Source organism: Solanum stenotomum, chromosome 1 (assembly GCF_019186545.1).
Source record: "Solanum stenotomum isolate F172 chromosome 1, ASM1918654v1, whole genome shotgun sequence".
Taxonomy (NCBI): domain Eukaryota; kingdom Viridiplantae; phylum Streptophyta; class Magnoliopsida; order Solanales; family Solanaceae; genus Solanum; species Solanum stenotomum.
In genome coordinates, this window is record NC_064282.1 from 16,854,548 (window position 1) to 16,926,636 (window position 72,089).

Genomic DNA, 72,089 nt, shown 5'->3' on the forward strand with positions numbered 1-72,089 from the left:
ATTGGTCATTCAATTGGCAAGTGGGGATATTTTTGTCATTCCAACTTCTCAAAGTGATAAGTATTGCGTGGAAAAAATTGTACTATGAGCCTTACTATTTGGACCTTCTTAACATATTTAGAAAAAACCCTACACTTTTCTACTAAATTACATATTATGCCTTCTATCATTGAGTATAGTGGGGTCCATTTAATTTTACAATTGACACCTATACAATTATAACTTTATTGAGTTTCTATATATTTTCATTTTTATTCTCTACATATTAAATTGTTTAAATTTAATATAGTTAAATAATTTAATAAAATTTTATTATTTAGCTTTTATATTCAAAACAAATTATTTTTTAATATTATATATATCATTAAATAACTATATAAGATTATTAATAGTCATATTTATATTTTTAAAGTATAATTAATAAAATTATTTTTTTAAAAATAAACTCCTAATAAATAATTTATTAAGAAAAACGTCAAATTAATTTAAATTATTTTTTTTTATTATACTTTACTTTACTTTACTTTACTTTTACTTACTTATATAGAAGAGACAACAAGATGACTGATTTTTGCCATCTTTATAAAAGAATAAGGGTCTTTTGGTCATTTATACTACCAAACTCATCAATAAAGGTTGCATACGTGTCTTAATACTGCTTTGGAAGAGAGACGTAGCAATGCTGCCAAACTGATTTGCATTTAGGACATTCTATGAGAGTTGATGCTCTGTCTCTCTTTTTCTTTATTTTGCAAAGCAAAAAAATTAAGTTTTTCTGTCTGGTTTTCCTGCATGTGTGTTGTTGTAGGTAAATGATTATATTGTGTTATTAAGAAATGTGCAATTTTTTGTTATCTTTTTCTGCTTTTTGGTTATATTTTTGGGTTGTGGTTTTGAAATTTCTCTCCATCTTTCATAAATTTTAATGAAAATCAAGACCTAATTCGATTCTTCTGTTTTAGATCTATAGGGTTACCGGTTGGACTATAAGAATTGCGTCTTTGTTGAATTCAGAAATTTGAGATGCTCTTTGCTTCTCTGTTTCGCTTCAAATTTGTCTTTGATGTTGCCGTTGATTTTTAATAAAAACAAGTCAACACCGTAAGTGATTGCATATACACTATTAGTTAGTCTAATCAATACAATAGACCTATCATTGGTGTACTTGCGTATAAGTAGCAATATCATTCCTTTAAACGTATTGATTCTAAGCTCTTGGGATATCCCACACAATTTTTTTCCGTTGTTCGAGTTAGATTTGAGAAGAGGTAAAACATGCTAAAGTGTTTAACACTTTCAAGACATAGTTCAATAGCGGTTCAATGTAAGTTTTTTTTTTTTGAACTCTTGAATGTATCATTTGAAGTGATTCTCGGTATGTGCAGGGTGTCTTTACTTTGGGCATTATAATCTATTCCTCAAAAGGTCTTCGGTTAAAAGAGCACAAAACTATGATAAAACACTATAAATCTTAAGCCACAATTGAAGTCACAAAACTAGACTATTCCATTATAATACAAAAAAATCTTCCATTTTATAGATTTTGTTGGGACCATATTTATATATATATATCTTGGCCTTTGTGTAGTTGTGGTTGATAGTTTGTTGCATTTACTAATATTACTAGCAGTGAAAGTAGTTTGATTATTGTGATCAATATACTGCCTTAGAGCTCATATAGTTTTTCAGAGTATTATGATATATGAGCTACTTGAATTGTGTAAAACAACTACGTTTGTCCTTTTTCATTTATTAATCGATACATTGGAGATAGTTCTCACTTCTTAGTTTACCAATAAAGAGCTAAATGATGAAGGAACTTCAAGTCAAAGTAGTGCCCGTCTGCGGTCATTTTCCTAGATGAACCACAAGAAGATTTGTGCTTGTGTTTTCTTTGTGAACTTAAAGAATAAACTCGATCGACAACTTTACTTGTATTTGTGTTTATGAATTTGTCTCTGCTTTGGCTGACCTCAGAAGCAATAGCTATGTACCTAGCCTTATCAGCCTTGCACTTGGTTCTTAAGTCATTATATTGAAGTAATTGTACACTTGCTTTCATGTTTGTACATACCTCTTATTTCAAGCAACTGTGATTTGATTCTTTTTCCAATCTTGTAATTTATGAATAATATTTTTTCTTCTTCTCTCATATGTATCAGGTCTTAATCTTTTAATCAAAGATCAAAACAACTCAATCTGCATCTCAACTAACTTTCTATACAATGTATCACATTTTGTTATTATGTAAAATAAGTGTACATAACTATCTTGTAAAACTTAGTTCCTTAAAATATCAACAAACGATTAATATGCAAGGTTATCTTATGCTACATACTTGTAATCTAACTTTTAATTGATATCAAGTTATGATATTTATTATAGAAATCATTTCCTCATTTCAAAAGAAAAAAAAAAAACTTATTTTCTAGAGGAAATATATTGCAAAAATTTTAGCTCATCAAATATAGGAAATTAACATGTTACAGAACACACCGATAGATTCATCAAATTTTTTTCTCCAATTTCACGTAAAAACAAATTTAATAAAAAAAAAGGAATATTACATAATAATATTGGACCCGTGCTGACACGGGCCATTACTTTCTAGTATTAACTACAAATGAGAGTAATTTTATTTTGAAGGAATATATTCTTTATGGGTAGAATTTTGAACTTTTCAATTAATTCGGAATTGTCTAAGTCAATCTTCTTAGAAAGAACGTGAGAGATATCCACATCTAACTTAACTGTTTTTTCATTATTTTATATATTTTATTTTTTAACTGTAATTTATAATATTTTCATTATAATACTACTCCTTATTGGCTTCATTCTGACTGATTTTTGGTTCTTCAGTGATTATTACCCATCCCTCCTCAAACAAACTCGTGCACTTCCACTTTCTGTTCATATATAATTTTTTTTATACTTTTTAATCCCAGCACGCATTGTATCACTTTATTTAAAAACTTATCAATATTTATTAATCATGCATAAAAAGTAAGTATTGGACTATTACCTTTAATCTATTTTTTAAAAATAAGTAATTTATGACTGTATGGATCTTTTTTGAAGTGATAAAGGTTACAACTAAAACATTCTTTGTAATTTCTTAAAATGATAAATATTTTTCAAATAATTTTTCTAAAAAATTTAAAGTAACAGATAAAAAAAACTGATGAAGTAGTTTTAGATAGGACAAAACATGGGTAAATCCAACGCTAATTACTTCTTCCGACTCAATTTATGTAACACTTTTCAGATTTCAAAATTCAAACAAGTCTATCTTTGATCATAAATTTTTTATATAACTTTGAAATATTTTGAATTATTAATTTTTGTGACTTATAATACTTTTATGTAATTTACAAATTATTCCAAAAAAATCAATGACTAAATGAGCAAATTTTCGATCAAACTTAAACTGTTTGACTTTCGAAAAACGAAAAATGTCACATAAATTGAGATAGAGAGAGTACTATTTAATACTCCCTCCGTCCACTTTTATTTGTCATGATTTCTTATTTTAGAGTCAAACTATACGAACTTTGACTAACATTTTCAAACGTATTTTTTCATCATATTGATATGAAAAAATGTAATTTATCAAGACCCAACACCCGACCTCGACTAGAGACTTGAGACAAGACCTGTGTTATTGATGGTGTACAAGTACACAACACAATAATTATATCCCGTATAGTTAACGTAACGGTGTAATAATTAGTGCACCTATCAGATCAAACTGCTTAATCGGGCAAATGAACTATGCTTATTAAAAACTGAAATTTTCACTGTTGGAGAGAAACTTGTCAAAATTTATTTAACTTTTTCAGTCATTTTTGTGCTAAATATTCCCTTTTTTTATAAAAAAAAAGAAAAGAAGAAGACATTTTCCCCTTTATGAGTTATTTGAAAATTCTCAGTGTATCTCATTTTGCTTATTAATGTTTTACTCAAGGAAATTCTCATCTCATTCAAAAGGTTAGTTTCTCATTTTCTTTTCAAAGTTTAAAGAAGTTAGTTTAATTTACTATAGTATATTATTAATAAAAGGGTCAAATATGCCCCTAAACTATTCGAAAAGGTCTAGATATACCCCTCATTTAAAGTTTGGCTCACTCGTGCCCTCGCCGTCCAACTTTTCGTCTAGATATGCCCTTATGGGTGTTAAACGCCAAATGGAATTGCCACATCATTTTTACATTACCACGTGACATTGGAAAAGAGTCAAATATACCCCTAAACTATTAGAAAAGGTCTAGATATACCCCCCTTTTAAATAAACTACCCGACCCGTTTTCAACAATTTTTTTAAATTTTTTTATTTTTTTCGGTAAATCTCGAAATTGAGTAATTGACTAATAAAAAATAGGAAAAATATGAAGAAAAAAAATATAAAATTAATGCCAAAAATTCACAAATAAATATAGTAACCTTAAATTCAACAATTTCAACAATTTTTTTAATTTTTTCGATAAATCCCAAAAATGGATAATTTATTAATAAGAAATATGAAAAATATAACCTAAAAATTCAGCATAAAGCCATTTTCATATTTTTTTTATTAATCAATTACTCATTTTCGTGATTTATCAAAAAAAAAATTAAAAAATTGTTGAAATTATTGAATTTAAGGTTACTATATTTATTTGCGAATTTTTGGCATTAATTTTTTATTTTTTTTTCTTAATATTTTCCCTATTTTTTTATTAGTCAATTACTCATTTTCGGGATTTACCGAAAAAAATAAAAATTTAAATTTTTTTGTTGAAAACGGATCGGGTAGTTTATTTAAAAGGGGGTATATCTAGACCTTTTCGAATAGTTTAGGGGTATACTTGACCCTTTTTCAATGTCACGTGGTAATGTAAAAATGACGTGGCAATTCCATTTGGCGTTTAACACCCATAAGGGCATATCTAGACGAAAAGTTGAACGGCGAGGATACAAGTGAGCCAAACTTTAAATGGGGGGATATATTTAAACCTTTCCAAATAGTTTAGGGGCATATTTGACCCTTTTTCCTTAATAAAATGATGTCAAATTCTTATACATGAAGACGCATGGTCCTTGCTGCTGCTATTGTAATAACGATTATATTAATAAAAATGACAATAATACTGTTGTTTATTAAGTACTATAAAATAACTATAATAATTAATTTGATAAGAATATAATGGTTGGCATTTGGATAATGAAGAATCTAAATAATAGTGTGGGGTCTTCCCCAGGTTAACCGGCCAGCCTTCTTCTCTAATTTCTTAAGTCTCATTTATTTTTATTAAAATTAAGATGTTTAAATTCAAATATATAATTGAATACTAAAATATATATTAAAAGTTAAATATATGAATCTGAATATATACTTAAATGTTAAGATATTATATATTGAGATCGAAACACAATAAGTATTTTTTTTATCAACATATCTAATAAGACTTGTCTTTATATATATATTTAAAAGTTAATAACTATAAAATACAAAATTAATCTAATACTACTTATGTTAATAAATATTTTTAAAATATTATTTGACAATTGAAGAATTAAAAAAAGATTCTGGTATGGAATCATAGTGATGGATAGCAATACTAGTTGTGAGTGATGAATGGAGACTATGTTATCCGACGGTCGTGATTGTAACTAGTTAATGGTGGTGATTAACAATGATTGTTGATTGTTGATTGTTGTAGTTGGTAGTGACAATTAATAATTGTGGTGGATAATAGTGATAACTAATGATGGTGGTGAATAATGTCGGTAGTTGGTGATATATAGTAACGTCAAACTATGTTGATAGTTGATACTTGATAGTGATAAATGCATGATTGTAATAATGGTTGTTGATCACGATGATTATAAATGGTGATTGTAATAGTGATTACGTTGATGGTGATGATTATAAATAGTGATTAACGTTGATGACAATTGATTTTAGTGGTTAAAGACTATGATGATGATAGTGATAAACAATATCAACAACTAATGGTGAAAATAATTATAGGATAGTCACTACTAAAAAAGGGGGAAATCAACCACGATCGATTATTGAGGAATATCCATATAATTCAATTGAAAATCCTTCTTCAATTTAGGGTTGGTCAGTATAAAAAATTGACCAACATCAATCGATTATTTTAATTTAATTTTTTGGAGAATACTAATTGAATTCAACCAATTTTTAACTTACATAATTATAAAATACATCATTGGACTGATCCCCGTCTTCACGCTATACCAGTGGTACTTGTTGTTTCAAGATTTATATTTATTTTTTTATTTTATACTCTTCACTTTTCAAGCTCATTTTTATAAATAAAAAAAGAAGAAGTAGTTTTATGAATTTTTAAAATAAAATTTACCAGAATCGATCAATTTTACAAAATAAATTTTGCAATATTTTTTAATTGTTGAACTCGATTGATTTTACACTTTTTCAATTTTATTGTTGAAAATTCAACAATAGTGAGGTGGTATTATTAAAAATATTGTGGGGAAAAAATTGACCAACATCGATCAAATTTTCAGATGATTTTGATGGTCAATTTCCCCTCTCTTTAGTTTATAGTAGTGAGTAGTGGTAAATAGTTATTTTTGTAGAAATTTTTGAATATACATCTTATTGATGTTAAAATTTTGTTACATAATTTTTTTAATTATTTAGATCTATTCAACCATAAAGGGTTATAAAAATTTATAAAAGATACACTTGGCTTCATAATTAAGATTGATCATATCTAAAAATATATTTACTCACTAACATTTAAATTATTATAATCAAGACTTACGTTAAGTGCAAATAAATTAGTAGAAACTATTTAGAAGGTTTGAAAAATAAATAAAACAAAAAAAAGAGAGTAAAGTTTAAATATTTGAAATTACCCACAGGAAAAATAAAAATAGAAAATGCAAATCAAATAATAGAGCAAAAACATCATTTTCAAGGGCTGTCAACGATTCTCCCACCACCTTTCCAGGAACTGAAATTAATGCTATCCTCTTACTATTTTTTTTATTGTATACTCTTTTCTTTTCTTTCCCTTGTTTAAGTAGAACTACATACCTGGCCAATGGTTTCCCAAATGATTGGTATTTCTGCTATTCTTTTTTCTATATAATAAAAAAAAAATGATTTTTTTAGCTTTGTATAAGAGTCCAATTGGTAATGGTAGAAATTTCCTTATTCTAATCACAGTCTTAATTCTAAAAATATGCATCCCACCATTTCATAAATTTCAAGTACTAAATGTTGATATACATATTTTTTGGTAGGTAACATATACTCTAGCTTTCTTGAATAGAAACCTGACAGTGGCATAGTAAAAAATTTAACAAAGAATATGCAAGAAAAAGCAATTATATTAAAAATAAGTAAAATAAGATATTTATATATTCATATTTGCTATCGTTTAATTCGGTACATCACATAATTTTACAGCGAAGAATATGCACTGGACCTTCATTCGCCAAATGTGGTTCCCACATGATTTTTGGGCTGTGACTTATGACTCATATTACTTTCATATATAGGGGATACTTCGAATTAAAAGAGTCATTTCTTTCATTCATGAAAATACTAAGGATATCCAATTCCATGTAAAATTAGTGTTTTGGGATCGAATTAACCTCTATTTATGTGTGTGAAAATTAATTATAAAATAAAATTAAATATATATGTTTCAAAACCCACTCTCTTAATTCTGGATGAAAAGCGTCATTTAAATCATATTATTCCAATTAGAAATTGAATAGGAAGATGGTTTGAATATTGTTTATTAAACTAAGAACTAAACATCATTCTTCCGAGTAATAAATCTTGACTAAATGCAAATATTGAGGTCCACATCAAGATGACACAATTTTAACTATCCCAAACAACCAAAAACATAATGGGAAAATGTTGCAGAAGATCGTGATTTAATTAGAACACAATTAGTAATCAAAAACAAATAAAGAAAGAAGAAAATAATATAAAAACTTAATAAGGTCAGGCCAAGCTTACTCAAGAGAGAAGTGGAGAAGTTTTTATTTTATTTGTAAAAAAATTATCCTGCTATAGAAGTTAGAACCAAAAATAAAATAAAGCAACCCACCCCAGAAAAATCAACAAAACTAGCCAGAAGAATCGTGATTCTTAAAATAGTTATTTTTAATTATTTGTCAATTTAGAATTAAGTTCAAGAAAAATTTAATATTTTTTTCTTATTTCATCTTTAGTAGTGATAATTGTTTGAATATACTATAATTATTTTTTTGGGTAATGTCACATCCTGCCTATGACAAGGCTTACGAGGGGTTAAGGTGGCTTAAGTTAGTGTCATGATCGAATATGAGGCTTGCTAGATTTACTTTTGGCATGATAACACAATCAGTTTCCAAAGATGTACCAACCATATTGTCTTTGTGTTGGAATCTTGAAAAAGTGGGGTCTTCAAGGTAAACATGGTCTTCTTCTTCTTCTTCCCACTAGATAACTTGGGAAAAAACATATGAAATTGTTGAAAACATTAGACAACCACGATGATGATGACAATGAAGATATTAGTAATAATATTGTCCTTATCTTAATTAATTAATCAACTACTCATTAATTGTCTTAAGTATTAAACAAATGAAAACCCATAACCTTCCAATTAGACAAGCTAATGTTGCGGCAGAAACATGATCATGGACCACTATATCTTTTAGCCTTCATGTGAAGAGCACCTAATTAGGGTTCTGTGTGGCTTTTGGAATCTTTTGACTCAAAACTCACTTTTCCATTAGTGGATTCTTATCCCATGTTTACCGCACTTGATCTACATCTACTTGTTATTATTATTTGTATTTTAGCCTATGTTTCACACATAGCAAGAATTTTAGTGCATCAAGTTGCTCTTTACTTCTTGAGAAAAGTACTCAGTAGCAATTATATATCAAGTTTCTCTAAAGTCGAAAAGCTATGAGAAACAATTTTTCTACACAAAAAAAATGGATAAGATATACATACATTCTATGTTTTTCAAATTTTACTAATTAATAAAATTATACACTATACATTTTAGAAAAAATAAACAAGTTGTTTATTTTGATGAAATTAGTAGGAAATTGGCTTGTTGAAAATGTCATCTCGATCAACAAACTTCTCGTTAGTAATTCCATATTTTCAATGGTGTCTCAGTTTGTTGAAAATTCACGATATAGTGCAAAATAATTGATATTTTTGGGATTAAAAAGATCTAGTAATTACTTATAACATCAAGTGTGTGTATATATATACTTCGCACCGATTTAAATTCTAAATGTGTCGCTTTATCTAAGTAGAAGCAACAGACGCATAATAATATTGTACTACATGATTTAACAGTAATACCTTATTCAATCGAATTTGATTACATTAGAAATGCGTTACCCTAAATCCTAATCAACTCTTTCACTTTTCATTTCAACAAAAAGGAGGGAAATGAAATGAATTTGTCGTATACAAATTTGTCATTAAGCTTTCAAGTTGAGATTAATTAAAAAGCAAGTAGCTAGAGACTTTAATTAATGGAATAATTAAAGTCCTAAACAGCCGACCAAGTTTAGGCTTATCCACGTGAAGGATGAGAGTGATCGGTTTGGATTCGATCCACTCTTCCACCTGCTACCCTTTCTTAATTACTTATCAACTTCTTTAATTAATTAATTAATGTCCATTATTTTGGCTTTATTTATCATTATGTCAACCCTCTCTTTTCACATCAATTTGATTGGCATTAGAGTATATCTTAACTTGTTTTCATGTAGGAACAAACATTCTTGCTATTTAGCCAAGTGTTGTTGCTGGTCTGATTGATGTTAACAAGTCTTAATACTCCTTTCGAAAATAAGTCGCATCTTAATAAAACTTATGTTCATTAAGAAATATCTTGAAAATTGACCATTATTACTCAGAAGATGGAGTATAAGGGTATAGTTGGGAAAACATACTAGTTTTTATATTGAATTTCTACTGTGACACTATTTTTTTATAAGTAATTTTTACGAAGATGACACTGATTTTGGGACGTAAGAAGAATAGCTTAAGTTTTAAGTCTCTCTCACTTGACTGAATGGTAAAATTGAAAGAAAAAAAATCCTTCACCTTTAATTAACTATCCATGTGTAGTAAAATGATTAGAATTTATTTTAGTCTTAATCAGAAATCTTAATTTTGAAATTCAAGAATGTAAAATTTTTTAGTATGGAACATTTTACTCTTCTTAATAAGCATATTTCATTTGAATTTGAATTAACTGAGTTAATGGACTTATAATACCAAATAGTTAAATAAAAAATAAATCGCTTTCACCTTTCATAAAAAAAATAGTGATATTTCGTTTATTCAATCGTCATGAGAAAATTTCATTAAAAAAATTTGTGATGTTTTGTTTATTCAATCGTCATGAGAACTAAATTTCAAACAACATGGAAAGCTAACTAATCATCATACCAATCAGTGAGCTTCTATGAGGAGATGACTATTTTTCTTTATAGCCCACTAATTAGGTATTAGCATCCCATTTGAGACTTTAATTCAATAGAACAATGATCAAGTATGAAATCTAACTGCTTAAAGATAATTCATTCAAGCCTTTTCAATTTTCCACACTTCAAACTAAAAGCCATGTTTTTTAAAAAAAAATATTAATATATATATGTACAAGTCAAATAATAGAAACTTAATTGCTTGGGACTGGACAAAGTGGTTGTTTAAACCTTATATTTCTGGGGAAAATGCAACTTCTAATAGGGTCTGAAATGCAAAAAGCTTATAAGTTATAGCATCTTATAAATTACACTTTTTTTTTTCCTTTTAAAACTGAATAATTTTAGTTCAGAATCTAATTCCAAAATTTAATTAGATCACGTAGACCATATTAGAGAATCAGTATCTTCGTTGAAATTTGCCCCATCGTGTCACAATGAAGGACATATATACTAGTTCTGATACCATTTATGACAGTCCAAATTCAATTGTCTCTTGGTTAAGCCTTTTGAGCCTCATGGATTTGTTCCCTAGGATGTAAACCCACAAGCCGCATGATCAATTGTTGAATCCTGTTGGTTACGTTATTACCCATCGAGTTCATGCTAATGCTAGCTCTAATTAATTATAACGATAGAAGTTTTTATTCAACATTTTTATCTCCTTCCTGCTTCCCTTCTGATATTCCCTATAAATAGTATTAACAAAAAAAAATAGATGAGATTTTATAAGTTACTATATTACTAACATATTCTAGCTAGGTTCATTATTCGCCACGCAAAAGCTCATCTGGGTTAAAGAATTGTATCCTACATTATAATAAAGTTAATTAAATAATGCCGAAAAATAATGAACTATAGTAAAGTCGATTTCCTGATTATTTACTAAGTTGAAGCCAAATAGATACAAGTTATAGTGGGGTACAACTCAGTTCGCGAGCTTAGAGGCGGAGTTAAAATTAGGAGTTTAGGGGTTCTAAATTAATTTGTTTGGGGTTCACAAGTTAATATACATAAAAAATAAATTAATTTCCTAATATAAATATAGAGTCTACGAAAAAGCTAGTGGGTTCATCCGAACCCACGAACCACCACCTAGCTCCGCCTCTGCGGCGAGCTGCCCACACTTTCATTTTAACGGTGGAAGTTTGAAGCTCAGTATATTTTTCTTCTCAAATCTCACTACATAAAATATTTAGCGGTAATTAAGTTAATATCATTACATTTAGAATCATTAAAGTCTTTAACGACATTACATATAATATAGTAGTAGCAATTATATAATTACAGTTAAATCATTTATTTGTTGTAAGGTCCGGATTATTTTTTTTAGTTAAATACAGTTCTATATATGCTCCTGCCAACTTGGATTAGCTAGAGGAGCCTCCTGCAGCATAGTGAAAAATAAAAGTTATTAATTAATATATATAGTATAGCTTTAAACACAATAATTAAAAGGGTAGGAACTCCTTTTACATAAGTACTGCATATAATTATAACTAGTAATACTAATCTATTTTATATTTCAAAACAATAATAACATATGTAGATGCTTGTTTTAAAGTGTAGATATGATCTGTCTGTAATGATAACTTCATTGAAGTGTTATTGAAAAGCTTTCTGAAAAGTAATCAACTTAAATAAATAATTAGAGAGACTTCTTTTAATTTAATAAAGGATATATAAATCGAGTTTACAGGCATTATCAACAATAGGACTTAGAGAGAAATCAGAAAGTGAGTATTAGTTTAACTAGAACAATATGATTCCCATGAACATGACTATATAATAAATCATTAGATAGTATTCAAGTAGTAGCAGAGTCAAAAAATTTACGAAGTATGTCCAAGTTTTTTTTTAACAAATGAGGGTACTAAAGTTTTTAAAATTAAACTACGTAATATTAATAATTAATTTTTTTGGACACGTGTTTTTGCAAAGTTAAAAAGTGAAAAAAGAGATGCTGCTAGTCGGATAGAGCACACGAACACTTTAAGTTTGCATGTGTTGGTTCTTAAGGCACCTGAAATTACTCACCTACATCACATTGTTGTGTGAAGAGTGTCCAAAATATGTTATTTAATCACTTTGTTAATTATCATTTTACTTGTATATACGGTATAATTTTCTAATGAAGGATGTCCAATTAGACACCTTGACAAGAGTGTAGCTACGCCCCTGGTATTCACCATCCATTTTTATTTTTTCAGTATTGATATGTCATATATCTTAAAGAGTAATAAATAATGAATAATTTTATTAAATCACTATGTAAATATAAGGGAAAAAGGTCTGAAATATATCCGAACTTTGACCGAAATTGTTGTAGCATTACCGAACTTTGAAAAGGACCTTTTACCCCCTGCACTATTTAATAGTGTATTTTAAAGATATATATGTGTTCACATGGACATCATAAATATTGCATCATTATAAATAGTAAGGTGTCCACGTGGACACATATATACCTTTAAAATACACTATTAAATAGTGCAGGGGGTTAAAGGTCCTTCATAAAGTTTGGTATCGTAACAATAGTTTCGGCCAAAGTTGGAGTATTTTTCAGACCATTTTCTCTAAATATAATAAATGACAATAGTAAATAACAAGAGCAATTAATTATCTCTTGATTTTCTAGACTGAACAAGTAAAAATGAACATTTATTTTTAGTACAGTGAACAAGTAAAAGTGAATAGAGAAAGTATTTATTGATTCATTTGAAATTGGGATTGGTAGAAAATTTCATGTTGGTACAAGAGCAGCACATAAAATAGATGAAGAGAAATAAAGAAAAGATTAGGACATATGTTGCAACATGCCTAGATAACGACCAACTATAGATCATATATTTAACTGATGAATTTAATTTTTTTTATCCTAACTCTCATGCCACTGTACTTTTATTAATATGTTCAGAATATATTTTTTTATACAACAAGAATATTGTCTTGAGGATGTTGGAAAAGTGCTGATTAAGTTACACTAAATACTATGTATAGCTAGGAAGACAGCACAATATTTAATATGAATTATTTCATTGAATATTAACTTATATTATAGGGTCCTAAATGATCTGATGAACTATATATATATATATATATAATTGGAATTGGAAATCCAACAGACCCCTCTTTAGATTTTTTGTGTTTAGTGGTAATTTAATATAACCATTTAGGCTGCTAAAATATTCTGATAAGGTTTAGACAACAAAATCTTTGTTGTATGAAATGAAGATCCTAATTAACCCAATGCTTTATTAATTTAGCTAGGATCTTGCACGGGATTTTAAAAATATGAACTTTTTGTGGTGCCATTATATTGTCCTATTTAATAAAGAAAATAATAATCAACAAATTTCTGAATCCTTGGTATTTTTTTTAACAAAAATAAAAATAAAAAATAATAATAATTAAAACAAAAAAAAATATATATATATATATATATATCATTCGTCTTTATATCCTTTATATAACAGCATACCCAATAAAACCCCACAAGTTCACCTTTAATTTAGATCCTCTATGCTGAGAACAATTTCAAAAATGATCATTTAATTATTAGAACAACAATTTACTGTCTATACATGCATTATTTTCCACATGAATGATTATAATAAGAAATATAAAGATTGAATTTGGTGCATCCTAGTGTTATATTGTACTATTAATTTAACATATACTGCTGGTAACATAGAACTGATATTTTTACAACTTTAATGTTTTATTTTAATTTTTCCAATTTCATATTCTTGGTTTAATTTGTTTTTAAAATTCATAAATAAAAAAAGTATCCAATTAAGAAGTATCATAAAAATCCTTGGTAAGGTCAATTAACATAGTAATGAATTTTTTGATTTATTTTTTTTAAAAAAAAATCACGTTAGAAACTTTATGTTACACACTCATTTGCATTTCTTTTCTATCAACTAAAAAAAAGTATAAATTATAGGAACCACATAATATAATTACTAAATAACATCCTATCCCTTCTAGTTTTCTATTTATCAAAATCACTTAAAAATGATGTTTGTGGGATACATAGTGTTGTGCACGGGATACATTAGGTTTGATACATTCCACATAGCGGGATACATAGTGTTGTGCATGGGATACATTAGGTTTGATACATTCCACATAGCGGGAAACATAGTGTTGTGCACGGGATACATAGCATTTGATACATTCCACATAGCGGGATACATGCGGGATACATAAGTAAATAAGGGTTTTTTGAAATTTTTGAAATAAGTAGGGATAAATGGATATTAAGGTAAGTAAAGGAGTGTAGTTAAGTAATTTGTCCAAAAAAAATTAGGTTACTTACAAAAACATATATTTTCTAGTATTATATATTGATAATGGAATTCTACGTTGTGTATTAACCAAAGTCCTACATGTTGGGGGTGAAATTGATTTGGGCCGTAATAATACAATGGGCTATATTGGGCCGTAACATAAAAAAAATGGGCTCTGGTAGTGTATGAGAAAGGCCCATTTTTCCTAGCAACATTCCACAGCAAAGCTTGGCTAATCATGCACAGATACACAATTTTAATGGAAATTTTTAATGTACTTGCTAGGATTACGATGAGTATGTTGTTGTTGTCGTCTTTGCTGGAATGGCAGTGATCAAAAGCGACAATTTGAATCTTTGTATGTCAAAACTCCAAGCTAGGATGATACTCATTAATCGTGATATGAAAAATAATTACATTTATAATATCATCGTATCGGACATCAAATGAAAAAAAAAAAAAAAAGCTTGGAAGATATGAATATAGGGAATATGTGTGTAAATTAAACTTATCAAATGTGCTTCTTATTTCATACTTTCTGTTACTATTAGATATATATTCCTCAAAAATGATATGGAACCAATTTTCTTCATCACTTGATAACAAATATTTTGTTGCAGTAATGAGAGAAAGGGAATGTTACAATTTCTAGAATTTTTTTAATTATCCTTTACAAAAATAAATATAAAGATATTTGAGCTTATCATAAACTTAATGAATTTGATTTTGATTATTAGTCACAAGCACTTTGATGACCATTATAAACAATAATTATTGCACAAACGTATAATTTAATTTTAAATGTCTTAATATTTAATTTGCCTTCATTAAAATTGATCTTGAACGACTTTCTTTTATTTATTTTTTCCTCCTTTTAATTTTCTTCTTGTTTTTTCAACTATTAAGAGCTATATATATATTTTTTCCTCCCATGCCATATACTTTATTCAACTAATTAATAAGTGGCATGGGAGGAAAATAATGAAGCTAAATCAAGGTTTAGAAGCATTTAAAATAATGAATTTTGACTAATCTTAATTCAAATGTCTTTGATGAACATTCGTAGATAAAGAGATATAGGGGAGATTTGATTTTGTAAATCACTTACAATTTTTTTTAAAATTTAGTTTCTTATTTTTACACATAAAATATCTTTTATTCTAAAAACTATTCTATTGTATTTTTTACAAATCTCTCTACAAGCAACATTCAAACATTTTCTCATCTTATTAATTTCTCGTAGATGATATATATGGGTATATTTGTCTCTACTTGTGCGATAATAATGGCGATATTTTCTTACTGTTACATCTTTTGTAAGCATATTTTATGTACTCTGTTCACTTTTATTTTTACTTATCATATTTAAATTTAGCATACTATTTTTAAAAAAATGATTGATATAACTATTTTTATTAATTAATATTTAATATTAAGCTTGAAAATTTGTTTTAAAAAAATTCAAGTAATTAATGTTAAAAATTAAAAAATAAAACAATATATATATATATATATAGTGACAGCTGACAAGTAAAAGTGAAATTTTATTTTTGATATAGCGGGCAAGTAAAACAAAGTAGAGGGATAATTACAAGAAATGTTCAACTTCACTAGTGGACATGCAAATGAAGAAACACACACTTGTCCAAATTTGAGGGGCATAACTAGTCAAGATACTTGTAAACTATTATTACAAAAAAAACATGAAAAATACACCCACAAGCATGTACACTTCTTAACACAGAAGCATCAAAAACAGAACTTGAAAAGAGGAGAATTATGCTAAATATGGAGTTACCTACTTGCTTTCATAACATTGACATCCTACCTTAAAACTTAAAACAAATTTTAAACACTACATAATCCAACAACCAAAGGACTTACAAAATCCACAAATTAAGAAATTAAAAACAACTACACCTCAATCAAAGTTCCGGATCGACTACCTGAATCCTCATTGTCTATGTCGCTCCATTTAAGTCCGTCATAGACTCACACTCCAAAATAAAAAAACAGAGTAAAAACCATAATGTTGGGCTAAAGATTGCATCCAGCAGCCATCATTTGTTTAAACTCTTCAAAATTAACAAATCCATCACCATCTTTATCAACTCCTNGAATCGACTACCTGAATCTTCATTGTCTATGTCGCTCCATTTAAGCCCGTCATAGACTCACACTCCAAAAAAAAAAAAAAAAAAAAACAGAGTAAAAACCATAATGTTGGGCTAAAGATTGCATCCAGCAGCCATCATTTGTTTAAACTCTTCAAAATTAACAAATCCATCACCATCTTTATCAACTCCTTTAATCATTCTTCTACACTCTTTAACACTACAATTTCCACAACCAAGACTAATTAAAACTCTCCTCAATTCCTTAGCTGAAATAAGCCCATTATTATCAACATCAAACACAAGAAAAACTTGTCTAATTATCTCATCAATATCCTTAGCTTCATCTTTTTCCACCCCCATAACATTCAAAAACTCATTCACATCCACAAATCCATCACCATCACAATCCATTTCTTTAACCATGATCTCTGCTAATTCTTCAGCAGCTTTCAATTCTTGATGATGTCCAACACTCAACAAAATTTCAGTTAACTCTATAGGGGAAATCTTTCCATCCCCATTTGTATCAATCAATTTAAACACTAATTTCAGTTGATTAGATACCTCCATAGTTGCAAAACCTGATAAATAGCTCAAATCAGAAGCCATTCTCTTTGAGTTTTTTTTCCCTTTTTTAATTTGTCCAACAAATTTCCCAATAGACTTGAACCATACTGTTAAAGAATCCATAGTAATGTTGAAAAACCAGGAGAAAGATAAAAGAGAGATTAATTGGTGAAGAAGTAGAGAATTTGGGGGAAAATATTTGTCAATTTCTAATAATATATACTATAGCCCTGTGACCGCCTACCGGTCCTATATGAATTAGGAACAACCCTTTATTTTTTTCTAAGAAGGTACTCTTTTGTCGCAGAAATATTTGGATTAACTAGCACACAATCGCTAAAGGAGAAAAAATAATATATGAATTTAATGAGATTTGACTGAGTTTAATTTATCCAAGTTTTTCGCTTTGAAAGAGAGGAAGTGTGTAATGCTTATGGATTCACAACTATAAGGCTTATATAGAGCACAAGTAATTTCAAATCAATAAAAGAAAGGTTTTCTAATCCTAGGAGGATTGTATGTTTCCCTTTACTAAACTTATTATTAGAACAAGGTTTTCCTAATTCTATAAGGGTAATTTGTTTTTTTTTTCCAAATTTATTAGGACAATTAATTTTCCAAACATACTGCTTTATCCCAATTATATAAGGATAATTTTCTTTTTATTCAGCCCAAAGAAAATAAGTATCACTTTTTTTTATAATTGAAAATAATTTGACGTTAAAATTCAACTTTTATTATTAATAAAATCATTTATAGTTACACAAATAATAAAGAGGAATTTTGAACTACAAATTTTAAAAAACTTTGTGAGACATAATTAGTATCTTTTCAGTCGAAGCGAAAAATTGGTGTTGGTCCAAGACTAATTCCTAGTGGAATATACAAATATCCTCTTAAAAGTTGCCGGCAATATTTGTCATCATGCTTCCTTATATGCAGACGCAGTTTAAGGGGTTTAAATTCTAAAAAAGGTAATTCTTAAATAAATTATTTATACATTCTAAATAAATTTATCGATGCAAATACAAAATTTAACCTAAAGTCAATAGTTCTACAGAACCCCTAAACGGTTCTATAGCACCGTCCTACTTATATGCTAATCCTTTTTCTTCTTTATACTTTTCTTGGGCCAAATTTATTACTGAATTAACAAAACTAACAATTGACTAATTCATTAGTGAAATATTGGTATTAAGTTTCAAATATCCAGAAGCTTTTAAGTTGCAACTTGTCCTCTTATCAAACTTCAAGTAAAAACACACCAACATGAGTTGTGGTCATAGTGGTGGGACTGCTTCACCCTTAACCAAAGTCTTCGAGTTCGAGCTTTAGATATAGAGAAAATCTTGTTGGGAGAGGCACCCCAAATAAGCCCTATAATGCGCGACCGGAATTTAGTCGGGGGTTCCCTGCATTGAACACCGGGTTGAAAAACCAAAAAAAAAAAAAAAAAACACTCTGAACACATACTAAAAGCATGGTTTGAGACATGAAAAGTGACAACTCATGATATTTTGGTCATAATATCTTTTGAGTCTCCCTTTCACATTGATATGTAGAAGAAGAAACCTTTTTTTCCCTTTAATTATTGGAGCCAGTAGGGTAGATCTTTGAGTCATTATATATAGAATTATAAATGAGATACTGGTCAACTTATTCGAATAGTAGGGAACTAGGAAAGTTGGCGTAATTACTTCCCCCACATTTTACGAAAGTTGATTGAGACTTGTGGGTCAAGCACTGAGAAAATGTGCACAAATGATATTGACCATTAGAATGCACCAAGTCAACAATATCCTTACAAGATAGGAAAATATCTCCACTCAACATGTACAAAGGTAATAGAAAACATACAAAAATATGATTCTCAGAAAGTCAGAATCAACAAGATGAGGTAAAGTAAACCATAACACTTTTTCCTTTTTTTGAGAACCAGAAGTCAAAAATATATGTAAATATCTAAAAGTGGTTGATGATCTCGTAGATTATATCAGTGACAATAATCCACTTTGAGACTAGGCACAGTAAATATACACTATTGCAGGAGCGAAGCACAGCAAACGGCACACATCTCAAACAACGTGAAGCAGATAAATCTGCAGAAATGCTACATAAACAGAACTTGACAATTTTAAGGAGAGCCGATAGTAGCAACTGTGATAGCAAGTAAATAAAGGAATATATAGCCATGCAAAACACTTCGCTCTAAAAGGATATACAAAACAGCAAGGCAGCTAACCACTCAACGATATCTATATTTTTCATCAATATGTCTAAACTTAAGAAGGGAAACAGGTTCAGAAACTAGGTGGGAAATGGAGACCGTCAATCTGCCAGAATCTAGCAGACAGAAACTTGTGTAAAGAGGAGACCGACTAGTTTCAAAGGTTCAGAAACCCTAGTTATTCTTAGTCCTATTACACGGAACTATTTTCAAGTTGGCCCAAACACCATTACCATAAGAAATAAACTTTTTTTTTGAAAGAAAAAAAAAAGTAGCCATCAATCTAGCATACGCATACCTGTGCATCAAACACTAACATCTTTCTCTTCTAACCAATGGAATCGCCACGGATATCTTATACTGCTTCAGAGCTGTAAAATGAAACATTTCATTGCTAAACCCCTGCAACTAATCAGATAAACAAAGCTCACAAAGTAATTTGAGTAGATACACAACAAGCAATCCTTAGGCATGAAATTGCTCGTATAATAAAGAGGAAAATGCTACACATACAACATCAGAACTCCTGCTAACATCTAATGACTCTACAAAGAGCTAAGCCCCTCAATATACTGCAGAAGGTTCTAAATGCCTGGGCATATAAACAATCACTAGTTTTTGAAGCACCGAAACTATCTTTCTGCAATATTAAATGATAGGAAAATTGGCAAAAATACAAGAAATATTACCATATAAAGCAAAAGAAATAATGAGTACCCTAAGCTCAACATGATCGAAGCAAAACAGGACCCACGGATGAACTGAGCATATCGCTCAGGGCTAACTGAATCTCATTTGAACCATGCTCACAACTTATCAAGCTTGAAAGTAATGGGAAGAAGCCTGACAAGTTTTTCTCAAAGGATGCATCTCCTAAACTACATATTGCCTGGAGAGTTGCAATGATAAGAGGTGCACGTGCAGCCAACTCTCTCCTTCTACCAGAACCCAGGGGAATTAACCAACGAAGCTGTGCACCAAGAGATGACTCAGACATTTGTCCTGAATGTGCGATTTCAATATAGAAGTGTAAGACCTCGCTGCAAAGGTTGATGAGGTAAGTTTCCACATCAGAATCTTCAAAACCAGTAGGTTTATCTAGCACAAGATTTTGTAAAAATGAGAGACAAATTTGATAAGCCTCATTCTCAAGCCGTAATAACGGAGGGTCTTGCATTTGGGTCATGGAACTGAACTCTAGCAGCTTTGACCGCAGTGTCGTGTCACTGTTTATTTTATGAGCATGAGATGCCACACCATGCATGGCATCAAAGAGAACAATGATGTTTTTGCTAGACAGCTGAGGTCTGTACATGTTGTAGATCTCCATCACAGCCTGCAATGTGCAAGAGATCATTATGGTAGAAATTAAGCTTTCTAGATATACACAAAAAAAGGAACAATTAATCAAATTTACCATACAAGGTTTTCAATAATATCAATGTTCTTTTTGAAGGCATGACCTTTAAGAAAGCAACAGCATGGCCCCATACTTCAGAGAATGACCAAATTAACAATACAAAGATATCCCAAGTGCAAGTAGACAACTACAAATAGATGCAAAACCCACACCAAAAACACAAACACCTATCTTCCAACAGGATTCTGAGATACTCTCAGTTACTAAGCTCACGCTACAGTATCAGCAGTAGAAATATTGTTTGAAATTTGACAAGGCATCAAGAGTCCATAGTTTTCGTTCAATTGTAATTTGATTCTCATTTTCCCAGTTATAGTCAGACATTAAATGAGACTATGATAAAATAAAATTGGTACCAACTTAGAGAAGGCGGTACTAGTTACAGCTCTAATTATTTAAAATAAACTAATATCAAGTATCAACTCCAGATTGATTAAAAACTGTGAGTTAAAATAACGAGACTGTAAATTGACAACTTATGAATTATAATGATAAGAGTGTTTATCAAGTGGAGTACTTATCTGGTTATTTTTCCATACTAAAATATCATACTCAACTGTCATCAAATTACTCCAATTCCAACATGGGATGCATGATATATCCTTCTAGGCAATTAAACTAGCATTAATTTCCAACATAAATTTGTTATTGTATATCCATATATACATGTCTAACTGAAGAGCTCGAATCACCAGCAGCACAGCAAACATACATATGTCCAAAGACTCTAACTGTGCATATATATTAAAAACCAAATCTTATATGCCAACCCGACATTTCCCCCACATAATTGACACATAACCCATCTTTTGTGTCTAATCATGTCAAACAAACCACGATATATGCAAAAGATCTTTCAAACACTACAACCTCCTCCTAACATAGTATACAACCATCTTCACTCGCTTCTGGAGAGCATACATAAATTATTATTATTTTTGATGATGGGTGTCAGTGAGATTCGATCCAATGACTCTGCCTGTTGTGATACTACGTTGAGTGTGTGGCCATCTCTAAGCTAGAGCATACATAAATGAATTAGAACTAAATCCACAGTAGTGGCTTTTCTGGATACCTGAATTAATAATAGCTGAACAGCAGCCCTACACTTCACATCAGCAATAGCATCATATAGACGGTGCCTCCTCAAATTTTCCAAGTCCTCATCTGGAGTATCTGTACCAGTGGTTTCTGCATTGCCATTCCCAGTCATATCTTCTTCCTGGGACCAATAATTGTTATTTTCATTTAGAAGAAAAGAGAAGTCGGGAATAGTTGCATTAGCCGCTTCTTTAATGGACAAAACCACTTCAAGCCATTTATCTTCAGAGAAAAGACTCCCAGCATTGCTCATAAGACGGACAAATGCAGCAATGCCAATACCAGCAAGACTCTGATGAGGACGCTTGACAAAATTCACCAATAAGAACAGCACTTTCTTCAGAAGTGGATTGACTGTGTCATAAAATTTAACAAAGAGATCTACAACCAGTTGGAGCGCCAGCGTGCAGGTCTCGTAAAGCCATGAATCTTGATCAGGCTCACCCTCTTCAGCATCAATTCCATGAGTAGGTGAGTTTTCACCTGAAGGGTCAATAGTATGCCGAACATAGTCAAAGATAGGAAATAGTACAGATTCAAATACCCTTTCCCATAATGATAGAGAGAAATGGTGCCCGTAATTGCGTAAGGTATCAAACAGCACTTGCAGAGCGCTCTTTCTGATTTCAGGCCTCGGGTCGAAGCTAAGTTCAGATAGTCCTGTAAGAGAAAAAGAGTAATTTCTTAAATAAGTGTACCGAATGTTGGCCTGAACTTGTCTTATTAAAAAGAACAGTGAAAGAGAGCAAATGATTTGCAGGCATGAGATCTTAGTCTAAATATTTCACTTTAGTCCTAGAAAGTCAAAGGTCATAGAAGAGAGCATATGATTTGCAGGCATGAGATTTTGGTCTAAGTCAAATGCTTTTGTCCTTACCAGCCAACAGTGGAAACCAGAAATAAAGATGATCCTCCTTATCTGTCAATTCTCCATTTTCAATGTTGTGGTCTTTTCCTTTATGAGGTGAAGATGGTGAAACCTTCACAGAAGTTTCTCTGTCCTTGTTCCTTGAGGAGCCAAGACCACCTTCAGCAAGTTTTGCCGCACATAAACGAAGGAAAGCAATGGCATTGAGACTAATATCTTTGTTGAATCTACTATTAGTGAATGCAACAAGGCAATTAACACAGTCTGTGAATGTGGTGGTCTCAGTCTCCGTTATATATGGAAAATAGTCTCGCACAATCTTTTCCATTATCTCGAAAGCTAATAACACAATGTTTTTATGGTCATCATAAGCAGCAGTGGTGAAGACCTGAAAACGTTGGGTAATCAGAAAAAGAAGAGAAGAATATCAGGTGAAAAGAACAAACTAGCAATTTAAGAAAAGAACACATATGCAGTATTAATGTGCAATCCATAATGAAGCAAAGATCAAAAGATGGTTTACACTACCAAGATTGCAAAATAATGGCAAGAAAAGGGAGAAAATTTGATACCATGAACATGCTCTTCCATCCGGATTTCACATGATTGACTCGAGACAAAACCATTTGAGAGACGCATCTGATGATTAATTCTCTGATCTCCACAGCACTACTCTTGCGCATAACAATCACAAAAGGCTTCATAAACTCATTCTGAAAATTATAGTTAGCCAATTCTTCTCTCTCCAAGAACTTCATTGATAATTGGCGCAAAGAATCCATTGCAAATATGGCAATTGAAAGATTTTCAGAGCAGCCAATGGTCACAAAAAATTCACCAAGAACCTGCCAGATTTTTGTCCAAACAAATCTGATACGGTTCATATTGTAGTGCCTGTTTAAAGAAAATGAATCAATAGTTCTGCTAGTTATCAGGAAGTAAAAGGGTAAGTACAACAATACACTTCATGAAAAGAAACCAAAGAACGTACGCAATCTCAACTATTTTTGTGAGACTAAAAACCCTTGGATCTGAAGTAGAACGTAATTCTTCCATAGACACCTTGCATAAAGCTTTCACAAAGTCCACTATAGCCTCACTGTTTAATTTCTGACTCCTTATGAATATGCGGTTCATTTCACCAACTTGTTCCAACATGTTTAAGTTAGAGACCAAGTTGTTCATCTGCTCAGACGTAATGCCTGCAGAAGCACTGCCACCAATACCAGCACTATCGTATGAACCCCTTCTCATAGCTGAAGCTGCACTTTGAATCTTCCCAGGACCTTTCTTTTTCAGGACAGGAAGGATGAGAGACTTAGCTTGTTTTGACTTGTCAAATTCATTCCGAGGAAGTGCAAAGAAAGTTGCATCTGGAGGGGCACCCTCCCCCAAGAGATGCAAATGTTCAAACCGAGAAACACAAGTCAGAATATGCTCCCATGCCTCCTGTAGGTAGTTTCCATCCTCATCTGCGATTGTAATTATTGCCTGTTAAGCAAAAAGGAAACATACTGAGTTTCCCAGGTTCAGTTGGTCAATTTTTTTGAAAAACAAATTCCTTACAAATGAGGAAAATGACTTCCCTAATGGAAGTAGGGAAAACGAATACCAACAAGTGGTGTTCCACAATGATTGTGTCCTTCCCACCCTTCAACACACCTCGTCTTCACTGCACCCCCGTAACCCCCATCCCCACCACCCCCCACTCCCCACAATATTTATCTCGATTAATACGAATGCTTCAAGGATAATAATTTTGCTTACATACCGAACACAAGATAATAAGTACGAAACCCACTAATTTTCCTGGAAAATGTTTTCCAAGAAAACAATTTCCTTCATACCGAAGACACTATATATTAGTCTTACATAAACCCCATCCCCACCACCCTGCACTCCTACCCCCCATTCCCCACAATATTTATCTCGATTAATACAAATGCTTTAAGGATAATAATTTTTGTTTACATACTGAACACGAGAAAATAAGAAAGAAACCCACTTACTTTCCTGGAAAATGTTTTCCAAGAAAACAATTTCTTTCATTCCGAAGACTACTTAATAGCACTGCCACAGGGAAACTAAACACTCGGCTAAAACGAATTCCAGACTACTTGTTACTTTGACAAGAAAATGTGGTCCTGCTTTTACATTTGCCACTTGGTCAGCAATGAGCAGTCCACTAACATACCTAAAGTCCCACCAGAATATGATAAATCTAGAACCTAAAATCACATGAGCAGTGTAGTTAAAGGCAAATGCAAAACAAAAAAAAAATGTTCCCTAACAAGAATATTTGCCAACAACACCTTCATTAAACAAATGAAAATCGCCTATCTGCAAGGAGGTGCAGGCAAATTCATACAAGGAAGAATTTTGTTTCTTCGATTTGAGTAAAATTTAGTTTAATCCCAGCTAAAGAAACAAAGAAAAAAATGAAAGAGCTTAAGGTTGTCTAATTAGTCCAAAGGGGGGAGAAGAGGGTTGAGAAAAAGAAAGTCCAGAGTAAAAGAGAAGCCAAAGAGCCCACTGAAGTCTCTTATACCCCCACATGTTATAAAAGGCCAACTGAGTCATAATACCAAGTGTGACTATGGGTAGCATAGAATTGATGCTGAGAGGTATCCTCCACCAGTTCTATTTGGTTGGATCCACAAAATTTTACAACCATCATCTTTTCTGGTAGAAATCCTGGCACTCTAAATGTTCACAATTTCTAGATAAAATTTTAACCATCTACTTTGAATACAGTGTCATATCAGGTAGTAACCCATTATTGACCCTCTTTGCTCTGCTAAATGCATTTTTTCTTTTTGATATCTAAATAGATTATTATAACAATTTCATAAATAGGTGTTTACATTCTTTGTCAAAAAAATAAATAGGTGTTTACATCATGTTTGAAGCACAAAAAACATGAAGAGATCTTTTGAAGAGGTGTGTGTAACCTTTTTTTTTTAACAATACAAAGTATAATTAACTGACAGTTGAGGGGACCTGTCTGCAAAAACTGAAAATAACTATACAGTCGGAGTTTCTTTTTTTGATGAAGGACCATGGGAGTTTCTTTATTTCAAGTAGATTGGTTTTGTGGGTGCTTCAATTTTTGATATTTTGGTTTACGCGATGAAAATGTGGTTAACCAAGACAATCCAAAATGTCTTTAGAGTTTCTTCGCATCATAGATTAATCTTCTGAAATTTACAGGACAACTTGAAAATGTTCAGAATATATATAAAATTGAATCTCATGTGGTCAATTGAAATTTCCAATTTTAAGAGGCAAAAAATGAGCCCATAATATTTTGTCTGTTATATAAACCTTCTTTGTTTCTCTTTTCTTATTGTCATCAGGCTGGGAAGGGAGTGTGGAAAAGATGTTTATTCTATCAGTTGAGCATACTAACAAAATCCAAGAAAAAACCTGCCTTGTGTGAGAGCAAAGGTAAAGGAACTCTATTGGTACTTGATATTTAGCATGTAATCCCTTAGCCTTCAGTAAGAGTCAAGGTAGTCAGAACTTAACTTATGAAATATAAGGTATAGCATTTGTGAACCATGCTGCACCTTGTCTTGGGAATTGGTGACAAAAATATTAAGCTATTTTATTAGATCAGTTACTGAACTTAAGACTATTTCTAGGGATGCTTTCTCCTAAAACTTTGAGAACCCAATGTCCAAATTCCAAGTTAACCCAACTTAATGTGAAATCGAGCATGAATTTTCTGAGTATCCAGGCCTCCTAGGAATTAGTCATTTCTTTGGGCAGGCTTAAGCAGATATTTTTTTTTTTTGATAACTCAGGCTTAAGCAGATATTAGGTCAATGAAAATAGGATAACTGCAGCAGTTTCCAAAATCCATTTTGTGAGTAAAAGGAGAAAATTTAAGAAACAACGGAACAAAAGAGTTTGGTAGTAAAGAGGAGTTGGAGAGCTAAATCTAGACCACAGGTTTCTCAAAATAATAACGGGAATGTGCAAAAATCTGGAATTAGGCTTCAAAGAGAGACAGGGTATGAAAAATTGTAAGTAGCATAGGGAAAAATTACTATACGATCCTAAAATGTAGCAGATTTAATAAGCACTATAAACAGCCAGAAGTGTACTTTTTAAGTCTTCTAACTTACCAACGCACTGACATCTGTTAGGCAGACCAGTACCTTATCTTTTGCATTCATAACTTCATCTGAAGATCATTCTCGAACAAAATTTAGTCAAACTATGGTTTTGGTGTTTGGCTTGTTACATAACTATTAGTCTATTACCAGATCTCCACACTCAGCTTGGACGGTTATCAAGATGAGAGTTTGAATTGTATGTTGACTTGTCAGAATAGGTGTTGACCAAAGGTTACAACTAATCATTATCTAGGGGTGGAGAATAAAACAATTTTGACATAGAGAAGTCTAAATTCATTTATGTATTAAAAAAATGTTGTGAATCCATCCTTTGACACATTAGATGTTATGCCTAAAAGAAAGCTGAAAGCTACAATCAAACTAAGATCATTGCCCAACTATATTGACAGTTATTTGACTCAAACATCATCTTGGGTTCATAACATATTGTTTCATTATCAGTGGAGCTGTGGTTTCACAAGCTAATAGCATCCTGGAACTGAATTAAAGGGGTACGTTAAACTAATGAAACTACAGCACAACCTTAACCCATAGAAGGTACATTGGCTCAATTAATCAATTCCAACGATTTTCCCTACAGTTCATCATGACAATCAACTCTAACTTGTTTAGAACTTCATGGTGCCAACTTCCTAATGTTACAAAACTGTGTTATCAGTTACCAACACAAAGGAAGTTCTTTTGGTAAATCATTCACTTCGATGCTTGAGATCAGATAAGTCATTAGCTCGGGGGAAAACATTAACTCCTGACAACAATGCATACATCCAGAGTTTCATGAATATTATGCATGGTCTCATTACCAAAAAAAAGAAAAACGCATAGCTGATAAGTGTGAGAAATATCATATTCTAACAATAAGCATCACTAAAATGCATATCAACAACAAAAAGATCAACTCAGCACAGTAGAGGCATGGGCATGAAAAGGCAGGAGCAAACACAAACCTTGATTGCATCTATGTTTTTCTGTTTGATGTCTGCAGGTGAGTGAAGAGAAGTGAATTTTGCAAGAGAAGTCACAAAAGCATCCCTATGTGTTTTCATGGACATTGCAGCAGTGACATGGATTGCACAACGGAATCCTTCCAAACACAGAGCTATCACAACACCGTCGTCAGCTTGGTCGAGGGGAACACTAAAGGCAGCCAACATCGGAGCCCAGCAAACCTCAACCATGAATCTGAGGATCACCACATCTGTTGCAGCATAATAAACTGACCTGCAAATGCAAGTCGATTTCAAGGTGATCTAGGTTAATCACGCAATGGAATGTAAGGTGGTACACAAGATTGACCTTGAGTAATGAATATATTACATATTTCTTCTCCCTAAAGATATCATAAGCACTGATACTATGACATATCCTTCTAAGGCTTCCTTATCAATAAGAATGTGTGAAGATTGATCTAACAAAAAAAATACAGAACGAATAAAAAAAGGAAATCAGTTTTCTGCAGCAGATTGATACGTAATTCTTTTAAAGCTTTCATTTTGATATCTTCACAGGAAATTGCTACAGAGAGTTTTAAAAAAGGAGCTGTTAAGAATAATACAGAATGACGGAAGTAAGATAATACATCAAGAATGTAACTTTGCAGTCAAAGCATAGAATAATTATCTAGTGAATCTTACTCAGATTTGCGAGCTTTCTCTTTGAACTGCTCCTGCATGTGTCTGACAAGATCATCACTAGTCTCCATACTTTCATCTCCTCGCTTACGGACAACAATATTCAAAATGTTGTCTAAACCTAAAATCCTGTTAGAGTTCAGAGACTGCTTTTGTTGGAGAGCCAAGTTATCGTCTTTCATTTTAATTTCATTTTTCGATATCCTCTCAAACAAAGATCTCAAATACTCCTCTGGCACATCCTTTCCATCATCAATTCCGCGATTGTTTCTTATAAAATCATCAGCTGACATCTACAGAATAAAAAAGGGGATATCAGGCTGATTTACTGAAATGGGCATAAGCAAACACCTCCTGCAAAACGAAAAGCATACCTTGGTTTTGATTGTAGGATTATGGGCATCAGTGTTAAGCAATATAACTGAGTAAGCAAGGACATAGGCAGTGTCTGCACTACTAAAAACTTTTGGATTGCATTTACAGTACCGTTCAGCAAACTTCTCCATGATTCGATCAATCTTCTGTGCCTCGCCAGGCAATCTGAATCCTTGTAGAAAGGCCCTGATGGCCTCATCAAACTCCTTTCCTTGGAAATCAAAGGAATCCACGTACGCATGCATTACTTTCAATGGTAAGTCATCCCTTTCCCCCAGGTAATCACCTATTAAGGTCTTATTCAAACCAGAGGCATCTTTAAGAAATGCCGCAATTTCTTCTGGTGAGTTCCCCACTTTATTAGCATTGATCAGGAATTCAATGCCTTTCTTGGGTTTCCTATTAAACAGAGATATACCTTCCTGCACAAGTTTCAAATTACAAAATGTCACAGACACTGCTCATGACAATTCTTTTGGCAATCAGAATAGTTATTGATCACCTACCTGAAGTTCAAGCTTGTAAGCACGGCGCTGCTCAATTGTAGAAACATCAGAAACTTCACTAGAGGATTCAGAATGAGAATCTGATACTTCAGTAGGCTCATCCTCAATGCCATTTGTAATGGGAAGAATCCCAGGTTCAGAGTTACTGTCAGGTGCCTCATACTTTTTGGTTGAAAGAGGATCTGCAATACGCAAGTGTTTGTTCATCCAATCTCCCAAAGACTTCAAGATAGCCACTAAGCACCTCATTGCTTCTAGCTTCATGGTTGATTCTTGTGGTGGCAAAAGAGTTGTTGTGGTACCAGGAGGTATACCTTGAGCAGTTTTAAGAAGCCCATTGACCATTCTGAAAAAATTTTGCAGATAATAAAGGAGGAACCAGAGATTGAAATTTAAAATCATACTCAGGAGAATTTTTTTTAACTAAATAATACAGACAATAGGATTTGAAAGATACCTCTCGAATATGTTTGACGAATTGACATCACAATCATAATTGAGAAATATATCAACCAAAATCTGTGAATCAATACAAAGCCTCTCAAGAAATCGAAGCACTATCATTTTCTGCTGGAAATTTGGTTGAGCAACATTTTCCAATACTCTAAGAACAATCATGGGAAAGAAAACTCCAATTTCTGCCTTGAGGCCGGCTCTAAATCTTGCAACCAGACTAATAAAAATTGAGCACGAAAGCTGGAAGACAATCATGAGGCTTGAAGCACTGTTTTTCAACAGTGACAAACACAAGTACTGCTTAATAGCACCTAAAAACCTGTAAGAATTTTAAAAAAAAACAATTAAAACCAAAAATAACCATGAACGGATCAACTATTATTGAAATTGGAAGATGCAAAAAAAGTCCCTTGCTGATTGCAGTACATCAAATAATCAGACAGTGCCAAGACCTAAGAGTAGGCACTGATTGGAATTTCAAATAAAAAGATGTTATGAGACTTACGCACCAAACCAGTAGACGACCAGAAGGAGAAAAGTTATTGCAGAAATCAGGCTAACAGAAATATGTGAAATGTTGACTACACTGTGACTCGTGCCTAACGAGTGAAAGGATAACACCATCATAACTTGAACATGTCGCGACCCAGGTCCATCTGCCAAGGTATTGTCTGCTTTGGGTCGACCCCTCATGCGCCACCTCAAGGCTTTTGGGTCATATGGTTTTGTCCCCTTAGGATTTAAACCCAAAACGTGTCTCAATAGTTAGAATTGTGAACTCACCTTTATATGGACCCTAGCTTTCCCCTCCCATTTTAATGTGAGATTTTCCTAGGGCAAACTTCACAGCAGACCCCCTTTCAAGTTCAACCACCAGCAGTCCATGAGTTGTTACACAATGTTCCAGGAAATAACTAAGAAATAGACTGCAAGTCTGTAACAGTAACTAGGAATTGATTACAGCAAGCAGTTTCTCAAGAACTCATACCTACAAATTGTAGTTAATATTAGAGAAAATGGCCAAAAGCCCCCCCAACCTATAGCCGGATTCCCAACTACACACTCATACTTCACGGGGGTCCTATTACCCCCCTTGACATTTTTTTTTTACATATTATCTCACCCTTATTTGCTAACATGTCGAAGAAGGTGAGAACACCCTTAGGCGCGTAAGAAGAGAAAATAAAACGTCAAAAGCTGAAGAAAAGTATTGGTGTGAGTCCAAATCAGCTATAATTAATCCCCAATGGTATAATCTCATTCTCTCCCAAAATCAAACTCTCTTTTTCTTCCTCTTTTTCTCAATTTTCAATTGTATATTCCTTCATTCTCTCCCAAATCAGCTTAAAACTTGAATTTACTTGTCAAAGCATTCAACTGTAGTTTCAATTTCGAAAAAGGTTGAAGCTTTAGGACTTGTAATTTCTCCGATTTCATAGTTAGGGTTCAAAAATTGTTCTTCAAATTCAATTGGAACGAAATCTCATATCATGAAGAGAATGGGGTGAATATGGAGTGATTGAAAAAAGGTTAGGGTTTAGAGAAAGAAAGAGGAAAATGAAAAGATAAAGGGAAATTTTAGAGTTTGGGGTCCATTCAATACTTGGCAGCGCATGTAAACAAACATTTTATTATATCTGGTTTATGTGGACATGACGCAAATAAGGGTGAGATAATATGTAAAAAAAAATGTTCAGGGGATAATAGGATAATAGGACCCCCGTGAAGTATGAGTGAAGTATGAGTGTGTAGTTGGGAATCTGACTATAGGTCGGGGGGGCTTTTGGCCATTTTCTCTTAATATTAACTAGCTAAGATTATGCAAGCTGGGCTTGCTTATTTCATTCGTTTCAAATCCCATGACAATAACGAAAGTCTCAAGATTGGGCAAGCTATAATAGCTATGTATTAAACTAAAAATCATCTTTAATAGATAGGAAATCTGAAGTACGAACAATCTAATTAACCAAAAAGGCACCAAAGGAGTGTCACCCTTACAAAGTAACAGGGTCAAGAAGAGTACACCACTATCGAAAATCAGGTTTTTCAAAAAGAAAAATTAAAAAATCAGAAGGTTTTTGTTCCTCGTGATATTACTCATAGCATCACCAACAGACCTCAAAAGAGCCTTTGGATTTACACATATGTAATTTTTCCCCCAAAGAAAGAATTGAAGGATGTCTTCAAGATTCTCCACACTAGCAAGGGAAGCCTAAAAAGCTGTTCAGTGGAGTAAGCTTAAGGTTTGACGGCTTTAAATAGTTCAGGATATCCAAATCACAGAAGGTGAATGTCTATAAAGCATAAGCCTCAGAAATATCACAGTGTTATGCAACGTTATATGTTTCCCCAACTAAGTGGAAGCACATGGCCATGATCTAATATGAGAAGAATGACGACAGTAAGATTCCTTTCACCTGCATAAGGTAGGATAGGCCAACTCTTTTTTTTCTTCTTTTTCTTACATCGATTTAGTCAGAATAGCCTTGGAGCCGTAACCCAAGTAAGAAAAGGTCACTTTCAAACTTTTAGAAGCACAAAAGGTGTAGAAACTCACATGTTGATTTTCATTTTGTAAATCATATTAATTCCCTGGGAATAGTCTAAAAAATATGCTAGCAAGAATACAATATAAACTAAAAGATGGTGGCTACAAGGAATTAGAAAAAGGAAGGCTATACCGCTTCAAAGACAAACGAAGATTAAAAAACAAGTTGGAAAGCGATTGGACTCGTTGTATTACAGAGTGAGCAGCTTTGCGTAAGTAAAAATAAACATGTGTCATTGACACATTTATGCCATCAAAAATGAACCAATGACAGAAAAAATACTACTTCGAAATAAGAACCAGGGTACAGTAATTAGATGAGCAATTTGCATAAGTAATTGAGGCATAGAATAAATTTTAATCAGAATAGTAGGTAAATACCTGTCACTTGTCCTAAATATTGCTCCAGCATTCTCCAACAATATCTTGAGCAGCTCCAGCGCCACAATCTTGCCCCTCATTAACTGTGGATCTGCTGCTGCCTCCTTGGGTGGTGTCTTCATTGAGAGCTTACATAAGGCTCTAAACACCAAGAATGCATCCCTTCTCAATTTATTCCCAATTTGAACCTCCAAATCATCATCCCTTTCTCCCTCCCCGTCCACCAGCTCCCCTTTTCGCCCTTCCAACGCCGTTTTATACATGCTAATCTCCCAATATTTCGCGTCCAACATATCTTTATCCGTGGAATCCAACAAATCAGCAGGATTTGTGGACTCCACAGTTGATGTAGTTGTCTCAAATGCCCCATCATGAGCACCAGTAGTTGTAGCCCCCACCCTTGGAGTCCCCGCATTGAAAACCCCATCAATGTCCTGCAACACTTTGGTTATAAACCCCTGAACAAACAATGTCATTGATCCATCAGCATCAGCTTTTTCAGCTGGTTCCATTAACTCCGCCACAACAATAGGCTGCAATGGCACGGTAGATGAATCAGCCTCCATTCTCCGGAAGACAATCACCAACATTTGAACCAATGAAGCCTTAGCCGTAGTCTGATTCACCACATTCTTACTCTCCAAATAAATATCATAACAAGTCCTGACAACCTGCAACAAAGAATCCCCATGGATTCGAATTGAAACCGATGTTACAGCAGATAAAATAGTCTTAATTACAAGCAATTCCACCGCATCATCTCCCAAATCATGACATTTACAAACAGACTCGATCAATTTCGCTAGAAACTTCGCATCTGGGCCTCCAGTCGGGTCCGCTTCCCCACGAAGGTAACCATGAGCAACGAGCTTTTGCACAGCATCAAGTGCAGCTTCAGCAATCTTAAGATGACCTGAACCAGCAGCGTTTATAAAAGGGCTAAGAATAAGCTCAGAATCATTGAAAGAGAGATCTAGAAGAACTCCGGGATGTTCTGCCGAATCCGGATCGGGTTCGGCAGACGGGGAAGTGGGTGGGGTTGAAGATGGGTTCGTGAGGAAATCGATAACGGATTTGCATTCGTGGGATAACTTTGAATGTTTACGCCATGATCCATTCTTGATAATTTTCTCAAGGGCTGGGATTAGCACTTGGTTTAGCCGGGAATCGGCTTCCGAAGAAGCCATTCCCGAGTTGGTTTAGACTGGATCTGGATTCGCAATGGCACGGCGGCTGACGAAGGTGGTTGCAGACGGCGTCAGTAGTGGGGTTGCAGCGGCGATATGGGTGGCCAGAATGTGGATCAGCGTAGGAGAATTGAGTGATGGAGTGATAGAAAGTGAGGAGAATCCAGATCGCGATTGGTATTTGCTTATTTTTTCATATAGTAATATTATCAAACAGGTTGTGTGCAGCCCAATGATTTGACAATGGAGAAAATGAACATGGTGGTTGCTTCGTACTTGGATTTTAGGAAATTGGACTGAAAAAAAAAAAAAAAGCCTATTAGTACCCTACTGTATAGGAATGTCAAATGAAATTTCCCTTAGAAATCTTAGGGGACATTTTGAATAAAAACTTGATGTTTACATGACATCTTAAAGATATATATATGGAATATTAAATTAGTATTTATTTTGTAAATATTTGGATATTACAACTTATTTTTATTAGAAAAATAATAAGATAATTTAAATATTATTAAATTCTACAATAATGGTTGACGGTAATTCAAGATTGTATTGGCAATGGTAACTAAGGGTTGAGTGAGGATGGTGTTATAGGTTGGTTGTGGCGAATGTGATTTTATGATGGCGATGACTATGATAATGGAGGTAATTGTGGTGGTTATTATTCATAATGGTGATGATGATTGATAATTACGATAATAATGATAGCAATTGTAATGTCACAAGGTTGATAGTAATAAAAGATGGTAATAATAGTGACTGATTGTTGTTGTTGGGTACAATAATGGTAGGCAATGTTGTTAATTGACGATGATTGACGATAATGATAGTGATTGATTGTAATTGTTTGGGTGTCCGTAAGGGTAGAGAATGTATATATCGGTGATGACTAACATATTAACAATAATGACAATTGTAACAGTGAATGTGGTTAATGTTGTAGAGATTAGCATTGATGGCGATAAAATCATGATTGAAAGTAGTTGGTAATGATAATGGCGTTGACCGGTAGTTGTGGTTATGTCAACTGGCAATAATGATTGTACGGTGATGATGATTGTGATTGTGGATCTAACGATTATGAAGTGATAATTTATCAAAAGAAAAAAATGGTTTAACTTAACAACCTTCTAAGGATTTTTTACATAAATAATATATTTTATTTGATTAATTACGTTTTTAAGTGTTACTTTATTTTGATCACCATATATAACATAATTTTAGCTTTAATAACTATTTGATATAAAATTGTATATTAGGTGAAGTTTTGAAAAATTGTATTAAATTTTGATCAAAACTTTATTAAATACAAACAATCAATGGTACGGTGGTGGTGATTACAAAAAAGAAGAGGCGAAGCTCTGTAAATCTGTATTAAAGTTGTATTAAAATTATATAAATAAAACGATAGTTATAATACAATTCGAACTAGATATTATACATTACTATAATTTCGATAGTTATAAATCCAAAACAAATATAATACATTTATAATAATGCAAACTAATTTAAATAGTACCCGAAGGTTTGAAATTCAAATGCAATACTTATAATATATTTGTATTGAAAATATTTTAGTTATATATTAGGTGAAATTCTGAAAAATTGTATTAAAGTTGTATCAAAACTGTATTAAATATAAACAATTGGTGGTCTAGTGGTGGTTATTACGAAAAAGAAGAGATGAAGCTCCGAAAATCTATATTTAAAGTTGTATTATAATTGTATAAATATAAACGATAGTTATAATACAATTCGAATTCTATATTATACATTACTATAAATTCAACACTTATTATTCCAGAATAAATATAATACATTTCTAACATTGTAAACTAATTTAAATAGTACCAAAAAAATTGAAATTTACATATAATATTTATAATATATTTATATTAAAAATACTATAATTATTAAGTTGTAGATGTGAGATTAGAGGCGGAGGAAAAGAAGGAAATGGAAGCCCAATCGTGCTTTGATCGAAGCTGATCGGTTTATCATGATTCCGATTTAATGCCTTCTCTCCTCCCCTCTCACTTTAAAAGAAAAGGTTTTTTGTTATTTTTTGTAACAAAATTAATGTTATTTTCAGTTAGAATATATATTATACCATAATTTGTAAGTAATGTATTATATTGTACTATTTATATAAAATGATCCTTTAATTAATTCTAAAAAGTGGAATGACCTGAGAGATTTTTGTACTTGGCTCCGTTGGTCAGTTGAACCCTTATACTCACGACTTTGTCAATTGAATTCTTAAACTGACTAAAACACAATATTTTAAACACATCTAACCATTGACCGAACTTATGTGGCACTAATATTGCTGAGTTGGAAAAAAACTTGACTACATACGCCTTAAAGCGAGTGACTATACATTTTTTATATTAAAAATCATTAAAAAAATAATTAAAATCAACCCTTCAGCCCCTATCCCACCCTACTCCCTCGCCTGCAACTTTTTCTTCCTTCAGCCCCCCACCCCACCCTCTCCTTCTTCCTTGAAACCACCCACCAACCCCACCCTACCCCATCATCTTCTTCTTAACATCCGCCCCCAACCTGTTGTTCATTATGCATTTCTAAGATACTTAAAACAAAAACTTTGAAAAACTTGATAAGAAACAACAAAGTTTAAAGATCATTTTCAAAACTAGAAAATTAAAACCAGTAGAGAAAATAGAATCAGAAACATATTAGAAACAATATACAAAATATTTTTCTTAAAGAAGAAAATCGAGCCTACTGAATCCACAGTGTCCCCTTAAGAAAATTATTCCCCTCAAGTACCCGAGGTTAATGGAATATATCCTCTCAGGATAGAACAATCTTACTCATCGATGTATCGGTACCTAAAATCACGGTGTCAGCGAGCCATTCAACGGTGGTAAAGTACACTTAGAATACTCGATTTAGTAGTAGTAGAAAAAGTCTAGAAAATTGATTCTCTTAAAATGAGAGAAATTCCCTCAATTTATAGAAAACAAAGAGTAGTGTGAAAAAATTCTTATTGTGCCTTACGAGAAAGGTCACAACCCTTTAGAAAAGTCACAATCTTTCGAAAATGTCACAACATTTCATAAAGTCACAACTTTTCATAAAAGTTACAATTCTTCATAAAAGTCGCAACTTTTCATAAAAGTTACAATACCTTCATAAAAGTCACAACTCTTCATTTTTTCATTCACACCTTTTAAAACCTAATACACCCTCACCCCACCCAACCAAATCTCTTATCATTTTATTTTCCTTAATTTTGAAAGTCAAATTTCTTCTCTATGAATCTTGGTTGAATTACACACTTTATAAATCTGGGTTTTCGAATCTTGTTTGTGAAAGGTTGAAGTTTAGATAATTTTGAAATCTTGAAGAGTAATGGTGTATACTGAAAAGTTGATAAACTTCATGAAGAAGCTTGAAGAATAACAAATGGATTTTGTGAGTTTATGAAATTAATTCAAAATTATGATGGAAAATTATTGAGTTTGTGTTGGTAAGCTTTTAGTGTAAAAAATTTCATGTCAAATAGGAAGAACTAGATCAATTTGACATGAATTTAGTGCTCAATTATGAGCAAATATGAAGAACATGATATTGAAAATTTTAATGTGCAAATTTTTTAAATTTTTTTTAACATTTAATTTCTTACGTGGCATTAAAAATGACATGAAATTCTACAAAATGACGTGGAAATTCCATGTGTATGCAATTGTGCTACACTCACACACATAGAATAAGAAAAAGATTTAAAGTATTGTGTTTTAATGAATTTAAGGGTTCAATTGACAAAATCGTGAACATAAGGATTCAAATGAGAAATGGAGTCAAACATAAGGATTTAGAGCCTGTTTTGATGGGTTTTTAAGCTGGTCAAACTGACTTAAAAGTCAGTTTTTGACTTATTAAAGTGTTTGACAATTATCAAAGTGACCCTTAGCCTTAAGTCTGAACCTTCACTCCGGAAGTTCCTTCGTTCCCCGTCTCCACTGGATCTGCTCCGGGGAGTATTATTTTAAGCCAAAAGTTACAAGCTAGGTGAGGGGTGTTTTTTTTTTTAAACTTAAAAGCCCTTTTATGTTGACCAAGTATATTACCTTTTTGCCCTTAATTCTTTTATACAATTCCCAAATTGCCCATATTGAATTAACCCTAACATCTATTAGTATAATAATAATAATTATTATTATTTTTATTTTTTATTATTATTTATTTATTTATTTTATTATTATTATTATTATTTTATTATTATTATTATTATTATTTATTATTATTATTTCTGAAATATGAATTTATATTCCTCTTATAAGTAACTAGTGAAATTGTCCGCGCTACGCGCGGTCTTTTTAAATTTAATTTATGAAAAATTACAATTAGAATATCAAATTTAAGATATACTTATGCAAAATATAAAAATGAACTGATCAAACGTATAAATAATGCATATAAAAGAAAGAATAAAAATGTCATAAAGTTATCGCGAAAAAATCATCTCATACGAAAAAAAAAGCTATACCCTCATATCAGAGGAAAAATGAATATGTAACATTAGTCTCGTAGACTGTCCTTGCTACGTATTTTTTGTCCACAAACATTTTAATTATTAAAAATAATAACCGTTATTTAGTTAATATATTTAGAGGTAATTTGTATTATTCATAAAAGAGGTAAATTTAGTCTTAAAGGAATTAGAGAATTTTAGTCCAAGAAAAAGCAATCTTAAAATTAAAAGTAGCAATTGGAGGAAGGTTAGCAACGGATGAAAAGAATTACTTATCATTTTAAAATAAAATCATAAAAAAGCTAATATATTCATAGAAATATATACATTAAAAAAATGGAAGTCCAGAAATTGATATAACAACTGGTAAAGTTATGTTAACGGAAAAAAGATGTAGATTTAGTGATCACAATAATAACTTGTGGTTGTAGTTATTTTTTTAAAATCATTTGATACTTCAAAAGATCACGCATGAGCTAACTTGTATTGTGAAAGACCCTTTAAAGAAGGAAATTGAATCCATATATCCTGCTCCTATCATATTCCATAAAAAATCATTTGGTTTGTGGACAAAGTTATTTTAAAATTATAGTCCAACCTATATTTATACTTAAATAAATTATACATTTAGTTTCAACCTTTGATCCTAGATATTCTACCTTATTCTTATACCAAACGAATAATTTACAGCAATTGTCAAATAAAAAAGGATTGTAAGTTCCAAATTCTCCAATTTTGCACTGATAAAAAAGTCTAGTCAAGCACAAAATTTTACACATTAAAAATAATTTACACATACATGGAAACATATTAAATCTGAAAAAGGAGGGCAAAAACAAATCATAGCTAACAAAAACATTAATTACAAATTAAAGTTAAAAAGATAAAATATGAAATGTATATAAATTTCTTCACCACACCAACTTCAAATTCTTTTATATCTAATGAATAGTAATAAAGAAGGCTCTTTGATTTATTAATTACAAAGTTAAAAGATAAAAAATGAAATGTAAGTAAAAACCGCATATGTAAAGGAAGACTATATGTGCACTTTAGTTCAACATTTATTTTTGAGGCTTTTTTTAAGACCATTTAATTAGGAGATTATGCATTGAAAAATAAAAAAGAAAAGGACATGTTATTCAAATAGAAAATCTCAAATAATTGGATAGTTTTTATAATTCATGAGATATAATTAAATGTAATTTATGCGATAGAATTAATTTTAATTATTTAACAAATTGTATGATGAAAAAATAAGGAAAAATCTCAAGAAAAGAGATTTAAGATAAATTATTTTACATGCCACATAGATTAATCATGACCTTATTTGCGCTTCATACAAGATACAATTTTTCACAAACAAACAAATAAATATATATATATATATATATATTGTACCAAGAAAGAAAATCTTACAATATTAATAAATAAAAGATAGAACTAATATGTTATTAAGCATAAGAACTACAACTATAAATTCTTGTTTTAGCTTCGAACATGAGAATAAATGCTAAACATTTAGGCATATAATATATCAATGATAAAATATGTGTATACTATTCTACTTCAAAAACTATTATGAAATACTTAAATTGAAACAAAAAATAAGAAAAATTATCTCAAATCTTAAATCATTTTCTTCCTTGTACATGCACTGCTTTTTTGGTTCAAATTTGCTAATGTGAATTCTCTATGGTAATTGAAATTAAAGAAACAAAAAAGAATTTAAAGGAAGAATAAAGAATTTAAAATAAGAAGAGCTTTTATACGAAATAGCTTTAGCAAACTATCAACCATTTTTTACGTCACCTTTTGACTCTCCTTCTATCAATTCATTATGAGAAAATAGATAAATAGGTTTCTTGGTCTTGGAGAGCGCCACATCAACATGTCTAATATCAATTCATTATGACCTTAATTTTCAGAGATCCAAGAAAAATGAAATACTCTGTAAAATCAATTCTGAAAAAATATATATTGTTGTCTGATCCACTCTACTAACCTCTTATTTAGACAAAATATTCTTCATTTTCAGAGATTCAAGAAAAACTATTGGAGGTCGGATTTCATATGAAATTTTTAGTTTTTTTTTAGCAAATTGTAGAATATTGCTATGAATTTCAATTTTGAATAGAGACCTCGCAAATTTCTGATTTCCAAAATGTATACAAACAATTAAATACTACTCTTAAAAAACCCGGATAATTTAGTATTACAATTAAATACAATAATCATTATTAGTCGAAGATGAAACGGTAGACGGTTATCAAATTAATCAGCTAAATGTTTGGGTTTGAGAGAAGGCCAATTGACGTGTCATAATTGGCTGTTACAATGAAAAAGGCAAGGGTTGTTAATTGGGAGAGGAGAATTAATGTAGTTATTGTTATTATTAGGTGTTTAATTAGATGGAGAAAATAATTAACTGATAGGAATAATATATAAAAAACATTAAAAATAAAATAAAATAGATAAATAGGTTTCTTGGCCTCAGAGAGCGCCACGTCAACATATCTAATATCCAGCTTTATATATTACTCCTATATAGAAATGGGACTTAGATTAGACGAACACAGCATCCCATTATTGTACTTAAAGTAATGTAAATTGTACTATCACAACTCAAAGGAATTGTACGAAAAGCAATTTAAATGGTACATTTTATGGGTACTTTCTCCTCTCCATGGAAACTCAAACACATGTCAACACCATTGTTAAACACGTGTACTAAGAAAATGCACAAAAATAGCTCGTCAAAGATTCATCGAATCACCAGAGATTTAGTCGAAGCGACGAGTTCTCTCACTCCAAAAAAATCAATCGACTTGGTCTCTCTCCAAAGATAATCGGTGAAGACATTTCAAAGAAAACGGTAAAGAATTGGAAGGGTATCCAGGTCACTGTTCAAAACCATCTATTATTTATCTTCTTTCACTCATACTTTCATAGATTTTATTTGTTTCCTTCACTATGTTGACCTTTTTGAACTGTGAGTTCTTTGTTTTAGTGAATTTTTATGTGATTTTTTGATTCATTACACTTCATTTGGTAGAATCCACATTTGTATTTTAAGTTGCGGCCTTTTTGCTTCACCCGAACTAGATATTATCAGTTTCAAGATAAATTTAAATCAAAAAATTTAAGTCTCACCTCTCTTTTTCTCGATTTTCACCTCTACTGAATGTACATCTGTTAGAAATTTCTTTTCCAAATTCGGTGATTTTTTTGCATGTTTCTGATGGTAATTTTCTTGCATGTTAAATTGAAGACATTGTGAATTTGTTATTACTGCAACTAATGTATGCTCTCATGCATGATGATGCTCAGAATTCTTATTTTTTGATATGATAAATCGCGTTGTTCCAATTTCCCACCACATCTGTCAAGTATTCTTTTTTACTTGCAAATAATCCTTTTTGCTTCCATAAACCTAATAATTTTTTTTTGCTTTAATTTACAATGAATTTCATGTTTTATTGTTAAATTTAGTTAGTTTATTCTATTGGTTTATGTGAAATAAGTTCGATTGCAGCTGCTATTTATACATTTTCTGGGAAGTATTAGTTTCAATTGTGTTGATTAGAATTTTATTCAATAAAATCAAGTATGTTGTTTAGACCCCAATTTTGGAATTGCACTCGGTATGTTGTTGTTGATTTAATGTTGGTTGTCTACCTACTCCAACATTCCTTTTATAGCGGGCTTCAGAACTGGCTATGCTTTGGTCAGCTTGCTTAGCCAAAGTTAAATTGGGATTTTGTTAGATTTGACAATTTTTGTTTGATTATTTAGATGCATTTCAGTAATTTTATGGTGGACAACTAAATGGCACTGCAGACTATCTGTTGTAAGTGAAGTTAAGCAGATTAATTAGTATTTTTTCCCCTTTCTGAATGGATATTGCAATTATCTTGATAAGTAGCAGTATGGGCTTACTAAATATGTCTAGCAGAAATGTGGGTTATTGTTAGATTTTAAGTACTCATGCCTATTTAGTTCTGATATTAAAACATGAAAGGGTTGGAAAGGGAAGAGTGGTAAGGCTAATATACCTTTGTTATGCTCCCCAGGGCTTAACTCTGTTGGCAAAGGTTAAGGGACTTGTGACTTAATTAGGCCACCGGTTAAAGCTCTCTGGCAAGTGAATTAAGTTTTTTATTTAAGTGGAGAAGGATAGAGACAGACCCATTATCCTTGAGTTATGAATGATGAAATTAGGCCTAACAGTTTGCTCTGGACTTATTTCTATGTTAGTTCCTCGTTTAGTATTCGTTGATTTGTCTATTCTTTGGGTTGTTTTTCCTGGGTTTACGATTATTTTGTGCGTATACAAATTGTGAGTTGCTCATACATCCTTGAGGATACAATAGTGCAATAAAGTTTAGTTACAATAACTTATTTTTGGCTGATATTGAAGTGGTCTACCATTAATTTTTGAATGATAGTAATTGAAGTAGTGCAACACCACTGATAGAAATGAACAAATTTGTAGTTTTTGGCAAACCATAGCTTCCATTGACTATATTAAAATTAAAATCCTCAATTTAAAAAATAATGCAAGTAGAATTCGATTTTCTTAACTACTGCGGTGTTATTATGCCAAGGGTAGTCACATGTTGAGTATATTTCAGATCAGTGAAATGTTAATATTTGTAGATTACTAAACATCTATCAAGATGAAATAGTGGTATATTCATGTGTGAACTTTCATCCTGCAATCTATAGTTTTGATTTTAAATTTAGTAATCTTCTGTAAAAACTGCAAGTCTGCTTAATTATGTTTTTTGACATGATTTTGGTTGCTTATATAAAAATTCTCTATGTGTCTGCCTTTTGGTATTAAGTTTCTCCGTTTTCTTCCTTTCAACAAATTCCTTTATGATTTGTGATTATTTTCCACAAAAAAAATATCGTATATACAGTCCGTGAGAGATATTTATCCTTTTTTCTCAGAGTCTTGCTCTTTTCTCAAGGATCCAGTTCTGTTGAAAATATTACCATTTATAAATATGCATGCTCATAAATTCACTTTGAAATTTCTTTTTCTTCCGTAGGATTCATCAGTATTGACACAACTAAGTTGGTAGAATAGACAGAATTTACTGTTTGGAGGTTACTTGGACCCGCCTTGATCTTTACAAATAAAAAATGATGTTGTTTTCCTGAATTATATTTTACTTATTGCTCTAAGCTCACTTGATATCTTTGTTTGCTTACAACTTTATTTGTTTACTATCAAATATAATAAAGCTTTGACATTTTCTCTTTCCAACTGATAACAGACGGGAATGCATGACTGGAGTTATGTGTGCAACAAATGGAAGGGCAATGGAATCGGGATGGTACCTCTACGCCTAGGACACCAGAATATCGAATCATTTGTTAGTGAGACGCTTGAAGTATATATTCGTACATTCGACTTCTGCCCAAAATTATATTATATGTTATAAATATTTTGTTTGTTATAATTGAAGACTTGGTTATAGCACCCTTTGTTTGTAAACAACTCTATTTGCTTTTGTGTATTATGTCTTCATCAAAAAGAGAAATTTCCCAGATATTTATAAGGAAGAAAGACCATGTATATCTTATTTTTCATTGCTTAAACATAATATTCTTACTATACTCTGTTTCTACGAATATCACAACTAATTGGCTATAATCACTTCACATGGATTAAAGATTTCACTGTGCAGTAGACCATACACAAAATATATTTTGCATATCAAAAAGCGTAAAATTACTTTTATGCGTAGATTGATTTTGTTGGGCCCGTGCTCAGCACGGACATTCCCATCTAGTTACTTTTATTTAGAAATGAGACTTAGAGGACTAACACTGCATTAAATTAGTTGTACAACATGCATAGAATTTTGTACATTAACTTTTGACTGCATTAAATTAGTTGTACAACGTGCAAAAAGAATTGTACATTAACTTTTATAAATGACAATTACAAGGACTAACATTACAATTATTATTATTACTCATTACTTACAAGGACTAACATTGCAATTATTATTATTACTCATTACTCCTTATTAGAATTATTATTATTACTCATTTTACTCCTTATTAGAGTTGACACTTTAAAGGACGAACACGGCACTACCAAGTTGTACATAAAGCATTTCAAATTGTACTATAAAATTAATTGTGCCTCATTAATTGTACACGTGTCTTTCTACATATACAACAACCCACATGAAGAATTACTTTTCTGACTTTTTTCCTCAGTTTCTCTCTATATATTCGTTTTTTTCCCTTTTTTTCTACTTTCCATTCTCCCCTTTTACTCTCTCTTTAGTTAATCTTTGATATTACATTTTTTATAGATCTTTAAAATCTTTTGAATTATTAATTATTGTGACTTATAATACTTTGATATTTACGTAGTTTACAATTATATAAATTCCATTTTTAAAAAATTGAAGATACCATGCGCAAATTTTCGGTCAAGCTTAAACTATTTGATTCTCCAAAAATAAAAAGTGTCACATAAAATGGAACAAACGGAGGATTACTCTCAATTAAATTTATTTCAGTTTTTATTTTCCATTTTTAACATAATTTTTCAAGTTGGATTTCTAGGAATTGTATTGTAGACCCATTTAGATTTTACCCTTTTGTTTTAAATTCAAAACAACCCTAAAAAACAAATGGTGATTACAAACAACAAAATTTCAATAATAAAGAAATTTGAACGATAAATTCTTCACTATCTGATGACAAAATTTGAAAACCATTAAAAAGAAAAAATGTATAACCATACAGAGATTTAAATAAAAATTTAGAAAGCAATGGAANGAAATTTGAACGATAGATTCTTCACTATCTGATGACAAAATTTGAAAACCATTAAAAAGAAAAAATGTATAACCATACAGAGATTTAAATAAAAATTTAGAAAGCAATGGAAGAAATCAGTGGTAGGCAAATCAAGAAAATAAAATTTGCCTAAATACTAGACGTGGTTTGATGAGAAAGAACTATAGTATAGGTATTTATACAAAAGTGAAAGATATTGAATAGCCAATCAGATTGGACCAAGTTTATAGACGCGTGGGGACTTAACACAATTTTTTAATTGGTTCACGGTAGCGAAGATCTCTATTGGTGATAGTGAACAACAACAACAATAAATATATTTACTGTAGTCTTATACAGTAGAATCTGAAGATGGTAAAGTACAAAGAGATCTCATCTCTTCTACTTTAGAGATAAAAAAACTATTTCTCATTAACCCTATTTATCATTACGATAAAACATTAAAAAATACTACTATATTACTCCTTATTAGAAGTGACACTTTAGAGGACGAACACGGCACTACCAAGTTGTACACAAAGCATTTTAAATAAAAATAAGTTTACATATTTAAATGATGAAAAATAATAATCTTAATTAGTTAGTTTCCATATCTTAATATATTATTATATTTAAGTTCAGATATCCAGATACTTTTTGGGACAACTTATATTGGGAAAACAAAAGAATATAAGAAAATAAATTCAAAAATAAACATAAAATAGAACAAAAAAGAGAATTAACTACGCAAAAAAGATTCAAAAAAATTACACATACAAATTCCTATTTCTTTTAATTTTGCTTGGCTTAAACACAAAAATATTAAAAAGTATATTTCACGTTTTAAATAAATATTACATTCAATATAATAAATTCTGTAACATAATAGGAGTTATATTTTTACATTCTTACACTAATAAAGAAATTAATTATAGAAAATGAAGACAATAAAAATAGAGTTATTGAGACAAATATTCTATTATAAGTAAATAGAAAGCAAAGATACTAACTGTATTTTCAAATTTATAAATTAACGCAATTTTGAAATAACTTGAAAACTCTTGGAAAACAACAAAAATTAAAAATATAAAGACTACAACTTCACTTATTAATAAACAACTTGAAATCTCCTCAAAAACAACAAAAATGAAAATTTTAAAGACTGCAATTTTACACATTAATAAATAATTTATTTTTAATAAAACCAATTGTATTTTCAAAATTATAAATTAACTTTTCATTTTCATGTTCTATTATTTTTGTTAGTAAAAATTGCTCCACCAAACTATGAAAGTATATGTACGTATTTCTTTAAGTAGCATATCAATATCCATCGACTCATTTCATGCTTTTATGTTTTAAAATATTATAGCCCACAAACACAATAAACTACTATTATCAACAAAAACTGAGATATGAATTTACATTAAGAAATAAATTTTTTGAAGAGTGTTATCAATATAATATAATCAAATTATCTAAGAATTACATAGAGGTCTAAAGAGAATAATTTAAAGGGAAAAGGGCCTGATATACCCCTCAGCTTTATCAATTAGAGCTAATATACCCCTCATTATGGTAAACTTTATTATAGATGTCCCAATTTTTTTTCAATACAAAAACTAAATAACAATAAAGTGGAAAAAAATTGTGTTAAATTATAATATAGCCACAAAAAAATTTGGTTTTAGAATTTTCTCTTTACACTAAAGAACGAAAGAAAAAATTAAAATAAGAATAAGAAACTCAAAAAATGATAATCAAAGACTTCAAAAAATAATTTATGTATAAAAAAGATTAAAATATACCTTGAAATTCGCTAGAAGGATCATATATACCCCTACATGATTTTTTTAAAATTTAAAAGTCAAAAATATAAATTTAAAACTATTTTTTTCACTTCCGTTAAATTAAGGGTATATGTGAGCTCATTTTGTAACGGTAGGGGTATATGTGAGCCGTTTGTATAACGGTAAGGGTATATATGAGCCACTATCATAACGAGGGGCATATCAGCTCCAAATGACAAAGTTGAGGGTTATATCAGACTCTTTTCCCTAAATTAAATAATTTTTTTAAAAAAACTCAAGATTTATATCTTCACGAACACAAACAAATAATATTAAATGTATGATTTCAACAAAGAAAGAGTTGTAATTATATTAGACATATCAAATTATTTTACCTTGTAAAATCAAATTATGTAAGAATGTCTAACCATTTTCATTATAGATATATCTCCTATAATTTGCAAAATATAATCAAATAAGTAAAAAAATTATCTAGCAAAAGAAGAAAAAGATAAAGAATAAGGAGAAAATTACATTTAATCATAAGTCCTCCTACACATATAATCATTTTTGACAAAACATAAATAATCCAATAGGAAATAATATAATAGAAACATTACTTCTTAAGCACCTAAAAAAATAAAGAATAATCAATCTATATAGCTAAAAATCCATTAATCTCCATCTTTGGATGATTTCATTTCATCCTATATACAAGAGTCAAGAAAAATAATAACAAATTATTACTCCTAAAATGAATCTCCATTTTTATGGTTATAAAGAGAATCATAAAAATAACAAACCAAAATAATTTATCCAAAAGAAACAAAAATATGCTTTGACATATTAGCCTTACTTGCTAATTAAAAGTAATATATGAAATCATATTTCCAAAAGATAATGCACCTTAAAGCTTAAAAATATTGTAACATGTCTACCACTAATTCTCTAATTGAAGATCACTACAATATAACACACAATTTTAGGGTGATTTTATAGTGTTAATATAACCTTCTACATTAAATAATTAGAGGTTACAAATATGAAAGGCTTGAGAGGTTATGAATATGAAAGGTTTGGGAGTTATGAATATTATTAATTCTAATTTAAGAATAGAATTTATATAATTGAAGAGGTATAAGTTAAGAAGATGATTTTGCAAGAAAAAAAATAATTGAAAGAAAAAAAAAAAAAAGGTCAAGAAATAGAGAGGTGCCACATCACCTTCTCTATTGGCTTCTCAATTATAATCTATTCACTCCCACCTCCTCTACACCTCAACCAGTGTGGCCGTCCTTTCACCTTATATGTGAACCAATCATTGTCTGAATCATTTCCTCCTTTTAAGCCTTATTCTGTAGCCTTATTTTGTACATATATAATTATTGTTGAACATAGATATACAAGTTGGAAGATTGGTATTAAAATCATCAAGTTTGAGCTACATGATGAACATTTCAAGACCAAACATAAGGATATAATATACTAATTTTAAATTGGAAAACTAATATTTATGACAGTGCCATGATGTTTTGAATTGGAAACTGAAATTTAGGATAATAATGTTCTAAATTTTGAACTGAAAAATCCAAACTTAGAATAGCAAAATTGACAATGTTAAGTTTTGATTAATATTTAATACTTTATACTTATAAGTTGCATTTAGAAGTTTTGAAGTCAAAATACATAATTTAGGGATACAATTTCTTGAAATTTGAACTGAAAAATTCAACTCATCTTTTAATATTAAACTAAGAAAATGAACATGAGGATATAGAATTATGAATTATGAAATTATCTCACAATACCAAAACTGCCCTTATTTGTCTCATCACATTTTCAGCACAAGGTACAATTATTTTAAGCTGTGTTAGTCCTTTAGAAGTGCCACTTCTAAATAAGGGTAATAAATATATAATATAGGAGTAAAATAATAAGAGAAAAGAAAATTGATGGGTAAAATGTTCTTTAAAATTTGTATAAATTAGAGAAATCTCATACCGTGCTAATTACATCCTATTTCGGAAGTCTTCTTAATTACAATAATTTTGAAATTTTCATTGCTCTCATATACATTACTCAATTGTTCAATACATTGTAAATGATACATTACTTAAGATTCAGTTGCATCGGATATATTCCTCTACTGTCGAATACATTGGTCTCTACTCTGTTGTTGTGTCATACATTCCTCTATTGTCGGATACATTGATCTCTACTGATTCTGTTGTGTGAGATACATTCCTCTATTGTTGGATACATTTGTTTCTACTATGTTGTTGTGTTGGATCCATTTCTGTATTGTGGGATACATAACTATATATGAACATGGTTCATAATGGGAGGGATGTATCCAAGAGGAGATTTTTGTAATTTTTATAAATGGTAGGAAATTTTACATACATACTACTTGGCTGGAATATTAAAACTTTTATTCAATGACTAAAATATCCCAACACATAGTACAATTTTTGTGGCCGTGTTCAGGAGTGCACGTGGTTTGCTTACAAACTAAATAACAATACACGTGTCAACAGGGAAAAGATGAAGCCTCATCCCAAACAATTAACTTTGAATCTTGAATTAGAGTCGCTAATGAACCTTGTTTACTAATATTGCAAGTGAAATTCTCATCAATGTCAATAGGAATTTTGAAACGTGAATAAGCTGTTCGTCCTCCTGGAAGAACTATTTGACTCCTCTCTAATTCAAAAACGTTTCATACACTTGCCAATTAGAACTTTTGGATCCTCACTCGCTTAAACAATTGTGTTGCTGAGTGAGGCAAGTGACCGAGAAAAACAGTCAACTTCTAGAAACAAAGCTGCTTTGGAAAATGATTGATTTCAGATTCTCTAATTTTCAAGTCTTCAAGTACAATTTCACACCCTTTTCAAGCTTTTCAGATTTGTAGGGAACCATAGTGTTCTATTTTGGATGATGTTGTATTAGTATTTAGTAGTTATTCTTAGATAGAAGTTATGCTTTTAGTATCATCTAAATTTCTTCTGTTATTTTTGTATTGTTTGAATTGCAACTTCTGATTTATTAGCAGACTGGCAGACGATACCAAAACACCATAGTTTATTGTATTCATAATTACAATTGTGGAATTGAGAGGATGATCATACAATAGGAGACTAATGATGTTTGGAAATGATTTAGGTAATATTCATTTCCTTAATGAGTTATTATCTGTATTTTTTACACACATAATATTTTATGAAGAAGTTTTCACATTTTATGTCATTATGCATGTAGGATAGGTTTTGCTTTAAAATTTTCTTGTTCAACTTTTCCTTTAAATAAGTGAAATTCAAGATATATAGTTTAAGAGGAAATGACAATAAGGTTGCGGACCATCTCAACTTCATTTGAAAGTGTCACACCCCAAAATCTTCAAGCACACAAGAAGAGAGATGATACATGCAAAGAGTGAAGAAGAGAGAGAAGCACCAGAAAAATTTGTGAATACAAAATGGGGCTACCCAAAAGAAGATGAAGAGAAAAAAGGAACTAAAGAGCAAACACATGTTAAATAGTCACATATGGATCCAAGTATAAACTATAAAGTAGACATTTCTTAGCTTGTTGCACAATTTGTATCCTCTACATATGATAAACAATGACATGCTAATCTTATATGTCAAAACTGAAACATCTGCTATATCACTCTTCTAAGTAAGGGTCATTATTTTGATTATATTACATTAGTTAGTATTTGCAGATCATTCAAGTTGGCATCATACTGATGTCTGTTGTACATATTCTAATTATTTCTAATAGTATATAATATATGATATTATCTGTCTTCTGCAAAAGGTATCACCCTTGATTCATTAGTATTAATATTTTTACAAGCATAATATTTTGACTATTGGGCCCGTGCTTGCCACGGGCCTCCCCCATCTAGTATATATATATATGTGGTGGTAAAGAAGTATGTGAATGATTGACAATTATTATTACTTATGAATGAAATTAAAATAAATCTTAAATCTTTCAAGTGATCTATTCAAATTATATATTTTTAAAATCTAAAATAAGTTGCACATATAAAATTAAATTAAATAATAAATTTATATTCCTCTTATAAATAATTTGTGATGATAAAGAAATGTGTGAATGATAGACAATTATTATTACTTATGAATGTAACTACAATAAATCTTAAATCTTTCCTTTGAGTTATTCAAATTATATATTTTAAAAATCTACAATAAGTTGCGCATATAAAATTAACTAAAATAATAAATTTTATATTCCTCTTATAAATAATTTATGATGATAAAGAAATATGTGAATGATAGGAAAATATAGTATTACTTATGGATGTAAAATATAAATTAATTTTGTTTAATTTTTTTAAGTATAAAAACCTTAAATTAATCAATTTTTTATCATGTTAACAATTTTAAGGCTATTTCAGACATTTTGATAAAAAAAAATATTTATCAATACTTATTTGCCAAATACATCAATAACTTTTTTTTTCAACTGCAACACTTTTATCCAAATACATAACTACTTATTTTAAAAATAAGTTCCAACACTTTTAAAAAATTATTTTTTTAAAATTACTTTTTTTTTAAATCAATCCAAACAAGCTCTCATCTCTCGTGTCATTCTGCCATTCTAAAATGAAATGAAACTAAAAATTAAGCCGTTATGCTATCCACTTACCCCTTCCAATTTTATTTTCCAGGCAACGCTACCGCTCGTTCTTGGCCGAATTCTTGGTTGGCTACTTGCAGTGATGATGACAGGTTAAGGACTACAATTGCTAAAAAAAACAAGTAAATTTTAGCGCATCGATGGATGACAGTGTCATCTACTTCCTGGCGATAGTGGTAACAATTTGCCAGAAATATTATTTCTAAAATTTTCTATTGACTTTCTGCTTGCATATTATTTGAATTAGCAGTGCCCACGAAAATCTGTGGAAGAAACCCACTAATGTTGCAGTGTTCTTGAATTAATATCTGATTTTGGACATGGGTTTTGTGGCAGCTGATGTCTTGTGTTGTTCCACTCAAACATCTATACTAAGCAATACTATTGGAAGAATCCATCAGTATCCTTTAAAGGGTGTTATTTTCTTGCAAAAAGTTACCATTTTTGAGAATCGTGAATTGGGGTTTAGGCCTTTACTAGCAGTGAGTAATGTAGCAGTTCATCAGAAGGGTAGTGCTGAAAACCAAGTTAATGATAAACCTAGGTATAAGTGGGTTAAGATAGGCTCTGATGTTACTGAGGAACAGCAAAGGGCTATCTTGAAGCTTCCACCAAAGATGATAAATAGATGTAAGGCATTAATGCAACAGATCATTTGCTATTCACCCGAAAAGGGTAGTGTGTCACTCTTGTTAGAGGCCTGGGTGAAGAGTATGAAGCCTGACAGAGCTGATTGGCTTGCGGTACTCAAAGAACTGGACAGGCTAAATCATCCAATGTATCTGGAGGTAATGTCACTTTCTTCCTCTACCACATAGTTCTTGACTTCACTAAAGTTTTGCTTGCTGCTGGCTTTTGTTCACATTCTTTATGAGTTTTGTTGCATCAAGTTTGCTGGATTAGTATTCTCTTGTCTCAGTCGTCTATCTACCATGGAAAATTGTTAATTACAACCACTACTTTGACCACTTTCTAACTCAAATGTAGATGAATTGTGCTTGAAAGTCACATTACCTTCATTAAATTTGATGGATGTGAACAGAAAAGGTTGAAAATTTTTCTACTTGCTATTTTCCTCCATCTTCACCTTTTCAACGCTCACCTGAAGGCACATCACTCAAGGGTAGTCATTTGGGGCCAACGGCGAAACCAGAAATTTTGTTAACGGTGCTGAAGGTTTAATATACATGTAAGCAATTTTTGACATGTATATACAATATAATTTTCCAATGAAGAGTGTTTAACTGACTCTATCTCTTCACTCTATGTGTTTACGCCACTGTTTGGAACCTTCTCCATAAAGTTGTGCTCACTGCTCAAAAATTGTTGATATGTCTCCTGTTACTAACTTGACGATGTGCTCTTTTCAACAACCTTCATAGGTGGTTCCAAGTCTAGTCTGCCAAATCATATGCATCTTTCCTTTTGTTCCATTTCTTCCATACCTTATCCATTGATACTAATTTGCTTGTTCTTTTGGTAGCCCATTAAATATCCCTTTCTTTGGGTTTAAGTCTATTCCCATGTTTTCTCTGTCCTTTCCCTCCTTTTGGAGTTTAGTTGGAGGTCTCACTATGGAAGCACATTAGGTTTGTCGTAATGCCTTGAAGTAGTAGTGACATCACTTTATGGTGGATAAACGTTTGTCCTACAGGAATTTGACACCATTTCTTGTCAAACAAAGTGTGTTTCCTCTTATTAAGCCTTTTGATTTGTGGATATTCTCCTTGAAATAGCTGGTACCATTGCATTAGTTTAATGTTAACTAGTGAGGATGCTGGATTCAAAATGGATGAATTTGTTTTCTTTGACAATTATCGTCCATTAGGTAGTAGATTAGTCATTAGAGATTTTATTTATTTACTTAACTTGGATAATTAAGTGTAGATTTGAGATCAATCCAATGTGAATGCTTGGGACCTTTCCTCTTCTGCCCATGGTTCCATTATTCAGATAACTGTTGTCCCTTTTTGTTCATCTCCTATTTAAAGCGGAGTAGCTGCCAGAAGATAGTATGGATAAATAGGAAACACGTTGAACCCATCTAAGATCTAGTTAGAGCAATGGAATTCTGAGTCTAATAGCCTATGACAATGAGAATGCTTGGGACCTTTCTTCTTCTGCTCATGGTTCCATTATACAGATTACTGTTGTCCCTTTTTGTTCATCTCCTAATTACTGCTGACTGAGCTTTTATACAAGTGACTGACCATCATCTACCAGAAGGTTATTTATTGCCTTTGAGGACTATTTTATTAAGTTGTGAAATAAGCTTTACTCGAATCCTTTTCTTAATTCCTAAAAGAATTAGCGACTTGACAATACCTATCAACAACTTCCATAATCCTTACAACTGGATAATGGTGCTGTTCTTGGCACATAAGGTCCTCTAGAATTGTGATGGTGAAAAAGTAGGATAACTCAGGCACATTTGTGGAACTTATAATTGGATTAAAAAGGCACCACTCCTTTCTAAGTTTGTAAATTTTCTTGAAAAGATAAAGGTGAGGGTATAATTAGTCAACTCCAGCGCCATCTTTTAATCACTTGCAGCAAACTTAAGACAAATGACTATTATAGAGATGACACTTATGTTGGGATGAGCACACTGTAACATTCTTTACTTGTTAACTGAGAAATCCGTCTAGGGTCAATCCTTAGGACCAACCTCAGCCTTCGAAAGTCGTGTATAATGGGCCCCCCACTCTGCCCTTCTTCACTCTACACCAGGCGTAGTTCACATGACACAGGGAAAGCTTGTGACCTAAGTCACAAGTCCCTCAACCTTTGCCACTTGAACTAAGCCCTGGAGGCCACTCTGTAACATTCTTGCTACCACTACTACTGCACTTCTAAGAGAAAAATAAGTTAAGTGCAACTGCAACATCATTGTAGTGAACATCCAAACAGCTACCAGCAAAAAAGTCATAAACAAGAAGTCCCTGTTGCTAAAAGTCTCGTATCCTTTATAGAGTGGGGAAGGAATGTAGAAGTGAAAAGATGGATAGGCTCAAGCAATCATTCCAGGTATAGGGTTGATCTTGAAAGGTGTTATGTACAGTAAACTATTCAGAATTTTGGGTGAAGGGTGATCTCTAGAGGACTGGCAATGACTTGATCTCTATATATTCTTTGTGTTTTGCCTTGAGAAGAAGAAGAATGGGATCAGTGTCATCTTGTAAGATTCAGCCCGAGAAAGTAATTCAGCTGAATCACTTTCTCATCTGCTTCTCAGTGCAGATGGCTTTAATAATTGGAGTCTGTGTAATCCCCTCACGTTCTGTTAGAGGAAGTGATCTACAGGAGAATCTCTTTACTTCTAGGTAGAGTGAATTCTGAAATCTGAGTGGACTGCTAAAGGCGTGATTTAAAGTCCCTCTTGTTTATAAGTTTACTGAACTGTTAGCTGAATGTTGCTGGTTGTGTTTGCTGTCTGGTGTGCATAGTTCCTATTTCTCTAGTAATCGTAAAAACTTCATGACAGCGCATCATAAACAACATCATTAATTTTAATCTGGGGAGATGGTGGAGGTTTTGTTGGAGGGGGTGAACAGACCAGCAATCTAAGTACTAGCTTTTCAGATAAGAACTATGAATGTATCAAGCCAGATGCTTGCCATGTTAGTAGTTGGATCCTTTTCAATCAGGAAAGTAGAAGCATTAGAATACCATGAAGATCTTCTAGTTCATTAATGGTTTGTGAATATAGAATTATTTTTACAAAACTTTTTTTTAGATGGTATATGTTAATCTGAACCTTGCTATGTGCCTCTGAGATTGCTAGAACTGGTTATTATATGCCTTCCCTCTCAGGAGAGTCATTTGAACTTTGAAGCCAGTGTTTGACTATACCTAGAAAATTCATCGGTACAAAAAGCTCAATCGCCTTTCCCTGTTCTTTTAAAGGGGGTAACAATTCTGATCTTTCAAATCCATCATGTGATAATAATTAAATCTGTGTATTGTTCTCTAGTAGTTCTAGTATTTTCTTAAAGAGCATTTGATTATTCTTTTTCATTGTCATTTTTTAATAAATAGTTATCCATCTCCTTTTCATTATTAAACCCTTCAAGTGAATTTAATTGTGGCCACTTTAGCCCCAATATTGTTGGAATCTAGGCAAAATCATTTGTTGAGTCACAATTTGATTAAGAACAATTGAAGACACATCCTTCTCTGATCCTAATTCACTTAGAAAGCTAGGAATCAGGAACAGGGCTACAATTATTCTGAATTTTCTTGATATCAGTAAACTATGTGCTTACTAGTCTTTCCACTAAACTTTCAACAAGTTTTTTGAATGTTGACAAGGAAATCAGCCAATTTATCAATTCCTTGGTGCACTTTCTGTATCTCAGGTAGCTGAATTGTCCCTCTTAGCAGAATCATTTGAAGCCAATATTCGTGATTACACCAAGATAATTCATGGCTATGCAAAGCATAATCGGCTGAAAGAAGCTGAAAGTGTGTTCTTATCCATGAAGAGTAGAGGCTTCACATGTGATCAGGTGACGCTGACAGCTTTAGTTCACATGTATAGCAAGGCTGGTAACCTTAAGCTGGCTGAAGATACTTTTGAAGAGATGAGGTTGCTTGGTGTACCATTGGATAAGAGGTCCTTTGGGTCAATAATCATGGCCTACGTCAGAGCTGGAAAGCTTGGTCAAGGAGAGGCTTTACTGAAGGAAATGGAAGAACAAGAGATCTATGCTGGACCAGAAGTTTATAAAGCACTTTTGAGAGCCTATTCGATGAGTGGCGATAGCAAAGGAGCTCAAAGGGTTTTTGACACAATTCAGTTAGCAGGAGTAATCCCTGATGCAGCGATTTGTGGTCTGCTTATGAATGCCTATATTATGGCTGGTCAATTGAGTGAAGCTTGTATTACATTTGAGAATATGAGAAGAGTTGGCATAGAGCCAAATGACAAGTGTATCACATTGCTATTGACAGCTTATGAAACAGAAAACAAACTGAGCAAGGCACTTGATGTTTTGATGGATTTAGAGAGGGATGGTGTTGTGCTTGGTAGAGAAGCTTCTGAATTATTGGCTCGTTGGTTCAAGAGACTTGGGGTAGTTGGAGAAGTGGAGCTTGTTCTGAGAGATTACGCATCAAACTGCGCATTACTAAACTGATGTTTTTTGCTTTAGCCAGGAGTTTCTCTCCGTTGTATCTATTTGAGAGACAGTCTTGGTTTCCTATCTGCAGGTATGTAAACTTTTCACTAAAGGAACTGGTTTGCTAAAACCTGTCTTCAGTAACTGTTGCTTATTCCCATGTCGCAATAAGAGAAAAAGGGGGTGGGTTGAAAAACAAAGAAAACTGGAAACAAGAGCTTCCGTTTTTTCAATCTGACTTGGTGAATATACTTGTAAATATGTGTGTGCGCACATATATTCAAGCACAAGATAGTCCCATGCACCAACACATATGTCAAGCTTTTTGAGCCTAGTGGTTTAGTTAAGAGTTTTGGTTTTGGTTCTGGTTTAAGCATCTTCATCCAGCTTGCTGTACGTCGATACAACATACTGCCCAGGAAAGTATAACAACTCACTGCTGCTTGTATCAACAAAACACGCAGAGGTATGTTTTTTCATATTTCTGGTAAGAGGTTGAAGGCTTAACAAAGTTAAGAGGAGAGCTCTTTATGTTCTTGGGGATGTACTCAAATGTGAAACCATTTCCTGTAGTAGTTCAATTACTTCGGTTCATTATAAGTTGCAACTCTTTACTTTTTTGTTGTTGAACCTTAAAAACGAAAAAAACATGGTTAGTGAGGATTCATATTGTTGAACCCAACTTATTTGAGACTGAGGTGTAGTTCTAGCGATTGAGTGAAAATCCAAGTGTTTGAACCTCACTTGTTAAGATAGGTGTAGCCTTCTTGAGAACTAATCATACTTTTATCTCAATAATCGATATAATATCAATCAGAAAACCAGATTGTTGTTTAAGTTGATGGATACAATTGGTAGCTCTCATTACTCAAATGAGCTAATTTCGAATAAACAATCCCATTAATTGGAAGGTGTACCAAAACCACGATTAGAGAGGATAAAATTATCTCGACAAATCCAAATCACAATCTTTAGGCTGTGTTCCGTCCAATTTTTTCATGTTAGGTTGAGAAAATAAGTTTCTTAGAGGAAAACGACGTCCCTTGTAGAGGTGGGAAAAACAAGTTCTACAAGTGATATTTTACATTGATTGTATCTTCCCACCTCATATTTAGATTATATTATAATATTTTTTATTTACGCACCGAACACAAAAAAGCAAATAAGAAATTATTTTTTTACAAAACATTGTCCTTCCTACCACACACCCTTAGATTGCAACAAATTATAATCACCCATTATTCTGGATAATAAAAATTACTAAAAATGACGTTAGTAAATAAATCGTAGTCCTAGGCCAACACTCTTTGATTGATTTTATTGGTTTCCCACCCGATATTCGGAGCCTGCATTGAAGTCCCGACTAAATTTGAAGACCTCTAATTAAGGATGAAGTAGTTCAACTACTGCACCATTCCACCACAACCCATATTGGTACTGTTTGAGTGATTGCTTGTACTTGAAACAAGAATAATAGATAAAAGCTAAAAAAGGGGGTTGAAGAGTGTATATGTGGTGTATCCTTTTTGAGACGTAAAAGATTCAAACTACTCCTTAATCGGTAACCTAAGAATGATTTAATTCGTTAATGATTACCCAAAACTGGAAAAAAAATCTATTTGTTAATCTCAAATGCCTTTTCTTATTGTTTTGTTTTGTGTGTGGTTTACTTCAATAGTAATTTGGTTCATTTATATTCACTCTGATGACTAAGAGTCAATATATAAATACAACTTTTAGTCTAAATTAACTGGAAAAAAAATATAGAGAAATCTAACAAGAAAACAAAATAAAGTAAATCAAAATCTTATATGAGTGTACGTCTTATTCAATTTACACCAATATATAGCTCACGCTAACAAAACTCGTTACTTATAAATGACTTCTTGGATTTAAAAAAGACAAATCAATTCAATGCGTATATAGTAACTCATAGTTATAAAAACATGAATAAATTAAAGTATCAACATATCCAATTAGACAAGAAATAAAGATCCAACACCCAATCCAAAAAAAGAAAGACCTTTGGAGGATATTTGAAGTCTCCTTTTATAATGGAATGGAGCTTAAAATAAAAAAATAGTGTCGTAACTTCAGATCGAAAAAGTAAAACACAAATGGCAAGCTTATAAGCAAAATCTTTTTTCTATCCTCCCTAGATAGAAAATCAAAATTTTAGTCTATCTCGAAGTGAGTGAATTTGCAGGCAAAGACACATGAACCTTATAAGGAGCTAACTTAAATTTAGTCCATAGTCGTCATTCAGAACCTAGCTGGTTCAATTATCTAAGAAGTCAATGATTAAATTGAGAAATAAACTTGAGATTTTTCAAGATAATATTCAAGCAAGAATGTAATCAAAATTCGATATCACCACACACAAGGGAGCAATTAAAAGTAAGCATTATAGATCTATAACTAATATTGAATCTAATTAGTATTAACCAAAAAAAAAAGTAGTACAACAAACAAAAAAGAAGGAGGATCAAGAAAATTACAAATAGGGTAAAATTAAAGATTTTTTCATGACTTTGCCTAGGTATTTTTTTTTTTGATTAATTAAAATTGAAAACCCTCATTTTTCTTAATTTTTTTTAAAAATATCTCATGAGTACCACTAATATTTAACATATTATAAGTCAGTACTTTTCAATAAAATGTGTCCTTGATCTCACTTGGTCTGTGGTGGCAAAGCTGATGATTCTGTGCATGGCACTGTTGCTGATCCATGTCTATGCAGAAGTTCACGTGCCAATTCTTGAAGATCGCCGCCCCGGCCTCCGGTGGACGGTGACATGTCCACCGGAGCTCTAGAGCCACCAAAGTGGCGCGGGTCTAGAGGCAGAGGTGGCGGCGGTCGTGGCTGCTGCATTGCCCATGAGGGTTGAACCATTGGGTCAAAAAGTGATGATAAATCATAGGCAGCTGGCAAAGAAGGTCCTGCTGTTGGCAAATCTGCTATGGTGAGTGGTGGCTGTTGGAGCATTGTTTGTGGTTGTTGTGGCGGCGGGGGCAGTGGCGGCGGTGTTGGAAGCTCCAGGGTTGCTAGGTGGGCTTGTAAGTATGAGAGTTCTGCTTGTAAATTCACTACCTGAGTCACACAAATATGGTATTATGTGATGGAAAAGTTGATTGATAGTCTAAATTAATACTCCCTCCCTTCTAACACAGCGTTTAAGAAATACGAGAAGACTTTGTAATGTTTCAAAAAGAGTATAACTTTTTGTCCAATAAAGAAATGTCTCATTCTTTTTTAAACTGATTAAGCAAGAAAGTGAGTCATATAAATTAAGACAGAAGTACTAGTTATAGCTTATGTAACTATACACCCACCCCTCAAATCCCCTCCCATAAAGAAAATTAGAGCATTTACTCATTAAAGGTAATGGGACATGAGTTTAAAACTGAATTAAATCAAAAAATGTGACATTCTTTGTAGAATAGAATAAGAAGGAGAGAGAGTCATGATATATAACATACCATACCTGGAAAATACATTCTTACATGATGTGTGAACTCTCACAAAGAGTGGTGATTTAATTAAATAAAAAAAAATTGCTTTAGGTAGCCAAATCAAAAGAAAAGGTATTGCATACTATATAGTCTAAGTAACCATTTAGTAATCATGGAGACGATCTAAAAAACTAATTATTTATTTGAATTATTAAGTTCGTAAAGTTATCAAAGCATTCAAAATATATGTTAAAAGGAAAAGAAAATACTGTACAAGAAGTTACATAAAAAATCCAGAAAATAAAATCTGGATCCGCATAAACTCTTTTGATAAATATAGTTCTGGTCAGTGGTTAGAGGCGATTCCGGATGTAGAATAATAATTGAGTTCATAATTAAATATTCTAAATATTTAAATCAAAAGTTTAGAATTCAATATAAAATATGAGCAAAAATTAATCAATTCACGTTATCTATACACAGGTACAAGCCAGATCAAAATGCACACAAAGTAAGCTGAGGGATTATAAGTAATTTGTTGCTATACGATGGCCAAAATTAATCAGGATGTCAAAATTAGCTCAAAAAATCATGACCCATTCAATTTGTATATGTTTGTGCGGGTTAATAACTTTTAATTTTACTAACTAGGCTCATTTTGATCAGCTTAGTTCAACTCATTTTAGACTGAATCAATTCAAATTGACCCAAAAGAAATTTTATCTAAATATTTTTAAGTATTTTTTTATTTGATATGTTATTTTTTGTAATCATACTATAATATTAGGTACTCAAATAACTATAAGAAAATAAACTTTAAATTTAAAACTTAATAAGAATTAATCAGGTTGAGTTATGACTCAGTTTTTAACTCATTTCAATCCAAACTACTTCAGCCCCGATAACATTTAAGCAAGTCAATGAGCTGTTTATTTATTAAGTTAACTCATTTTGACATTTTAAAATTCAACCCAAACCGCCTATTTACCCTCCAAAATTTAACCATTAAAGGGCGTGCTTGGTTCTAAAGGATCCATATTTACTTCACATTTTTCATACTGATGCCATTTCTCTAAACCACCATTAGTTAATGAAACACTTCAATTTAAATTATACTCTTCTTTTCAATCTCATAAATTTAAAGATTATAATATAAAGCATTAATATGAATAGAATAGTTAAAATCCCTCATAAATTTAAAGATTATAAAGTGTTACTAAGAATAAAATAGTTAAATTCATCATAAATTTTAAAAATAGGTAAAAATATCATTTTTTCTCAATTCGTAATTCAATATAAATAGATATATACCCGAAAGAAACACCGCAAATAACTTGAGAATGAGAATACTATAAATTTATAAATTTTACGTAATTCAAACTTCAATGCAAGGACTTGGGGATCGGTGCATTACTGACAAATTCAAGGGAATAGAAATTGATTTAGGTTCTTTCTAAAAGCATAAAAGTCATTTAAGCAAGAAATTATTCCCTCTTCCCAATACTCCAAATCATAAAATTAGAAGAAAGAAATGATTTAAATGTATAAACTTTCAAAGTCAACCAGCAGACACGGAGACAATAATCTTATTAAATCTTTATTATTGAACTACAACTTTAATTAAAAATCGTTTAATCCATTTAATACGATCAAACTTATCATCCCTTATTCTAAAAGCAACTAAAATGTAGTTAACACCAAATATATTACCCTGTTAATTAACGTTAAACAATGTTTTAAAAATGACAAGTTTATCAACAAGCAGACATAAATCACTATTCTAATTAATTGAATTATCAAAACTTAAGTCAAGCTGCTAATAGGCCATACTTGTAACTTACTACTCCCTTAGTCTCAATCTATACTATGCTACACAAGAATGTCACATTTAGAGTTTCTAAAGTTTTGTGTCAAGTCAAGCAATGTCACATAAATTAGATGGAGCTAGTTCAAATTTAGAGTTTCGTGTAGTAATACACCTCTAATAATAACTTTTTCTTAATAGATGTGTCGAGTCAATATGGATCAAGTAATATAAATCGGAGAGAGTAGTACTTAAAAAAGAAGCTTCTTTAAATATTTATTATTATCCTAGTTGAGGAGTATCGGTTTCAACATGCTTCTTAGAGAAACAACAAAAGAGTGGTCATTGTCCCTTGTGCTAAAAATAACCAAAATGTACTTTAAAGAAAGAAAACTAAAGCTATTCTATTTCTTTTTTCTTTTATAGAGAAGAATATTTCTATATATTTCCATGAATTTTGAACAACAAGAAGAAGATTTTATGCCGACCATTTCCTTAATAACAGCAAAATTGAAAGAGGTATGGTAAGAAAAAAGTAGAGTCACTATTGCCCACATCATCATCATAAGTGAATCAATCAAAACAACTTCTTGATTTCAGCAAAGTTTAAAACTGTTCCCTAAATGTAACACATCATGGTCCATTTCCCCTTTGTACAAGAAAATCTTGTTCAAGATCTAGTACTATTCACTAGTGTCAATATATATTATCTTCAATCACATACTATATTATTCCACACAAAAATGTTGGAGACAATTTTACATATGCCAACTCAAAATCTTAAAACATACTCATATTGTGACCTTAAGAAGAAGTCTTTTTTAACTTACTTTTGACAACCAATGCCAGATCCAACACCATGTTCCTCAATTAATACGAAGCTAAGCTTTATTTCTTACATAACACTAAGGCCTAAAAGCTGTCTCGTTTCACTTATCTTGAAAAAAAAGATGGAACTTGTCAATGAATAAATTAAAATACTCCATACGTTTCAATTTGTTTGTCTGTTGTTGACTTAACATAATGTTTAAGAAAATAAAGAAAAACTTTGAACTCTTGTTGTTTTATACTAAATATATGTAAAATGTAAGGTCTTAAACATGAAGTAGAAAATTAGAATGAAAAAGTTGGCAAAAAAGAATTTAAAATACTTTTTTTTTAAAACGGACTAAGAAGAAAAATAAGATAAATAAATTGAAACGCATGGAGTAATTTGTTTTCAAGATCATCGTAATCTCGACTCTCATTGAGCTAGAGATTTTTTTTTATAACTGCAAGAATACGTTTCAGAGTTTCATATTTGTAACGCATGGAGAGAAATGGTTAAAAAAAATAGTAATATAGATTCTTGAATACGCAAATGAGATAAGCCTTGTATTTATCTACAAATGAAAACATAAAAGTGGAAGTAGAGTGAAGGCATTGATAAATCAGTTGTTGAAAAAAGAAAAAGAGATCTAAAAGAAGAAGCAAAACGATTTGTAACGGAAGAAGAGAAGGGTGTTTTTAGTTTACCAACTTTAGTGATAAGACAGACACAACAAAAAATAAAAACTATATAGTTGTGAGGACAAATGAGTCTTTTTCAAGAAACAAAAGTTTCATATGATCTAGCATTAGCCAAATTGTAATAGTGATCAATCATGTAAGTAACCAAATCACGAATTTAAGTTATATGCGTTGACAGTTTAATACTGACCTGTTGCTGAAGAGCAAAGATATGAGCAACGCAACCATAGACGGGGTCCCGGAGTCTCGCTTGAGCTTCATAACAAATGGTGACAACTGCATCAAGCCTCTTGTGGACAGGAATATGAAGGAGAAGTTTAGAAACATTACTAGCTCCAAACACTTTGTGTACGGCTGCAAAATGTGCCGCACCTTGTTCCGAATCAAAATAAGGTGCAAAAATGCAACCGGCAACACACTTTCTTCTCAAAAATTTACAAGCACCACATGGCCCTCCACCACCACCACCACCGCTGCCGCCTCCGCTGCTAGTACTTCCACTAGTCCCACCACAAACTCCTCCACCTGGGGCGGAGACACCACCGGTGCTACTACTAGGATTATTTGAGCTCATTTTCTTTGATAATTCACCTCTTTTGGAACATAATTTGAAGGGGTTTGTTTGTACTTTGTAGAGAAGAAGAAAAAAAAAGGATGTGTTGTGTAACACTAGGGTTTGGTTGGTGGTATTTGTTGGTATTAATTTTATTTTTTTAATAATTTAAGTTAAATTTATGTTGTTGTAGAAGTAGTAGTAGAATATATTTAGTGGAGGAAGCTAAGAGGAGGGGAGTTTTAAACACTAAATGAAGTCTTTAAAGCCACGCGATGAAGCAAACCCCATTTAGCTGCTTGCGTGAAGCAAACATGCGATAAGCCAACTGCCTTTTTATTTATCTTCCTTCCTCTCGTGAATGTTTGGCCTTTGCTAGCCTAGCATTTAGCAATTAGCATTACCAACACCCACCTCCCTCATGTCTTTTTTTCTTTCCTTTTAGTTATCTATATTTCTTTTTGATGTAATACATCCAATCTTGCTTTATACTAGAAAAAAGGAAAAACATTCATATATGACACTAACTTACAAACTAATTATATTATCTTTCGTTTCAACTTGTTTGTCTGATTTTGACTTAATACAGAGTTTTAAAAAGTATAGATTACTTCTGAATCTTGTTCATGCATGGTCTTAAACATGTTATGAGATGCCAGAATTAGCAAGTTGTCAAATAAATGAAGAGACCCCCTATCTGAGTTTAATTTACAACAAGTTTCAGAATGTAGAAAAGACTTTTGAGTTGTGTTCATGGTCTTAAACATGTAAATGTGAAAGTAGAATTATTGAGTTACTAAAAAAAAAGAGGAAAGAGATGTATTCTTTGATACTAGTTATAAAGAAAAGTAAGACAAACAAATTAAAACGAGGGTATAGAAAGAGAAAAAAAAAGATGTTGAAACGTGTCAATGGGAGTGTCTATATTAGCCTTTCTGTGCGTGTTTCAAGCTGCGTAGAGGGAAAAAGACGCCAACTATATCTCTCCCTTTCGACGTTGAAAAGGAATTCATTCTACCTCATCATTTCATTCTTTTTTTATATTAAAAAAAAAAAGTTACAAATAGAAACGGCTTTGTACTCTTTTTCAATACATAAAGAGTTTGTTGGAATGACATAATTACCTAGAAAGCTACTTCGTTTTATCATTTAGTACTTTCAAGATTTGTATATTCTTGAGTTTAAGGTATATTATACCGACCATCTATATACGTGTACAAAATTTATAATTTAGAAAATAAGATAAGTTACATACGTTAGAGTGGGTAAACGTCCCACATTGGTTGACGAATGGATTAGTGGTCTCCTTCCATGGACTTGGACAATTCTCCCCTTACGAACTAACTTTTGAGGTTGAATTAGGCTCAGGTGTCATATTTACTCTTGATGATGTAAAAAGCTATTTATACTGAAAAATATTGTATTAGTATTTATAGTGGGATTTAATTAAAGTAATGGAGATTTATTATATTAATGTTTATATGAAAGATGTCAAGTTTGTCGTGAAACTAAAAAGGAAAATATGTGAAATGAATAAGTGAAAGAAGAAAGTAACAATTTTGTATTAAAAATAACATTTGTAGCAAAATCATTATCTTGGATTTTTGTCCATTGTCTAACCATATCAAGATTTGCTAAAAGTTGGTATTGCAGCACTTTTAAATTATAATGAAAAATATGTATTATATTGATATTGACAGCCATCATTTTGTTTTAATTTTAGATTTTCTCATTCAAGTGACTAATAAATTTGCTAGATAAGTATCTTACCCAACTTTAAGTGAAGTTCGATCGATTGTATTTTTCCCCTTTGTAGAAAAAAAATTCGGACGACTTTAAATACGTATGAATTAGATTAACCATTTAAAAAACATTGTTCAGGAGCAGTACTTTTATTTGTTTTTTATTTAATCTATTAATTATATATCAATCATATCGTGTCAGCAAAAATTAACCAAAATGTATGTTATCAAAGAACACTATATTCATAGAATTACCATTTTAGTTTCACTGTGTATCTAAAGTTATTTAGATCAACAAAGATTGTGTTGGAGTGATAAGTATTCATTCATCTTTATACAGAGGTCTTGGATTCGAACAATAGATATGGAGGGACTTTCCAACACAAATGTGAATTAGTTAAGCTTATATGATAAATACATTTAGTGGAAACTGAAAAAAAAAAAAAAAAAAAAAAAGAGAGAAGAAGATAAGGTTAGGCTATGCCTATCTGCACGCTTTTGATTCGAAATAAGTACTACTCCTATATGATTGTCCCAATAATTTAATGATGAAGATTAATGTGAATCGATACGCATTATGACTAATTTAAAACTTAGATGCTTACTTGGTTAAATTCATGATAAGCCAATCATTCACGGCACAAATTGTCAATTACATATAAATTTCGAAAAATTGATTTTATAGATCACTTACATTTTTTTAATTTTATGTTCCTTTTATTAGAGAATTTTTTTTATACGCTTAAGAGATTTGAAAAGACCATTTCATTTTGTAAGTCGTCAATAGATCCTAATTGCCGATAACTACCCAATTAAGATTATGCATTGATATTTTTAATCTATAAAAGAGAACTGTTATAAGTTATAACAGTAAATTAACTACAAAGGAATATATAATTTCATATATTGTCGATCTATATATAGTTAATTAATCAAATGAAATTTTACCGTTCCCACTAAAAATGTTTTAGGGAATATCTTGTAAATTTATGGTATATAATTCAAACTGTTTTCATTTTAGCTCAATTAATTTCCACTTCATCAATTGGGTTGACTAAACTTTATTATGATCATAATGGAATGCATATTCTTTTGGTTTAACTCGTAATGTTGACAAATTAAGTTGTAATTACTTTTACAAAGAATTCCATATTTGTCGTAAATGAATAGACACGTCACTTCTAAAAATGAAGAAAAGATGAGCTGAAAAATTATTTAGGCTGTTAATTCCTGTACTAGCTAGTCATTTGTCCTTATATAAAAGCTTGTAAGACACAAAATTAAAAAGAATTTTTGTTATATATATCGCCAAATATTCTTTATCAATATCAACAAATTCTTACTTATAGTTTCTAATTATATATATTTGACTTTTATATTAATTAATATGGGGAATACATTTGATTTCTTTCATCAAAAAATTTCACAAATTTAATGAATTATTACTCGTTAAGTTGTTCAGTTATCAATATATTATGTTGAAAAAAATTTGTTACTTTATGTTCAAGAGTAATATAATTATAATTACAAGTAGTCTAAATATAATATTTATATATAAAGAGGTTAAAAACACATAATTTTAATTTGTTAAATATTTTTACACTTATTAGGTACTTTCTAAGCTTAGTATATTTTCTCCTCTATTAGAAGAAAAAACACTATCATTGCTTTTCTATATTCATAAATTCATTCAACATACTCGTGAGTTCTTTAATCATGGATAATTTTAGTAGCTTTTCTAATGTTGTTAGAATATGATAATTACATCTTAATTTTCTTGTGAACTTTAATTTTGTCAGTTGTTTCTTATATAATCTTTCATAACATTAAATTGTCAAGCATTTTTTTCTTATCAAACACATCCTTAGTCTCGAAGCACAAGGAAATATTTGTTTTAGATTTCTTACCTTATTAACTTAATCTCTTTTTTTTTATTATTAAATCAGTTCCCATAAGCACAGTTTACTTAATCAATCAGTTTAAAATACATTCTGACCCAAGATGACGAAGAATATTTAAAAGATCAGTTTTCTTAAAAATAAAATAAAATATTAGGTGGATGTCGAATGTGAGTGTTTACATGCGTATACTAGTGAAATAGATGAAGAGAGTGTTTGGCATGAAGGGAAGTGTTTTTTATCTATCTTTTTTTATAAAATAATAATAACAATAATGTTATTTGTGTTTATTGTGTTAGCATTTGGCAAGTAGGCGTTTGAACTTGCGATATGAAATAGCAATCTTAAATTAGTGTTCGAATATGTAGAATTATAATTTTAAATTTCAAATTCTTCAAAAAGCATGATTTGAAATTTCAAATTGTTATTTCAAATTCTTTAAATACAAAACTTGGCCCACAATAAATTCATAGTATGAAGAACCTATCATGATTTTTAAGAACTTGAACCATGTGAACAAGGCCCTATCATTTATATTTTTTCAAAAAAAGAAGAAGAAGTGTATATACCATGTGAAAGAATTATATTAAAGAATAACTCGTTACTATTGTTGTTAAACTAATAGATCTTTGTAGTATTATGTCTACTTGAAAATTTGTGATTACAAATATTAATCCATAAAAAGGAACATAGAGATATGCGATTTATCAATGCATCGCCTTAGGATATTTCGATATCTTATTTATGAACTATAATTTGCTCATTTGGTAAGATTGTACAATAATTGAAAAAATTTTGATAGTTTTTACAACTCCCAGGGTTATGTTTGTGAGAAAAGATACATCTTTAAGAAATTAAAATATATTGTTTGTCCAAACAAAACTTCAATCTTAAATTTATCTTGTTTCAAATTGTGATTTCATATTGCATGTTGTCCAAACAACCCCCTTATGACTAAAGCTAACAACCTTCGGATTGCAAATGATGGGTGCTTAATTTGAGACAACTATTTTTAGAATCGAAATAAGTAAAAGATGTAACGAGAAGACTATATTTTTAGCAAAATAGGTGAATTAATATATCTATTAACCTCTTTTGTGATGATTCAACGATAAGTTTTATCTTTTTCGTTGTAAATATCAGAATAAATGATTTGAGAAAGAAGAACAAGCAAAATATATATAAGAATAGGGAGTGGGGGGTCGAGATGGCGAAAGGGTAGAGCTTGTGGCCTGGGTCTATTAGCTGGGCGGAGAGTTAGAGGAAACAATGAACTTGAAATGTTACATATAGAAGTACTTGTTTTCTTCTACTTCGGAAAGTTATTTTCCTCGTTTTGATGAATTTTTTGTTGAGAGAAAATATTTTAACCAATTAAGCACGAGAATATCGAAACAAACATTTTCTAAATTTGAAGGGAATTGTGTGTAATTAGATAAAAATGTAGGAGTAGATTGTCAAAACAAAAGAAGAAGAAGAATAAAGTCAAAAGGGAGTGTTCGGCGTTCAAAGGACCCTGCGAGGCGCTTCATTTGTGTCTCCAGTAGGAAATTGCCACGTGGATTTCGTGATGCCAAAACGTAACGGCCACAGTACATAGATGATCTCACCAGTCACCACATTTACAACACCTTTTACTATAACAGTAAAAATGAATCTCTGTAAAAACAAACACGTGATTGGACAACATTTTGAATTGGTAATGTTAGTATTAGTTATATCGATATTCTTTCTTATTCATTATTTTATTTGATTTATTAGAAATAATAAATTTTGACGTTTGCATAACTTCTATAAAAAAATGTTTGTTTTTAAAAATACTCTTCACATGCTTTAGCTTTGAAATATAAAAAAAAGGTAATTATGTCATTAATCCATTTAATGCACGTGTTAAAATCCTTTGTATTATTAATATATGAAATTCTATGATATTAATTATATTTACTTTAATACTAATACTACAAATAAAGTAGAAAACTATTTACGGTTAAAAAATTGTGGGTCAAAATAATTCGTACAAATTGTAAGGGGGGTTAATGAGAATCAGTAACAGTAAGTAACGGCGGATGACCGCGCCGTCCGATTTTGTCTAAAGCGTGTGATGTGTGAAGGAAGCAAAGGCTTTTTTTAAAAAATAAAAAGCATATACAAAATTTTGGATTTATATAATCAGGAACAAAATTATATAAATTAGAAAAATTATACTCTCTTCGTCTCATTTTATGTGATAACATTTGATCGGGCACGGAGTTTAAGAAATAAATGAAGACTTTGAAATGTTTACCAAACTACCCTTTAAAAAGTAGATTCACTTTTCTCTCTCTTCATAAATGTATTGGAGTATTATTTTAAGATTAAGTGGGACCAACAAGGGTAAACGAGAAATTGTACTTTTAAATACTTACCATATTAGAAAATGTGACATTTTTTTTGGGACTGACCAAAAAAGAAATGATGTCACATAAAATGAAACGGAGGAAATATAAATCAGACGAATAACAAAAATTGAGAAAATTACGTGAATTATAATTTTCTTAACCCATAGCTAAATGTTTGTTATTCTCCATAATTTTCCCTTTTTGGATCCATGAATGATGTGCCACGTATTACTGTGACACTTGGTTACATGACCGATTGCTTACGTTAGAACAGTCTGTTTTCACCAAACACAAGAAGCTCAAGGTATAACTCTGACTACTTGACTCAATTCATTCAACCACGTCACTTTTTAATCACTCCTTTTTTCTTCTTTTTTTTTCATAATTGGAAATTACTACTCCCCTTTCTACTTTCTATAAGTAAAAAAAATAATCAGACTTATAATGTTCTGAATACATAATTGAATATTTAATTTTAAATAATATATATTTAAATATTAAGATTTTATATTAAAATTTAAATATAAAATAATAAAGATGGTTTTAATATTTGAAATTCTCAATATTAAATTTATATTTATTAATTATAAAATTAAAATAAAATATTAAATTGATATAATTCTTTATTAATAAAAAATAAATAAAAAGTATATGGTAATTCGTATTGGTGACGGTTAGCGGTGGTGGATGAAAGTGCGAACTGAGAAAGGTGTTGGTTGAGATAGTTGTATGTTTAGCAGTAACTAATGATGATAATGGTTGATGATAGCGGATAGCAATGATGGTTGGTAGTAATAATGGATAACGATTAATTCATGTTTATTGTGGTAATTGCACAAAAATAATAAGAATTAACTTTGAACTTCTGAGTTCTGAATTTTGATGTTTAACAATAAAATTTGTATGTCATTAATTTTTTATTTTTGGTTGTGATGATTGGTGATTAGAATTGTAAATGATGATTAGTGATGATAATTAGTGGCAATGATAGGCTAGGTAATGTGATGATAGTTAATATTGATGGGCGACAACAGTCAGCAGTGAAAACAGGTGAAATAGCGGTGAACTACTATATTTTGTATAAATATTTTAATAGACATTTTAATAAAGTTAAGATTCTATTACAAAAATTAATATTAATCATTCAAAACTAATAAATTTCATAAAGTGATTATAAAATAATAAAAGATTAAACTTAACAATAAGACTTAAAAACAAACAAATTTAATTAATAATTGAGATCTAAATTTTGAAAACTAATATTCCAATATTCATATTTCAATGCCCGTTGATTATCTTATTTTTATTCGTATATCATCGAAGCATGTATATCTAAAATTGATCCTTGAACTTCCTGACCACCAAAAAAAAAAAAAAAAAATACTATAAATTATGAAATGTATATTTTATTTTATTATAAGCTTTGGAGAATATTGGACAAATTAATCTCATCGAGAAGAAAAATGGTCCAACCTTAACAACTCTGTATCTAGAAATTAACAATTTCAAAGCTTTTAATTTGCAACTAAACCTTGACGT

General features: G+C 31.2%; 4 protein-coding genes across 4 annotated transcripts; 1 reads left to right on the plus strand and 3 right to left on the minus strand.

Moving 5' to 3' along the window:
- Window positions 1-16,354: 16,354 nt before the first annotated feature.
- On the minus strand, window positions 16,355-17,877 carry LOC125871754 (probable calcium-binding protein CML18). The gene is made up of 2 exons (XM_049552420.1): window positions 16,918-17,877; window positions 16,355-16,735 (listed from the first exon to the last, which is right to left on the minus strand). Exon 1 carries the CDS (start codon window positions 17,594-17,596, stop codon window positions 17,018-17,020), a length of 579 nt encoding a protein of 192 aa, XP_049408377.1. The 5' UTR covers window positions 17,597-17,877; the 3' UTR covers window positions 16,355-16,735; window positions 16,918-17,017.
- A 2,288-nt stretch (window positions 17,878-20,165) lies between these two features.
- On the minus strand, window positions 20,166-34,600 carry LOC125871606 (brefeldin A-inhibited guanine nucleotide-exchange protein 2-like). The gene is made up of 11 exons (XM_049552238.1): window positions 33,129-34,600; window positions 30,201-30,518; window positions 29,744-30,089; window positions 29,237-29,659; window positions 28,866-29,155; window positions 28,179-28,452; window positions 24,081-24,580; window positions 23,662-23,983; window positions 23,099-23,477; window positions 22,196-22,881; window positions 20,166-21,036 (listed from the first exon to the last, which is right to left on the minus strand). Exons 1-11 carry the CDS (start codon window positions 34,313-34,315, stop codon window positions 20,425-20,427), a joined length of 5,337 nt encoding a protein of 1,778 aa, XP_049408195.1. The 5' UTR covers window positions 34,316-34,600; the 3' UTR covers window positions 20,166-20,424.
- A 17,474-nt stretch (window positions 34,601-52,074) lies between these two features.
- On the plus strand, window positions 52,075-57,257 carry LOC125871700 (pentatricopeptide repeat-containing protein At1g01970). Its single transcript, XM_049552350.1, has 2 exons — window positions 52,075-52,881; window positions 56,452-57,257. Exons 1-2 carry the CDS (start codon window positions 52,414-52,416, stop codon window positions 57,229-57,231), a joined length of 1,248 nt encoding a protein of 415 aa, XP_049408307.1. The 5' UTR covers window positions 52,075-52,413; the 3' UTR covers window positions 57,232-57,257.
- A 2,451-nt stretch (window positions 57,258-59,708) lies between these two features.
- LOC125871736 (LOB domain-containing protein 30) lies at window positions 59,709-64,595 on the minus strand. The gene is made up of 2 exons (XM_049552397.1): window positions 64,170-64,595; window positions 59,709-60,304 (listed from the first exon to the last, which is right to left on the minus strand). Exons 1-2 carry the CDS (start codon window positions 64,551-64,553, stop codon window positions 59,885-59,887), a joined length of 804 nt encoding a protein of 267 aa, XP_049408354.1. The 5' UTR covers window positions 64,554-64,595; the 3' UTR covers window positions 59,709-59,884.
- Between the last annotated feature and the right edge of the window lie 7,494 nt (window positions 64,596-72,089).

Excerpts from the sequence above, each read along its gene's own strand:
- LOC125871736 (XM_049552397.1), bottom strand. The coding sequence starts at position 64,553 with ATGAGCTCAAATAATCCTAGTAGTAGCACCGGTGGTGTCTCCGCCCCA. Across the intron at positions 60,305-64,169 it reads TCTTTGCTCTTCAGCAACAG|GTAGTGAATTTACAAGCAGA; the intron begins GTCAGTATTAAA and ends TGTGTGACTCAG.
- LOC125871606 (XM_049552238.1), bottom strand. The coding sequence starts at position 34,315 with ATGGCTTCTTCGGAAGCCGATTCCCGGCTAAACCAAGTGCTAATCCCA. Across the intron at positions 24,581-28,178 it reads AAAACATAGATGCAATCAAG|GCAATAATTACAATCGCAGA; the intron begins GTTTGTGTTTGC and ends TTTGCTTAACAG. Across the intron at positions 23,478-23,661 it reads GATGGAAGAGCATGTTCATG|GTCTTCACCACTGCTGCTTA; the intron begins GTATCAAATTTT and ends CAACGTTTTCAG.
- LOC125871754 (XM_049552420.1), bottom strand. The coding sequence starts at position 17,596 with ATGGATTCTTTAACAGTATGGTTCAAGTCTATTGGGAAATTTGTTGGA.
- LOC125871700 (XM_049552350.1), top strand. The coding sequence starts at position 52,414 with ATGGGTTTTGTGGCAGCTGATGTCTTGTGTTGTTCCACTCAAACATCT. Across the intron at positions 52,882-56,451 it reads ATCATCCAATGTATCTGGAG|GTAGCTGAATTGTCCCTCTT; the intron begins GTAATGTCACTT and ends TCTGTATCTCAG.